Consider the following 60,369-nt stretch of genomic DNA (forward strand, 5'->3'; position numbering starts at 1 on the left):
TTCGCTACGACTGCATCCATAAGTCTTCAGCTCACGCACACAAACCACTTGAATTGATTTGTCATGAAGGGGGGGCTCCAGAAGCCTGAGTAATAATAAGTATAGAATTTGTGGAGTTTACTGTTCCTCTACATGTGTGTGTGCATACACACACCAGAGTCTGATTAGAATTACTTTTCCTGGCCTCTGCGTGCACTAGTCTCAATGTGGTGAAACTGAAAAAGCTGCAAAGGAGCCTAGCGTTATGCTGAAACTACACTTTGTAATGTGAGCCGTGGGATTATGGGGGACACAGGGGCGTGTGCACTGCAGCAAACACGATGACCATGCCCCCATTTCTCTTGGCAAGAGAAAGCCCTAACAAGTCATCAGCCATTAGGGAGTGCAGTACTGTAATGAAACACAGCATCCACCCAAACCAAGACCCCCTGTGGATAATTAACAAAGGGAATGCGGTCATCCCATCCTGTGATTTTGGATACCAAGCTGACGCTGACGGGTTGCCCACGGTTTCCAGCTGTCAGTCCGTGTGTTAATTAGCCCTGCAGACTGGGCTGTGAATGCTGACCCTGCTCTTCCTTCCCTCTCCATGGTAAGCGCAGAAAATTCCTTCACCCCAGCATCTGTGTTCATTTTCACATCTGATCTTCACAGGAAGAAAGAGGAAGTCCCTGCTTAAAGGGAAAGTAAATGAAAAGTGTATTGTGAAATTCTGCCTCATCTCATTCATAGCACTCTTCACAGATCCTTTCCAATAAGCTTTTCTATATACTGTCAATGTACAGAGAAAGCAAGAACAATTATGCCTATTTTACTATTACTACTTTAGAGTTATCACAAAGAAGACGCTTCACATAAAACTAAATAACAGCAGACTGTTTTCAAAGCAATTACTGTTTTCTGCTCCAATATCATCACATGATGTTCATCATAAATGCGTAAAGATTGGCAAAGATTTTTTCTGAAATGCTTGCAGACACAAACATACAAACTAAAGCTGACACTGCATGGGTCTCTTCCAGACCAATATTTTGGGTTTGGTAGCCATGGTCCTCTGAAACCAAGATAAATAGGCATGGGGATCCAGCCATTCATTATAATTTAGGACTTTTAACTGGGAGAGGCCATGTGATTAACTTTCTTATTGCTTAAATAAAATGTGTTACAGGTCAAATAAGGTGACAGTATGGAAAACGCAGTAAATAGTTTGCCTCTTGGTTTCACAGCTCAGATACCATCTTAGTAGTTAAACAATTAAACCCACCAAATCACACCCTATGTGAGGTCTTACCTTGAACCATCTTGAATACTTATATGTGAACTGGAAGACAAGCTATAATTGCTATAATTGTCTGTTATATGTCAAATTAAATATGTTGTTTTATTTTGATTTCATTTTTGGTTGGTAGATACAAATACATTTTACTATCATTTAAGATGTCTTATATGCTTGCTACTTACAGTTGAATTTACTCACTTAATCATTTACTTACTTCAGCTAGAAATATCTAACTCTCTCTGATGGATCAAATACTTGCCTTGATCCCTGTCATAGACCAACTGCATTAACACTATACTGTATGCCTTTAAGTGCAGTCTGAATACATACCGCCAGTTCTTCACAATCCAAATTATTCATTTGGCCTGAAACATTTCATGAATGTTAGCTATTAGGTACAATATACGAATACAGCACTCTATAAAAGCTGACTTCAGTAAATATATCATACAGCTCATGTGCAGAGACTGTTCCATATGCTTCCATATTCCACATGTTTTTGGTTTCAGCTGGACCCATAAATCATTCAATCAAACCCCGCCTAAAAGTACAACAATTTTGGCCTATCCTTCATTCTGTCCTCTCCACCATCTCCAGAGGTCTGGGAAAATGTCTGGAATGTGGGAATAAGACCGTTCCCCTGATTTCTGTAGAATCCATAACTGAGCCAAGGAATGCTTCAAATAGGTGAAACGGAGGCAGGGGACTTATAGATTTTCCAAACGGACAAAGGCAGCAGACAGTGGAGCCAAATGACATAGAAAAACCCTGTGTCTTATTAGTGGCTATATGACACAAATACTGGAGACAGTGAGTTACAGCTTCCTGTTCTCCATGTCATCCTGCCATATGCATTGCAGTATTTTGTTCATTCAGGTGTCAGTAAATTTAATTGCACAATATTCGTGTTTTCTTCCTTCATGTTAAATTTCCTTTTTAGTGCAAAAGTAAGTAGTTTGATGAAAATGATCATCAGAATACAAATGCATACCCATACATGGTAGTGTGCTGAACGTCTACTGAAAATGCCATTCATTTCAGAAACATACCAGTTATGGAGCATTCACACAGAGAAGACTTCTGCTCTTCTGAACTGATGTGTTTCAGACAGCCCTGGGCTAAAATGAACTGATTAAAGTTTTGCTTTTATTTATAATATTTCCAGTAAACAATGACTTCATTAAAATCAGTGTTGGTCCTATGTTATTTCTAAGCTAACCTCAAATAACTAAGAGCATCAGAATGTCATGTTTGGGATTCATTAAACAAGCCAAAGGGGTGACATTCAACAATCAACTGCAAAGCCCTTGTTTCTGGAAAAGGCTGTCTAGGATGTCTCATGAATTAGGTGAAAGAAAATGAGATTTTTTTTAAAACTGAAATGCTCCCAGAGATTGAACAAATGCCAAACTTCCAGTTCTGGAAAATTATATATTGATATTCTTCTAGTCTATCAGTCTAGCAGTGGCAATGATTATAGACTGATGGGCAAAATCATATAATAAAAATGAACATAATGTTTCAGTCTTATACATGAATAATTACTCATTATTATGTGCAGACACACCAACACATTCACTTTTGCTCCCAGGGAAAACCTAGCTTTAGTTTTTCTCCCTACCCTAAATCAGACAATATTTTGCAATAAATCACATGCAACATATGTTCACAAAATATGATTAGTTCCCTTTAATGCACTTTTAATATTAAGGTTTTGTATTATTAGAAATTGAGGTATTAGAAAATGATTCTCTTCGCTCCATTAGTGTTGCAATCATTGTTAATTTAAATACCATGGACACAAAACATTGGTCTCCCACCTAAAGACAGTAAAGTTCTGCAATGCTTACCGCAACAGCACAGCTTGGTACATTACTCATTGTGCTTATGATTCCTTTCAATGAAGATAAATTGATCTCTTTATATATATATATACACACAGCATCTTGCAAGTACGGCAGGTTCCTTTTGTCAAGTAGCCCAGAGGCACAGAAGTCAGCATGGGACACTGGGGAAGGAGTGGGGACCCCGACAAGCTTTCCCCATCACAGCCCAGTACCTGGGGGCCAGAGTCCGGCAGTCTTTCAGGGTGGGCACTACAGCTTGGACCGGAGGGAGCCAACAACGGGCTTGTCAAAGCAGAACTCCTTCCACCAGGAAGGGCGCTCCATCACCTTGCTGTCCTGCATGAGTGTTGACCACAGGTTCTTATAGAGCTGGAAAACAGGAATCATATGACAAGGGAATGATCAGTACAGGTAAAAGATGGACCTCAACAGCTTGACAGACAGAAGCAAATGAACAGAACTTCATTGACAACTTCAATAGTCCTCAGTTAACCCACTGGAGGTAGGTTTCTGTTTCTGTGCAGTCACAAGCCATTCTGTATAGCAGAACTGATCTCTGCAGGTGACACACAGCAAACATACAATAAGCTCACCAACTTCATTTAACAGAGGTGGCCATAAGAGTGACCTGCTCATCAAATTGAACGTTGAATATCAACTCTTGCTTATATGTACTTCTGAATGTGTACTCTTGTCAAACTGCATATTATAAGGGATTGCTTGAGATAATTATTCATACACTATTGTATAGATAACTCCATACCAGTATACATGAGTAAGCAGCACTACATTTAGAGAAGTTAGTTTCTTCAGTGACAGTGCACAGGTTTGTATGGTCTAAGATGAGATTAAGCAATAGCCAAAAAAAAAAAAAAAAAGTGAGGAATTTATTCCAGCGCATGTAGGTGAAAATGGACATATCTCATTCTATTCTGGACTCTGAGCATCTAGTTGGTGAACTGAAACTTCAATACGCTGTTGAAGCCAGCAGGTAGTGGCCTTTCCTCAAGGCCACTGTTACATAACTGTACTGGTGTGCATGTTGGGTTCAAGGTCCAACCCTTTGTCACAGTACAGCTTGCACATCATGACAATCACATGACAGGATGTTTCCCCTGAGCCAACCCACCACACCATGGCAACACTGCTTACTCCAGCAACCAATCGCTTTTACCCAGTCAATGTTTGGTGTTTGGTTTGTTTCCACTTCCAGTCACTCATGTTTTACATCTTCACTAACTTTAAAGCTTAGCTTAAAGTACTGAAGCTTCACTGTTTTCCCCTGGGGAACGTGTTCTCTTTACCACAGGACATACCCACCCTGCCACAGACCATGTGAACAACTACTTCTAACATTCTGTAGGACGTGCTGATTCAGGTAGTGTCATGAATTCTCAAACAGGAATAAAACTATCTATTCCAATCCATAAAGTACTTCCTGAGAGAGATGACCGCTTGTAAGACGTGGACAAAGCCAATCTATTCCAATCCATAAAGTACTTCCTGAGAGAGATGACCGCTTGTAAGACGTGGACAAAGCCAAGACTCCTCTGGCCATCTTTAATGAAAGATAAAGGCCAAGAAAAAGACGGGGCAGTGAGAAGCAGACACAAACAAACCAGATCATAGTGAGGCTTTTTACAGTGATATTTACACACTTCTTTAAAGCGTTCTGGGTGCTGCATGGGGGAGGCCAGCTGCCATGCAGTGTTTGGTTTGTGCCCAGTTTTATGGCCATGATGGCAGCAAGCGAAATCACTGATGCATCAGGGCCAAACTATTCAACACTGTGCCATAAACACGTGGGACAAAACAGTGCACGCTTCATACAAAAATATGTACACACATAATGCACCTTAATTTCACCACTACTATACTGCCTCACTGCCATCTCTTAAGACGTTTTGAGGGAGAACAAAGTAAATGGAGTGAAATGAGTGTATGAATGTGATATGATGTCCATTACTGTACAGTATCATGGTACCACTTATATGGTATATATATATATACATATATATACATACACACCACTATTTAAACAAATTCTGATGATAGATATGCAATTCACAGGCTGATTTTAGGCTCTGATCAAGCACTGGATTTTTAAATCTTTGGTAAACACCTTTTTTTTTTTTTTTACAGTTCTGCAGTGGCATGAGAGCTTATCCATTTTCACGATTGTATTATCTGCAGCATCCTTTCCTGATGAGGTAACAGAGCTGGCTCTGCGCTCTTCCAGCACAGTATCACCGCGTTTGCCATGGAGCGGTCCGTGCGTTCGTGTGGAGGCTGTTAACTGAGGCCCTGTCTGCACCGGAGAGGTCCTGCGCTCTCTCCGCCCGGCTGCATCTCAGATATTTATCGACTCGCAGGCCAGATCAGGCAGGGGGAGCCTCGCGCCTTGCGCTAACCCGCCTTCCAGCTCCCAGCTGGGCAAAGCCCTGCGAAGGTCTGTGCTGAAGTTTGCTCACACGCTCTGGCACCTTCCACACAGTCACCGCCCCAATGCTTCTGTGTCCATTGGGGTTTCCTTGTAATCCTTACAAAACGTCAAGGCTTCCCAAAAATTTCCTCAGGTGAGTTTATGAACAATGGATCTCCAAGCCTTACCTGACCGTCCGCCTTCGCAATTGGCGAGTTCAGAATAAAGTCGGGGGGAGCGACCGCGTCCACCAGAGAGACGGCGTCATCCTTCAGCTATTTGAAACAATGAGCAGAGGATTAACACATATGAGAACAGCGCCACAGTCCAGCACTCCCCAGAGAGCAGTGTAACCTCTCACATGCAAGAGCCACAGCTCCTCAGTACCAGCGTAGCCCGAGCCCTAACCATATGCAGGGAGCAGCACGTGAACCGTAACCCGCAAAGACTGCAAATTTAAAGAGTGGGTGCTTACTAAAAAAAGACTTAAATATATATGAGGTGGAAATAACAGCTAAGCGGAAAAGGAAAAGCATTAAGGCTCAGAATCGCCTGTATTCTCCCTCCTACATCTGTCAACACTTATGATGAAGAACATTCTAACCTGTGTGCAGAGTTTGACAATAGCATTCTGGACGAAGTCTGCTGGCTCTTTACCAAAGAAGTATCCACCTGTTTAAACCAAGTACACACAAACACTAAATGAATCGGAGACAGTGTCACATCAAAAACTTACAGTTCCATATGCAATAGAACCATTACAATTCAAATACCCAAGTAACCCGAGAGTAACCCGAGAGTGAATTCCAAATTAAAAACACACCCAATTGATTAAGTACTTTCAAATAATCAATATTATTATTACTTTTTATTAATAGCAGCAGTAGCAGCAGCATTGATGAAAGAAATATAACTAATAACAACGGCAAGTGCTACTCCCACGGCAACTTCAACTTTTTGCTATTAACATTACATTCTTCACAAATTCAGTAAAGCAGAAATGTGCAGTGTTTCACTATCAAGTAACAGAACCAATCACTGAGAGGCCATTGTGTCGATGCGCCCGGTACCTTGGTATAAAGTGGCCATGTGATTGCTCAGGGACCACAGGCCATAGAGGGCGCTGAGACGGGTCAGCACGGGCCTCAGGCTGGCAGGAGTGTCCCCGCTGTGGGCGAAATCATGGAACCTCTGCAGGACGCTGTGCTCGATGTAGACAATGGCCAAAGAACGGCAGTAATACACCTGATAAAACACACACATGCGACAGTCATCCTCCTGGCTTCCAAGCCCCCTCAATGACAGCTTTATATGTTGGCTGACTCCCATTGTTACTCTGTGGTGGAGGCAGAGTGAGGGTGGGACCCCCACACACAGCGCGAGTGGGACCCCACCCATGGCAGTTACCCAGTTATCTCAGCCCCTCTAGGGAGAGCCAATGGGAGGTTATTCCTTCCTCTATTGGAAAAACATCTTTGAAAAGAAAAAGGAGCGGATATGTTCTACACCACAAACTGAACAGAATTTGAAATATTATATTTATACACACGGTGGCACAGTGTTTAGCACATTATTTTTTTCCAAAGAATAATTAATATAAGCAACCTGATCCACTACACAATGTTGCCAATTATTCCACACTTGGTGTTATTTAATTTGGATTTCAAATTGTACTGGCAATATACATAACTGTTGTGAAACCAAATTAATATTTTGATCGTCACACATCACACAGCTGGATATGCCAAAGTGCATTGGATATCACAGCATCACACAGACTCTGCCCTACAGCTCTGTGTCCTCGAAGCACAGCCAAACCAAATACAGGATTTCACTCACACACACACACACACACACACACACACACAGCAGCAGCATGGTAATGTCCTCTCTGTGGGAGTGTTTTCCTCTAGTAAAAGGCCTAGGTAACGCAGCCATGCCATATAAAAACAAGAGTCTCAAAGCAAAAGAGAGCAGGCACAAAGCTATGGGAGGAGGGATACATGGGAAGAAGCTTCTCGCCATCATAGAAAAGAATCCATGTCCTAACACTCCTGTCATGCTCCCCAGTATCAGTTCTTCACTGGCAATGTTCCTAATCAGGATTCTTGCCTTGATTACATTAAGCTTCTTCAAAATGCATTGTAATGGATGTGCCAATCAAAGCAGATGTTTGGTCCCAGTTACGCTAGGGCTAAGTGACCACAAATTGCAATGACGCATTTGTTTGTAGAAATAAGGTCGTCTCATCTCCTTGTGCCTGTTCCCTGACCCATTTTCTCCCTTTTTTCCTAGTTTACTGGAACACAGGATTAAGAGACAGTCCTTTTTGTAGGATATCACAAATTTTCGTGAGATCTTGCATATTTAATAGGTGGTAATCAAAAAGAATGTTTCAATAAAACAGAGAAGTAGAAGTGGAACTGGGCAAGAAGGTCCACTGTCCACTGTGTGTAAAATGTTTTGCAGGGGTATGCTTTATCCTTTAGAGGTACAATCAGATTTACTAAAGGTAGAAAAAAATCACTACATAATAATTGCACAGGAAAACCAAAGAGCTCAGACCCATTAAGTCTGTCATGATTCAGAACAGTAATGCTGTTCTGACAAAGATAACTTCATATTTTGGACCACTATCTTTCACTTCATCAAATGAATCATGTACAATGCTGTTCAACTGAAGAGGGGTGGTAGGTGTGAAGCTACTTAAAGCACAGAGCACTTCCTTTCCCTGAGAAAAGGCCATTGTGTCAGCTCTGGAATGGGAATTCGGCATTTGATCGGACCTACACGTACGTTCTGTCAGGAAATAGCAGCTGTTTAACACTGACACAGCACACTAAAAGAAGAGCCTCCCCTTCCCTTTCAACTGGCGCCAGCGGCCGCTGGACACCTCCCCGCTCACACGGCTCTCTCCAATCTGAAGAAATCTAAGGGCAATTCTGTGGCAGAATTGCAATAAATCACAGAGAATGATCACAGTGGGAAATTAACCCTGTAAGGGTTCTGCTAGATCAACATCAAAGGACACATATACTGCTGTCTTTAATGTGTGCCATGCAGGGGAAGATGGAGTTCATTTCCAACTAAAAGTTCTGCATTGGTTGCACACCAAAAACTGCCTAGTCTGATAGTTGAAAAGATCACAATACTAAAACACAAAGAATTCATTCAATAATCCACTATGTTCAAACAGACCGTTTCAGTATATGTCAGATGAGGAAACAGTCTCACCCACGCATACAGTGCAATGGAAGAAGAAACATGATGCAGCCATATACATGGTTAATATGTATCTGAACTGCACTGTAAAGAAAAAAAAAGGAGATGGCTAAAATACCACATGAGGAATGTCGGTATGTGGACATAAATAAACAGACAGCATAAAGTCCTAAAGAGAAATGTGCCCTCTTCTTCAGGACACTGAGCGAAGAGCTGAAAATGTAAGACACCGTGGGGTGGCGGGAAGGGAAGGATTCCATAGGCTGTTCGCATTTCTCCAGATTGTGTGCATTCCGCCCCGCTCCGTCCAGATGACTGCAGGGTAAACCGACGGAACAAAGGCCTCAGTGTGCTGCCCGTGCCCCCCCCCGCAGCAGGGAGAGGCGCAGGGCTCAGGGGGGCCGTTTACCTGGCTGTCGTTCCTCGCCTCGAAGTCTGCTTTTCCAGACGCCTTCTCCTGGGCTAGCTTCTCATGGCTCTGCTTCAGCAGGAAGCACACTAACCACTTGTAGGCAGCCAATGGGACTGGGGGAGAGAGAGGAAGAGGCAGAGATGACCTTCTTTTCGGAGGAAGAATCTAAACCTGTGAACCCTGGTGGGGGGGGGGTCCCCATTCTAGATCATGCATGTAATTACAGAATAGTCACTTTACCATTGCAAAGTCACCCACCACATATGTCTGACATTTAACCATCCACTGTGCTGGAATTTTACATGGCTTCAATTTCACTGACAATGCATTTAAACAGAACTGACATGCTAGAACACAAGCCTGTAACTTTCCATCAGGCTCCTTCAGTTTGGTTTTAGTACGCTCAGTATTTCATGCAATGACGCTATTATGGTATCAAACAACATTTCTAGAAATCAATCGTTTTGTATAACATCAATCAAATTATAGGCAGCATTTGTTTCCAGAAGCGAAATATATGTTGCCATTTCAGTGCTTTCGAGCAGGTGAAGAAAGTCTTGGCTGGCCTCATTCCAGGTCTATATGTTAAAGCAATCACAGTTGTTTAAACCATCCTCATAGGTTTTTATCAGGTTTTAGAAGGACTTGAAAGAGTACACACACACACACACACACACAGGCAGCAGAACTAATACGATACCATCCTATATTTTGACAAATGATTGTGTAGGAAAGTATGGCTAAGATTTGGGGGCCTCATTCCTCACTCAAGAGTCATTGATGTGATAGGATCAGAGAACTGAACAATAACAGTTACACAGCTTCAGAACTATGCTGGCTTTCCAGCTGACAGCTCCAGCACTGCTGCTGTGCCCCTCCATTGTTTGTGCGTACCATGTATGGGCCATCTGCAACACATCACAACACGACGCACTCCATATGGTAGGGCTCAAAACACAGGCTCTCTCGTAAAACTACTTTACCGACGCACCTCTGTGACACAGCGCTGACATACAGACACAAGACCTAATAAGCGCGCACCGTGTTCGTTTTTATAGTCTCAGGGCGGCTCAATGGCTTGCCCCTAATTAACGGGACACAGGCCGCCCGACTGACCTCCATCGCTAGGCAACGGGGGGTGAGTCACCATCTGTGGTATGATTTCAATACATAGAGCAGATGTAAAACATCTGTGCAGGAGCTCCGTCCAAGGTTTACATTTCTCTGCTCGGTCGGCTCTTAACCTTGGAAGTGCATTCTCAACAGCAAAAAAAAAAAAAAAAGACGCTACGCAGCCCCTCCCTGCCTTTTACTGGAAGAGCGTTTTTTATTTTTATTTTCTTTTTTGACTGTGTGGCTGGGGGAGGGCTGCTGTGCTCTGTTAGTACCAGCAGGAATAAAGAGGAACAAGAGCAGTAAAGGAAGGGGTTTCTGGCTTTCTGGCCACAAGAAAAAGATGCCAACAGCCGATGTTTAACAGCCAGCTGTGCAGAAAGATACACTGGCCTTCAGACAGCCATTGTAAACAGTGTCTGTAAACAGTGCTGGAATATTCAAGACAGGTCCTAAATGGAACCAGAACCAGCACACAAAACTAGGGCATCATCCACATTTCAGTCCACTCCGTAGCGGATGAGAAACCAACAGGAGCTTAATGTGGCTTCACAGCTGGTTATCTCCCATTGCATGATGGGAAACTGTGCGCAAAGCGAGTGAAGCTGGCAGGCGTGACACTCAGAGACTGGGCGCTAACTAGCACCTTCATTCATGCCCTTTATGAATCAATACATCGGAAATCTCAAAGCTACAACTCAACAATGCTGCTGACACAGTTCTGTGCCGCTGCTGCCAGATACGTTTCCCTCGTCTGATGGTTTTTTTTTTCCTACCTTGAAAGCCATTTCACTGTGAGCCAACACCTGCACAGTGATAAACCGGACATCTGACAGCAACCCAAACTGCACGACAGACGCCTCTTTTCTGCAGCGTATAAACAGTCGAACACAAAACGCTGCAGCTTTCCAAAACACACAGAACTCCACAGGAGCCACAAAATAGCTGGTGAGGAAAAAACTGACAGAGTACAATGAATCAGCCTGATAAAATGTTTGAGCCTTTAAGTGACCTCCATCCACTATATTTCTTTGAGGCAGGCATCCTCCCCACTGACCGGCACCTTCTGGGCATTCGGACACTGAGGAGTCCCACACAGCACCCGCCAGTAAATGGGTCAGTAGACTGCATGAACTAGACATGCTTAGTCACTCTTTACCACAGAGGGATGAGATAACTGGAGATGACTGCTTGAGGAACAAGAAAAGAAAAAAAAAAAAAAAATCAGGTTCACACCCGTACACCTCCCTGTCTCAGAGGACATGATTTATGGTTAAAGCTGAAAGTAATGGAGAGTGGAATCCTATGTTTCAAAGGGAAAGCAAGCACCTCTGAGCCTGACCTTTTCTCCTGAAAAACACCACCTAGACTACAGAGCACCAAGCATATCACCCAGAGGCATATATTTCTGTTGTGAAAGAGGCGCCACGACACTCCCAACATTCTTTTCTCCACCACTGCTTTAAACCTCTAAGCCTCCCTCTGTCACTAGTTTTGACCAATACACAAATATCAATCCACGTCTCCCTTCTGGTGCTGGATACGTAGCCAACTTCCTCTGTAACCGACTACAAACACTCTCAGTCAGAGTTCATCCTGGAGCTCATTGATCATATCCACCTCCCTTGTCATGGCTTGCACATCTATTTTGGCTCCTCCATCATCACTGGCATTATTAAAACAGCCCCTAAGACAAAGTCTGTCCCATGAGATCTCAAAATGAATGCCACTGCTCCTGCTTTGGAAACGGTCACCTAGACCCTGATGACCACAAAAATGGTCCCATACTTATACTACCGAATTGCTTTAATATAAGAACTTTGGGCCTGTGAAGAAGTACTGCATTCATAATACATATTCTCAACATGGTTCAGATAATGAACTCCTTTCTGATAGTAATATTCAGAATGACTCCAATGTTTTAATCCTGTACAATAAGCAGTGGGTGCTCAGTGAATGGATGCTGGCCCTGACTGCATGGTGATGGGCAATCTGCCCCGGTGGGTGTGCTGTACCTGCAGAATCCATGCACTCCTCCATAGAAGCTGCAGTGAACCTCTGCTCGAGGATGCTGCTTAAGTCCTCCAGAAAGTTCACCGTTTCCAGTGGTGACTCAATCCTCCCTTTATCTGGAGCAAAGCATTTATGCATTTCACAGTTGTGGGGATATTTTCCATTCTCACACATATTAAGGAAAACAAAATTGGACACACAAGTGCACACAGAAATGAAAAGTAATTTTATGTTTTGTCTTAACAGTAATCATAGACACTGATGTGAACAGACTGACCTCCATGCTTTACTCTGACCCAGCTCAGCAGGTAGTTACTGGTCTGCTGCAGAAGAACATTGTTGTCACCTTCATACGTGCAGTTTGGATCATTGTCATTTCTAATGTCTCCAAGTCGACTCACTAAAAGAAAATACCAGAAAATAAACTGTCAAACTGTGCTGTATTGTTCCTCTAAGTGGATACCTGGAATTTTAAGATGAGTTCACATCCTGTCTCTCAAAAGGAATAAAACTCTACATATGTACCCTCAATGGGACTGATGGCATATTCGCAGTCACAGAACATATAATGAAGACTGATTTGGGTGTAAAACAATCACTTCATCAAAAACTCTCTCAGTTTTTCAGTGGACAAGTTTGATTCCACAAACAATACTGATCAAGCAGAACAAACAACTAGCCCAACACAACTGAAAAATAAGTACCATGTTTCAGTTTACCAGTTGACAGCCACAGAAAGGAGGGAGAGTGGGAATTCTGAACTGAAATGCAGACATGTCATTTGTCCCCTGCAGAGAAGATGATGGGAAGGATTTATGTGAAAGTTAGAGGGGGAGCCCTGAGACTCACTGGCCAGATAGCCGTGTCCCCCGCAGGCCTCGCGGCACTCCTGGATTCCCCGCTGGGCCGTCCAGGAAGCCAGGGGCTTGCTGGAGCAGGAGATGGCGTGGATTTCCCGACCCAGCTCTGCCTGTATCACCAGCACAAGAGGGGTTAAATGGCTCCTTCAGAGAGTCACACCATATTCACTAGGCAAGGCTTCTACTCTTTACCTGTCTCTCGCTCTTGTCCTTCATCATGTTGCCGATCTGGAACTCCACAAAGTTTGTGAACATAGTTTTGGTGAAGTGGTCAAAGGCATACACAGCTGCCAAGTAGGGAATGAGGCGCCATTGCTGAAACACATCATGACACAAAAAGCAAAACGGTTTAACGTGGGATCAGTCTGAACTCATGCAATGTCACTGTGAATCCATGCGTTTGAACAAGCACTGCCCGGTCCTCGGCCTACCTGCAGCTGGTACTCCAGAACTGGGACCTCCTCGTCCTCCTGAGGTCCAAACTGACGCCGTGTTGCGGAGTAGCGTATGGCTACCGTGATGGCCAGTTTAAGGTTGACCAGGGCCATTCGGGTTATCCCCACCCGGCCCCCTGACAAAGCACCCAGCGAAGCGCCGAACCGCTTGTTTGGGTCCTCACAGACAGAAAGAAAGTGCCAAAATTAACATCACTCACGCTCTGCGTTCCCAAATAAACGCAAAAAAAGGACTCAGTTCAGACAGGCTCCACTGGAAGCCTCTCCCGCAATAGGGACTGATCTTTACTCATCTCCGTTTGTTTTCTCTAAAGGCCCCTCTCAGCACGCCTCATTCTCTCGGCCCGGCTCTGAGCCTTCAGAATTATGCCCAGCTAAGTTTGTTTAACATAAAAACAGTGAAAGAATGTTTCCAGGGAACTCGGGCGTGTAAGCTAGGTCCCGACGGTTTGTTTTTGAGTTTTCATTCAACGTCCCACAGCCAAACCTGAACTCCATCAGTTTTTTTTTGTTCAGTAATAGAGTTCCTTGATGTGGAACAGTATGTTACTATTACCATAAGCAAATTAGCTGTAGAACGCTGATGTAGCACTCGGTCCTAAAATGGATGCTTCTGTAATTCACTGTTGTTATTTTCCAGTGGAATTAGAATACCTGTGTGAAAGGAGAGTGGCCTCACAGCCCTGCTTTTAACTGGCTCACCTTAAATGGTGTCACATACTGCCCTTCGGGTGTGACGTCCCCAGTTTTGTTCAGCAGATTTTCCCGAGGGATTCGTACATTATGAAAAAGTGCAAACCTACAATAACAATACAAGCAGAAAAGGTAAAACGACATTACTCAACAGTTCCAAAGCAGCAAACACAGCAGGCAGACATTTTGACTGTAATCAGAGTTTACCAACTAAAGTAACAATGGATGAGTTAGGCTGAAATTTAATAACTCAAACCGCAAAAATACCCAGCCAGGAATTATACAAAGACACACGAATGTCAGCTGATATGAAACGCAAATGAAGTCACCGTTCAAACTAACAATGCCAAACAAATGCGAATTTACAAGGCATTTTAATGTGACCAGGTCTTGGAGGCATCAGCAGTCCTGAATGCGGTGCAAGGACACTGTGCTGCAGATAAGGAGCAGGGAGCAGCAGGGCTCCTCCAGAGAAACAGCAAGCACACAAAGCCCCGACTGCCACGGCTCCTACACCCTTGCACAAGCAAGCGCACAGGCAGGGTATCCATCAGCATTCTCACTCGCGTGGACAACTTTTCCCCATTCACAGGCACCGCCAAGGGGAAAGCACTGGGAGGCACAGCCTCCACACCCAGCTGAGCTTCTACATACAGGCCTTCTACAAACCTCAGCGGTCAAGCCTGCCTAAAATGGACTGGTCTTTAACAGCAAAAAAAGGCATCCCGTGTGCATAAGGAACAGTGTACAAAGCTGATAGAAAAAACCCCCTTCTGTAATGTGAAAAAAGTACCTAAAACTAAAATAAGCAGACACTTGTATCAGCATGGTCCAGGATTCATTTAATTTTTCCCTAAAAAAAGACAAATTTGAAGCAGGGTGATACAGCTGACATTGCATCAAGAAGGAAAAGAAAACCAGCTCATAAAACAAACTGAGTTAGTTACACTATTTCTACAAATACTGCTGAAACTGTATATGAAACCATGCTTTGGTACAACCAATAATTTCAGCTAAAATGACACGTTTCATTCCACACAAGAGCCAAATTCCTGAAAGGCAGAGAGACAGAGAACATCAAACCCCCTGCACAACTGAACTTTGCAAATGAATGCAAAAAGAGTAATGAAATGACTGCATTGGGGACTGTTTCAGACAGCTTTCCTCATCCCATGAAATTTACAATTGCTGCCAGACGATTCCTTTAAATTCAGCAGAACATGCCACCACAGTGTAGGGAAGCATTTCTACATTCACACTAATGGCATCTCAGTGACAAAAGACACCTGCTTCTACAGTGAATAAGCACTGCTTTTCATTTGTTTTGACAAATAAGAGATTCATTATAAGTTACATCCACAATCTTGTTTCAAGTGTGACAACCAAAATACCCAAAATTTACTAATTTTTTTTTCCATGATAGACCTAGATAAAATTTCTCTTATTTTTGATTTACACCAGACACCAGCGTGTTTCTATTCCCTCCTCAGAGCCATTAGAGATAGCCTGCAGTATTTCCTCTGTGTTCCAGAACACATTCCACTGCCCTCCTTCGAGTTGACTTTGGAAAATGAATTGAGGACATTAGAAATCCACTACACATATCACTGGATCTCATGCTGCAATGCTCATGTCATCCTAGGACACAGATCTGTGGTTCTACACAATCTCTGAAAACCAGGTAACACAAGGTGCAGGAAGACCTTCATCCTAAAATGAGGGTTATCACCAGAAAGTCTCGTCAGTGTCGCTCTCTGATAAATCCTACAATTAAAGTGATGTTTTACATCACTTATAAACAACCATATATCTAACCAATCACAGCGCATGGATAATAGATAAACACCCACTAAGCATAGAACCCTTTTGAAGAACTTGCAGCACAAGCTGCAAAGACCTGTATCTGTGAGACCCATCTGGGCTATGCTGCCCCCCAGTGGAGAGAAGAGTTCTGGTTTCATTTTATAAGGGCTACTGTGGGTCCTCTTTTAAGAAAACACTGCCCTTATCAGCAATGCAGACTTTACTCACCCATTGTCTACACCATTCAGACCAATCTTCTTGCCCATATCCCCAACCATCACTCCCGGCATTGCAAGGAGGGTCTTTGGATCTCTAATCTAAGCACAACCACAGAGGATGTCTCAATGTTAATCATTATCATGCCAGTGCCATGCAACTTGCATTTTTGCTGCATCGTTATCAGTTGTAAACGGTGAGATTTGCACCACTGATCTAATACAGTACCTGGACTACAAAGGAGTGCAGTCCTTGACAGACTCCATCTGGGGTGTAGAGCTGTGCAAATACAACTGCGTGTGTGGCTGTTTTACCCATGTTTCCCACCCAGAATTTAGCAGCCTCAAAGTCTGGGGAATTTATTACAAACTCCTGCAACAAAGGAAATCACAATGAGTCTCCATCTAATACTTTCAGCTCACAGCAACTTAGAAATGTGGGCCCCTATAGAGATGCAATTCCAAGCAGATGGGACCAGTATGGAATCATAATCTCTAACAGAAGATTTTCAACTACAGAAATACTCTGTACTTACAAAATGTAATGTGAATTACAGAAACTGTAGAGAAAGAAACTGTAATATCCTTTCTTTATGTCTGTGCTGCGACTAGATAGTGTCTTTTGTTTCTTCAGAAAGGCAATACAAGCACCTTACCATAACACTGGGAAACACTGATTTTGTATTGATTTTGTAAGACTGCAATGTTTTCAGGATTGGTCTAGTGTCTGCAACCATACACTAACCTGAGTGCTGGGGTCATACTTGGCTGTTGTCCTCATTCCTCTTGTATTGGTGCCATGGCTCAGCTCTGTCAGAGCAAAGCACCCAAAGGTCTGGACAGAAACAAACAGGTGCAAGTTAGGAAACACTGACACCCCTGTTTGCTTCAAAGTCAAACCATGTTGAAAGTATAGGCTAACTGCCAGAGGGAAAACAAAGCCTAGGAAATTAAAGAATTACTTTGGGGGGAGGGGGTTACAATTGAACTGCAGCTTCAAAAAGTGAAAAGCATTATCTTTTCAGTTTGTAAAAAAAAAAAAATGATATACTGGTATCCACAACAGAATTGGTCTGGAATAGAAGAACCACTCTTAGTATCTGCAGATCAGTTTTAATTTCATCACAGTTCTAGGTTATAAAAGGCTCTGAAGCTATCAGAGCAGTAAACAGGACAAAGGGCATATTTGCACCATATTGAGTGCACTGCAATAACCTGTTACTCAATAAATCTGACAGCATACACTGATCTTTCCCAAACTGGTATGTTCCAATGTGCTGCATCACAAACTTAGAGCTTTCAAAGAAAATGTGCAGAGTGATAAAGCAATCAGGCTTAAATCTTACCCCCATATTACTAACATCCTCTGTGAATTTGGCATGTCTCTTGGACCCAGAGTTGGCTACTGTTGCACCAAACATCTGAAATAAGTTAATGTTTTAGTCAGTGTTTTAATTAATACCTGACAGTATGATCTAACAGAAAACATGACACATTGAATATGCTGCTCAAAGTTTAACTAAAGGGCAGAGACAACAGGCAGACTTTAAATCAGGAAGAAAACACAGGAGTTTGTCAATATCATAACCATGAAAACTAGGCACTTTATCTATGCTAAAATGACATCTGTATGTGCCTGCTCCACTCATATTAATGCCTTCTGTTTTGAGATCAGAACATGAATTTGAAATGAACTGTCTCAATAGAAAGAAGAGGAAGAAAACAGTGTGAGACAGAATCACAAAGCTCTTTTTCCTCCTCTTTTCACCTCTGATAGAAGTATCACCAGCTGATACTAAATGTGAGGTTCGGTTCCATACTTTTCCACAGTGTGAACGGTGCTTCCCAGGACGTGTTGGTGTATCATGCACTCACCCCCTGACTGAGGAAGTACTTGGCCCCCATGGACCAGTCATACATGCCCAGGCAGTCATTGAGCACGGCAGGCTTTACGGGGTTCTGCATGATCTCCTCCTGTGTGAGGAAGTTGTACTTGTAGATCTGCTTGCAGCGACGGAAAGTGAGCTCACGCACGCGCTCTATGGAGATATCCTCCCCGGGCTGACGGGCGAAGACCGGGTCATTCTCCAGCGCCCGAAATACATGTTGCTGTGTACGCAGGATGGAAATGGCAACGGTTAACAATTACGCCTTTTTCACCAGCACCATTAGGAGACATCATAAAAGCTGTGCATGTAATCCACACACTTCATTTGTAAGAGGTCACTGACAGCCCTGAAACAGTTAAATTGCCACAAATTAGTTAGTGTGTTCCATCAAACATACCTCATTCTGCTTTTTACTGTATAATCACTATCCTTTCAGTCTTTATTGCAAGTACACTACAATAGAAAACCTTACCTTGAATGCTATTATGTCTTCCCCTTCGAGAAGCATGACCATATCCTTCCAGTTAAAGGATGCTCTTTTTCTGTACACATCCAGAGGTCCACTGGGGAGATCTGGTAGAACCTGGTCCTGGTCCATTTTCTCGTTCAAAACAATCTTATCTTCTGAGTAGCTAGGTACACTCATCTTCTTTAAGGCACTTTTTTCTTCAACAGAAAATTATGTAAACATCAGTCATCCAAGATGAAAATGATGACTCAAATATACGGAAGCCAAGATTGGTCTTGCTACGATTGCCTTACATTGCAGACACCTCGCTTTCCTGCCCAACGTTACTACATGATTGGCTAGAGCATATTTAGTCATTTCATTCCGAGCCAGATGCAGACACAGATCTACAGAATGAACCAGTTTTGCTGTAAGAATAACTGTGGGTGGGATAACCGTTGGCTATCATCATCACTGCCATAGGGTTAATCAGACAATTTAAAAATGGATTTACCTAGTTGGCTACGTGCGCGGTGTCACGCCCCCTGTTGTTATTGCACAAACCTACAATAAATCAAGGGTCAATGACAATGGTTAGTAGACATTGGCCTCACATATATTAACTAATCAGCAATGCCGCCATGATATATTTAGGCTGGTAAGCTAAATAGTCTAACTAGCATTAGCTAAACAGTTTGCTGTTGATGCGAGAACAGTATATTACACATTTCACTGAGGCTTTCATGTCACAGCTAGCCAGTTAGTTTTGCAAACTTGTAACAGGCTATGTATCTAGCTAACAGGCATAACAATACAGCTACTTGTACACCTTCCCAACAACCCAGCAAAGACTGGCCAAATATAACGTTTCATACTGAGTGTGGACTAAGATAATAGTGCTGTGAAAGGAAAAAGTTGCTACCTAGAGAGCGACTCTTCCGATTCTCTCGACCGCGTCTTGTTTTCCTACGCGCTGACGGTAATGACGACAAAAGTAAGGGACAGAACAGCTGTAATCACGGCTTCCCTTATAGGTCAATGCAATGAGTCAGAGGTGTTTCGAAAGAAGGGGCGTGAAGATATGAAGGGGGCAAGACTTGTAGCAGAAGAGAAAGTCTCAAACTACGTTTTCCCGAATTTCACTGCATTTTCTCAGTGAACGTATCGGTCCAGGCTGACTGCCCTTTGAGATGATCTTCTACACGGGATATCGCGTAGTGAATTGTTTTACTTCTACATCACAAGATAAAATAAGATTATTCCATTGATCCAAAAGAGTACTCATGGTCAACCTTTTCAGAGGTTGATTTAATCCAGTGATCTCATTAATTTTTACTGATAAAGTTTAAATGTACTTAAATATCTACTGTATCTGTTGTGGTTCGTTACCTACAGCACAGCACCTTAGCCGCAACAAACCAGCTGTAATATGTAGGCTATTTAAAATACACCCACGAGATTGTCTGGCATATATCGTGTGATCTGAAGATTTTGTTTAAGGATGCTATATTCAGCCTTTCACGAAGAACAATACACATGGTATCTGAATTGAAGAGCTGCTGGCCAGACCCTTATCATAACTCGTCTGAAATTGCACTTTGATTTTTCGCCATGCTAACTTGGTGCTTACTTTTGGTGACTGTTAAACCAGGTCTTTGCCTCATCACCTAATCGTGATTGCAACTGATGGAAGATAGCACTGAATCCTTTGGAAATAAAGACTGAAGGAACGGATGAAGCTTCAAGGAAAACTGACTGTGCATATACAACATATACACTCATACAGCAGATATAATTTAGAGTTACTGGTGATGATGTCCAACAAAAGCCTGTCACGTTAATTATGCAGATCACAAACTCAGAATGATGCGCTCATCATTTAGGACGTCCAGGGTAAAGTTCATTAATGGCCGATGTAAGGGGAAAGAACACCGTTTTGATACTATCATTTTCCTTTCCGAACATAAAAAAATTCAAACAATTATCTTCATAAAGAAACGTTACGACAGCACACTGAGAATATAACTTCATAAATATCTTCATTTTGCAGACAATGTTGCATGATCTTACACTGGTTTTAATAGTTTGGGAACAACGAAAAACGTGACAGTGCAGAATACCTCCTCTTTGTTCTATGTGGTCCTCTGTTCTTTGCTCCTTCCAAAACCCTCTCCAGTCCGTGCACCAGTTATTTTCTTCTCATGACTAATGATCTATTGTAAACCCGTTAGCACACCTCAGTGCTGTGTCCCCAACCACCCCCGGAAGTGCCCGTACGTTTACGCTAACGTCATTAGAGCGCGCCCTGAACTTCTTGGCAACATGTGAGTTTGTAGAAGGATTCATGCACCAATATTTGTAAATAATGTCGAAACTTTACGAAATACGCTTTACGAACAGCTGTGGTATTGTGCCAGAGGGTTTTTGGTCAGCTATTGATGTGTGGATAAAGAAACCTCATGTTGTAAATAAACGACTGTGTGGAGTCAAAGAGGAGGAGAGCAAAGCGGTGGATGCTACAGAACTTGAACAAATTTTGACTGCCCTTTGGGATACCTCCCTTGAGGACTTAAATGATGTTCTCTCTTTTTTGATCAATGACGGTGATGGGAATAGTGTGATTCCAGCAACTAACGATGGACACTGGTGTTTTGAAGGAAGGACAATTATTCCAAAAGTAAACGTGGATGGAACTCTCCTACATAAAGAAATTATTCTGAAAGGTAAATCCATATAAGCAGACCAAAAGCCTACAGGGAATCTTTGGGATGACTTGTTATTACATCCTTTGACGTTCTGGTTTTCACCACTGTCACCACTGTGAATGTCATGAAAAGGCATTTTACGTGCAGTCGAAGAGTTGTTTAATATGAATGTTAAAATTTCTTATTAATGATGTTGTTGGGTTTTCAGATTTTTCGAGACAGCGTGTTGTATTTTTGCCATTTGATGAAAAGGCCGGGCGCGCTGTCCCAAGGAAAAATAACATTTATCAAATTCAACTTGGGACAGAAAAAGATGATGATTGGTGAGTTGTAATAACGATGTGCTTAAATTGTTTGCAATATTTAATATGAACGCATGTGTAGCATCGTGCATGTGCATGAGTCATGTGCATGTAGCCTTTATTCTGTTCTCGAATGTTTTAATATTTATTATTCTCCTTTTTAATGTCATTTCATCAGTACAGTTTGTATTCCCCCAACATTTTATTGTACTGCATTGCACCATACCTATCATGCAGTGTGTGATGATAACCTTCATAACATTTTCACCCCGGCATGATCTTTCCTGCAAAAACGTCATCACATGTGTGTATAGAGCTATAGCCGCATATTCAGTTATCATGACAATGTCATCACACCCGCCCTTTCCAGCCCCACCCCATCTCAGGTCATTATCATAGTGGTTGTAACCACTATGTGTAGATAATTCCAGGACTATAGTGTGTGAAATATGGTGGCTTCAATAGGATATGGCATTTCTACATCAAAAAGTAGGTGAATAGAGCTTTAGACACCAGTTGATTACTTCTACAGTCAATTGTCAGTTAAGTTTGGAATATTTATTTATTTATTATATATCTGATTCTTCAGTTGTTGGTTGGTGGTAGGATAGATTAATACCCAATTTTCTGTCTTCTCTAGGTCTGTGTCAATATCCACCTTGAGGCCTGATGACTGGTTCTCAGACGGGGTGGCGTACCCAAAGCTGCCATGGCTTAGTGGTGTGCTCCTACCCAAACTGGTGCAGTGGTCTACTGAGTGTAGACAGAGCGAGTTCAAAAGCACATTGTCTCTTATTCCAGTAGAAAAGTATAGTTGTATGTACCAGCAGCTGAAGGAAAAGTACAAAGAAATGGTCAAGGTAATCTGGTGGTGAAAAATAGTTCTTCTGTGAACATAGAAATTGTAGTGTAAAGAGATAGCAAGGAGTGTTTGCTATGTTTTAGTTGCTTGTTTGAAATTAACATGCATTTTCTGTTGATGTTTTGTGCTGGTTCAGTTTCTTGTAACACACAAATATGTAGTGTGTTCTAGCCTTCTGAAAGCAAATGGCACATTTACATTTACAAGTACATTTATATTTAGTTGCTTACCAGACGCTCTTATCCAGAGTGACTTACATGTGTTACGATTCTCACATTATCCATTTATACAGCAGGATATTTACTGAGGCAATTCTGGGTTAAGTACATTGCCCAAGGGTACAACAGCAGCTCTATAACAGTGGGGAATTAAATGGTAACATTTGGGTTACAAGCCCTGCTCCTTGCCACTACACCATACTGATGCCCATTTAATCCTCTGATACTCTGGCTCTTTGAATATATGCAGATATATATTTTTCAGTTTCATCATTACATGTTCAATGGGCATGAATTGCTTGAGAATTACATGGGAATACCTGCTTAAGTATGTTGCCCAAACAAAGGGCAAACTGCTATAGCAGTTACATTGAATGTCCCAGGCAGATAGGATAAGGATAAGAATCTAAACACCTTATTAAATTTGGAGATTCCTGTGTTTTATTTTCTCATAAAAAACCCTATTTTTTCAACCAAGGTTTGGCCTGAAGTGACTGATCCAGAGAAGTTTGTTTATGAAGATGTGGCCATTGCAACTTATCTTCTGGTAGGTTTTGGTCTTGGCTTGTTCAGGTTTTCAGCGTTCTTGAAATAGGTTAGATTTGTCAATCTATGAATGGGTAGTGTCAGGAATATTGATGTTATGATTTATTGAGTCCCCTTAAGTGTTCTTTTAAGTTGAATTGGTTTACAGACAGTGGAGCCTGGTGTCTCAGGAAGGCTACTCATGTCCACAAGTCACTGTTTGGTCCACGCATTAGCATAACAGTCACCACCGTTGTGATAGAAGGGTGACTAGGTGGGTTGGTTTCTTTATACTTGAATTGTGAGCGGACCATCACAGCTGTTCCTGTAAAGTACAAAAACACGCACTCTGTAACATTTATTGCTATTTGCCCTGCCTTGCAGTACCCAATGTACTGCGCCATGAATTTACTCGCTTTAATAAATCATGCTTGACTGGAACCTGTCTGAACAGAGGATTCTCACAAGTTGGAATTCTTGTCATGTTATGATATGACACTATATTAGTCAAATGCCTTGTGCTGATATTTTCCAGCCTCCCATTATTACTTATTTTGATTCCCCTTTTCTGCAAATGATAGCATAATGTTATAATTATTTACAAATGAAAATTAAGAAATTAATTAGCAGAAATAACCTGCATTAAAGCGTGTGATGGCACTAGATGTGTACAGACTCTTCTGAATGGATATCTGAGTGATGCAAATACATTTTTCAGGAACAAAACTTACAGTAAAGAGCCTACTAATTTTACAGTTTACAGAGAAGTGATGACTGATACTAATTATGTACCTGATGTAAAGTAGGTGTCAACAAAATAGCCTTTTTTAATGTCCCATGCTGTTGGTTTTTGGCAGTGATTTCAAGAAATGATGCCAATACATACTTTTATATACCGGTATTATGATGATTGTAATAATATGGATGATGTAGGTGCTCTTCACTTTTGAATATATGTTTTACCTAGTCTGTTTGGCAAGTAAGCCAAATATACATACATACAAGCCAAGTATACATTTTTCAATGGTGTTTACTGTTTAGTCATTGAGTATATCAGATCATTTGCTTGAAATATTTTTGCCATGTTGGAAATCTTAGAGGATAATTTCACATGAGGCTTCTGTGTGTTGCAGTGTGTATTGAAATAAACATCGGATACATAGTTCACATGGAACATTTCCACTTCAAAGAGATTGTGAAAGGTTATTTATCAATATTTCTGGCCCCTATCCAACAGGTGTTTTGACTGGAGACAGAAATTTGATTTAAAATTATCTTTCAGTCATCTGATAATGTGTTACAGATATTGTAAGCAGGTATTGCTTCTAGTCACATGTCTAAAACAGTCAGACAGGCCCTTTAACTAGTAGCATAGGGATGATTCCTTGTTAATAATGTGTCCCTAAATTAAAACTGTCATATTTATTAGCAATACCTCCTGTTGTTTTCTTTCAATGTCCAGGTGTTATGGGAGGAGGAGCGTGCAGAGAAGGGATTGACTGCTAAACAATCCTTTGTCGATCTGGGATGTGGAAATGGGCTTCTTGTTCATATATTAAGTAATGAAGGGGTATGTTGAACGTAATGTATTTTGAAAGCAAGGATACATCCAAAGTGATTTATGGTTGTTTTCTGAACCAAGTAGCGGTATATCATCATAGCACTGTGACCTCATAATTAACATGGCCTCAATAGTGGACTTGAATCACACTCTAAATTGGAAATGCTCATACCTTACTAAATCAGTTTCATGGTGAAAAGCAAGACCAGTTGAAATGGTATGATTTGATCTGTGTGCACAGGATTCTGTTTCGTCTTATCAGTTATTTGGAAGGCAGCATTCAACCAGTGCGTCACGTGGCGTATTATTGCAAATGGAATGGAGCACAGTTGTTAGTGTAAATAAAGCAAGGTACATGATGTACTGGGCATTGATCAAAAATAGACCAGATTCTTGAGAGATTTGTTTTTGTTCACCAGCATCCTGGAAAAGGCATCGACATTCGAAAAAGGAAAATATGGGACATGTACGGTCCCCAGACACATCTGGAGGTGAGAGTCTTTGCCTGGAGAGAAGGCCTTTCTTTCCACATACCCTAAGCTGAAGCCTGAACAATTGCTAAATATTGATTATTTTATGTCTTAGTACGCCCACACACTCACTGTGCATGTCCTCAAATACCCGCTTTCTCAGATGCGTGGTGCTTTTCTCTGTCCTTGCAGTTTACATTTTAAATGGGTTGAACATTTCCAGCCATCCATAATTTAATGTGTTCTGTGGGTGTGTCTGAGGACCAAGTTCTTTTTCTTTAACTTTTCTGTAACTGAAGAGACATAACAGGCTCTCAGATCCATGGGTGGTTATACAAGATAGGCTTTTATATTTGTGGTACTATGAGGCCAAGGTACTTACTACTCAAGAGGTTTGCGATTACAAAATACATGCTTTGTGTGTTTCAAACAGTGAACATGCAATATTCTGTGTGAAATATCACTTGTATTTTATGGAAAGGTTAACTTTCTGAACATCCCTCCTTACTGCCTTCTCTAATAGATTCAATATATATATATATATATATATATTATAATTTGCAGGTGACTGCTGCAGATACAACATAAAAATATTGATAATGGATGGCCAAAAGAAAATTATGATTGCAGTTTCTAGTTCTGTGAAAGGTGGATCAGTGTGTGATAAATTATGCAAAATGTACTCCATCAGTATCTTTTTGTCCTCTCTGCTGCTATTAAAGGAAAGTGCAATCACACCCAGCGATAGCTTTTTGTTCCCCGACGCAGACTGGCTGATTGGAAACCACTCAGATGAGCTGACACCATGGATTCCTGTTATATCTTCCAGGCAAGTAATGAGAAGATGCATTTTAGCAGCACTTCTGGAGTGCCAGCTGATCTCTTGACTTTCTGGAGTACAGAAATTGTTCATTTAAAGGGAATATTTCATGTGTTAACCACTAGGTGGAGATAGTATAGTTCTCTGAATATCGTCTTGTTTTGTTTGAAAGGTGGTAAAGTGTTTTGCACCATCCATTTCACTGTTACTATTACACTGTCCTGCTTTTGTTATTTTCTCTCATTTCTTCCCTTAGTATTAGAAAAGGTCAGAAACACAGAGGAAGACCCATAGCAACTGTCTGTAGATAGTGTATCTAATACATCTTTTCTACCCACAGGTCTTCTTACTCTTGCCGGTTCTTTGTACTTCCATGCTGCTTTTTTGATTTCTGTGGGAAGTATCAGCGACGGCAGTGTAAGAAGTCCCAGTATAAGGAATACATAGACTTCATTTCTGAGGTCAGCACTGTGTGTGGATTTAACGTGGAAGAGGACTGCCTTAGAATCCCCTCCACAAAACGGGTACAGTAACATGCACCGGCATAGCAGCTCTGTGGCTCATATATTACATAACAGAAGGAACAGTAACACAATTAAATCTCCATTTGTAGCCAAAATGCCAAACACTGGCTCGCCGCTGAGGCACCTGCTGAAGCTAAAGCTAAAGCTTATGAGTGATTATGTTTTGGCGAACAACAGGCTAACATGGGTTTTAGCCTGATGCATCGCTGGACGCTGACACAGAAAACGTGCCATGGAAACTGCTCTGTGTGCCTCCACATGTTCACAGTCATGCTTTTGAGTCTTGTTGAGAGTATCGGTGCAGCAGTGTGACCCTGCTGTATAAACATGAGCCAGCCAGCCAGCTCAGAGGACAAGCGTGCAGGCCCGTGCAGGCTGACGCTTGCATGTGCTGAGGGAACGCCTTTGGGATGCTTGTAAAATAACTGATCATTTGAGTCATAACTGAGGATTTGCTTGAAGCAGTAAATTTGGGTGTTGTTATTAGATATTATACACCAAGACAAAGTGCTGATGAAATGCAGTCTACTGCCAGTTTGGAGAGTGCATGGCAGATCCTAGTGTCAAACCGAGGAAGGAGGAGTTGCAAGGGAACAGGGCCCCGGTGGCTCTGACTGCCATCAGGACTGCTACAACTGTCACAAGAAAGCAGGAGCATTTGCAAGGGTTTGCTTTAATTAGGATGCTGACAGCAACATCTGTCACCCTTAATGTGCCTGTAGGTGTGCCTCATTGGGAAGACGAGGAGCTATGAGCACTCAGGAGAGGCGCGGATGGATGAGCTGAGAACCCAGTACATCCAAAAGAGGCTTTCCTGCCCTGCAGCCATCAGTAAAAGAGAGGCCACTGCTGGCGGCGCAGAGGCCGGCAGCGGCGGGTGGCGGGACCACGGCGAGGGGGAGCTCAGAGAGGAGGTCCATCCAAACAATGGAGGGGACTGGGGAGAGGGCTTCCAGCCCAGGGACAAGGTGGAGCCCACAAGGAACTGCGCCAATCTCCCCCGAGGCTTCATCGACAGCGTCGTCCTGCAGGTCGGACAGGCCTTACTGGAGCTGAGCCCCGAGGAAGGACATGACAAGGACTCTTGGAACCAAGGAGGTATGCCGCTCATTTCAATGACACATTCTAGATGTACGGGAGTGTCAGATAAGGAAAGAATAATACAATAATAATCATACAATAATACAATAATACATGCTGCATACAATAATAATACAGCTCGTATGTTTTTGCTTGTTGTATTGTACCTCAGTTGTAAGTTGTTTTGGGTAAAAGCATCTGCCAAATGAATAAATGTAAATGTAATGTAAATGAAAGCAAATATAGGTCAGCCCTGATTGGATGAATGAGACTGAGAACTTGCCATGCTCTGTTTAGCAGCCACCTCGTGGATGCTGCAGTTTATTGCTTTATTAATTACGGTCTTAAAACGGATGGCTTGTTCCAGCACTCATCTCATGTGAGATGACACTCTGCTTTGGGAAGTAATGAGTCAGGTGTCTGCTGTGCCTGAAAGAAATGGGCAGGCACATATCTTCATCAGACTTCTCAAATCACCTGTCCTGGCTGCCCTGTCTGACTCACCCGTAACAGATTATTCCCCTGCTGAGGTCTGCAGAACATGACCCCTGAGAGATGTGCCTCTTTCTCCGGCTGTGTTGGGGTGAGACTCTGCCTGGTGCGGTGTTGCAGAGGCAGTCTTACCTCACACTGCCTCTGCGTGGGCAGCCCGCCGTCAAACGCGTGGCCCGCGTGGCTTCCCCGCCTCGGCCTCCTGCGGGGGCCTCCATCTGCCAGCCTCCTCAGAGGGGCAGAGCCTCGCGTGGCGACGGCCACCGCCCCGACCGCACATTGAACCCGCTGCCTTTCATCTTCCGCAGCAGCCCCTCTGCCACAGAGGACACCGCGACCAGCCCATATCCCACACTGCCCCCTCCTTGGCATAATTATGCTCCCCTGAGTTATAACACTCACAGCTGATGAGATGAGGCAAGGCCGAAATTGGCTGATAAAAAGAGCTCTGTCAGGGATGAAATGAAAATGGAGAAAGAGACAGTAAGCCTCCACGGAAAACCTGGTTATAGATGGCTGTATGAATTATGCACTCGGCTATGTATTATGCATGGATTGGTTTTTGTGTTGAAGCATTTCAAGAAGTTCTTAAAAGCTCTCTTTAAAAGGACTGGCATAGGTTAAAATAAGGCGGCGTTTAACTTTGTTTGGCTCGTAACACGCCGCAGACTTTGCCAGTGGTGAGACCCAGCACATGTTCAGTGTACCGTGCGTCTTGTTATGTCATTCATTCAGTCATAAAATGTGAATTTGAAGCCAGTCAGTTTCTCTCAGACGGCACTGATGAGCAATGAATACCACACATTTTTATTGCCCACATTTGTCGCAAACATATTTTTTTGTGCAGACTATGAACGCATACCCAAAATCCACTGACACCAATAAAATCCACAGCAGGTTACAATAAATCTGCATTCTTAATAACAAAATATATTCTTGAACTGGCGCAGCAAGAGCTAACATCAACCTCACTGACGTCAGCAATGTTCTCAGTAATTTCACCGTGGAGGCTTTTTAAATGTCATGCAGGATATTCTTGTTCTTGTTGTTTCAGTCTTGTTAGGCTTGGTTTGTAACTGTCTCTGCTTGTGGTGCAACTGGGTAATTAAGCAGACATTACCACTAACACCTGAGCCCCAGAGAGAGCAAATGAGCAGAGGTTCTGATGAGGTGTATGTCTTTGCAAGAATGCGTTTTGTACGTCTTCCAACCGTGAGGCAACATCAAAGGAACACAGCAATGTTAAACACTCATATTAATTGAGGATATTTCCCTCTAAAGGCCAGTGATAATGGTCTGTTGGTGTTGTATTATGCACCCAGCGTCTCTCAGCGTCAGTAATATAGGTAATTGGCCATTCAATTTTACAAACGTAAGTATGTAATTGAGCTCTTGTCCTCAGCTGGGCCGCTAGACTGTAAAAATCTGCTTTGATTGTGATTACTTACTTTGGGGTTTATTTGCCCGTACAAAAATAATGTATATATGTAATATATTTTAGATAATATATTTTTAGATCAATCAGTATATTGAAAATATGTCCATTATTGGAATTTTGTTATATTGCAAAATATTTCTGATTTGCATTAAGATATATTAAATGTATTTGCAATATGTTCTTGGACTGAGCAACATATTTTGCAGTATATTACAATATAGTTCATTTTCATATTGGTGAATAACCATCATTCCTTTTTTGTATTTTTACCCCCATTTTTCACTCAACATTTTGTGATTGCTAATTGCACTACTTTAGTCGCATCACCCCAACAACCTCTGGGGCACAGGGGCACAGATGCGGTAGATGAAGTCCTCTGACACCGGCGCACATTAATCACTCTTTGTTAGTCAGTACAAGTCCCACATTGCACCACAGTGAATCAGGCACTGATTGGAGGGTTGGCACTGCTCAGCTGACATCATCCAAGCAACTCACAAGCTGCTCACCAAGTCTCAGGGTTAGATTGTCGTGTGATGAGGGGACCTTGGCCAACATACCCCGATCCCTGCCAAAATGGAACCAATGTGCTCCTCCAGTGTAAGCTCCTAGTTAATGTCAGCAGGTGATGGCCAGATTTGTAAATGGGCTGCAGAGCTTAGCCTGCACTCAAGACAAGTACCCTTCTGACTGACCCACTTGGGAGCCATAAAGATCATTCTTAATTTATTTTTCAAAGCTGCTGAGTTTTTCATAGGTTCCCTCAAGGCTAGCCATTTAAAAAGGTGTTCTTGGTATTCTGTGACAGCGCTCAGTGATGATCTCTTCCGATAACCGTTTGGCAGCAAACAGCAAGTTACACTGCAGTGCAAGTTGCACTGATCACACCTCTTGCTCCCCACTCCCTGATCTGTTTGTGTGCACGTCTGTGTGTGTCTTTGTGTATGTATGTGACTTTGTGTATATATGCGCCTATACATGAGACTGTGTGTATGAGTGCCTGTTTGTGTGCTCCTATATGTATGCCTGTGTGTGTGTGTGTGTGTGTGTGTGTGTGTGTTTGTTTGTGTGTGTGTGATTGTGAGAGAAAGAGTGAAAGAGAGAGAAAGTGTCTGGGATTACATGTGTCTGTTCCCCATGGCACTAAACCCCCCCCCCCCCCCAGGACAGCTCTACACTTCATTGCTCAGACCCACATGCCCCTGCTCCACTTAGGCATCTCTAAGTAAGACAAGCATACAGAACTGCTGAAAAAAAAAAACATCTGTATGGCCTTTTTCCACCTTTTATAACCCGTTTCTCTGTTTATATACACAGTTTGGGAAAATGGATATTGCAAATGTTCACTTAGTTTCAGTAAGTAAGCTTTCATTGCTGTGGTCACTTAGAGTCACAAAGGGGTGTGTGCTGCTGTGTGATCATTTACAGCAGTGGGTATGTCTTCAAATAATTTTAATATGTATGCTTACACAATAAACTATGCATCACGGACTGGCGTAAAAGGCGTGTCGAGCTGTTTTTAATACACCCAGATCAAGCGTGTCTGATAGTTTTAATTACCATCCTATTCCTGTTGAGTTCATGACTGTCAGAAAGAATGACTCAACAATACATCAGACCCAGCGGACACAGGCCCTCTCCCTCATTACCATGGTAACACGGCCACAGCCTGGAGACTCCTGTCAGGGCCAGTGTGCATGGGGAATATGAGATGCTCAGGCTTTTGCTGGCGGAACGGTCACTTAGACTGACCCTTTCTGAGCACGAGAGATTTACCCAGTGCTTTGGTCCATCTGCCACTTTCAGATTATATCCTGGCACTATTATATATACATATATATATAGTTATAATTGCAACCAGTATGATATTTTATTCATGGATCATGTGATTTTTTTTGTATATTTTTGTTGTAGCCATCCAGAAGGTGACTCCATGAGCTGATTTTTTTTTCCCTCTATATGGAGTTACCATCCAGTCAGAGAACCAGTGACCTCTGGTGTATTCTCAAAAGAACCACTTCATTAGCTCAGATTAAGTGAACTTTTATTGAACTTTTGTGCCTGTGGTCTGTTTACCAATGAAATGTAAGTTCAAACCTTCGGATCAAATCTCCCCCATGCTTTATGGGGCTTATTGCAGAAAATGTTTTTATTAAATGGTTAATTAAGTTCATTAAATGGCCTGACTCTCAACTACTACAAAGGTATGGGGTATACCCTGCCAACTGGTAACTTAGCAGATGGCGTACCTGCTGTCCCAATGAGAATCAAAAATTCAGACGTTTAGCTAGAAACTAATTCCTGAGGCTGTAGTTTTTGCAGTGGTTACTGGGTTTCTTAGTGAGTGTGTGCATTACGTAAGGTGGTGGAGATCGCCTCCCTCAATTAATATCTCTCACAGCCTTGTATGGGATGATAAAGTGCCTGTGGGAAATGGTACTGAGCTGCTGCAGCAGTGACTCAGGCACTAATTTGCAGGAGGGGATTCTCGGAGGTAATGCACCCCAGTGATCATAACAAATTGGATTGGATTTCAGATAAACTAGCCACCCTGCCCAAAGCAGAAATTAACCGAAAGTCATTTTCATCTTAAGAGGTGTGAAAAATTCAGCAGAAGGCTGTTGCTGCTGTCCCAGAAATCCAAAAGGGCATTTTAGGGACATGCACGTGTTCCTTGTCCATTGCACAGTACTGTTGTTTTGCACTTGTGGTTATGAAGGAATGATTGAGTAAATATGCGCCTTCAAGGCCTTCTCAAAGGCTACCCTCCCCCAAGATGCCCCCTCATCCTATCCTGTCTTTTCTCCAGGCAGTCTCTCGGTCAAAGAAGTGGCTGAGCTGTTGGACAAGGAAACGCTGCAAAATCTGAAAAAGGAATGTGGAGGACTACAGACTCTTCTAAAAAACAGCCACCAAGTCTTCAAAGGTACATATGTTTGTAATCATAATTCAAGTGATTAAAATTAAATGCTAAGTACAATGCTTATATAGGCATGTCATCTTTTTGCCTGTTTAACCTAGTCTAGGCATACTCATATTAGTACTAGCATGAATGTAAGAATGCAAATCATTTCCTGTTTTTCTTTGTTTTTGTAAAAAAAAAAATCTGCAGTCAGCTTCAACTTACCAGCAATTTATGCTTACGGAATAACATCTGGCATCACAGCAACATCTGTGACAAATAAGTCCTATTGTGCTTCTCTTCCTAGAACCGATTTGAACAAAATGTCCAATTTTTGCAGTACCTAGCGGGTCTCATTTTTCACCGTGACCGCCAGGCTTTCTTTGCTGCTGTGAATGCCGTGCATGTATTTTTAGCCTGATTAAATCACTAAATATGGCTTTTCTCAAGTCTGCCACAGCCTGCATCAGTTCATTGTCACATTGTATCTCCAGATCTTTCAGATGACTTGTTGAAGCATACTGATCCGCTCTGTAATAGAATGGATTTGATGGTCTGAAATACACAAATGCTGAGTGACTCTGTTAGATTTAAACCAGAATAGCTAAAAGCCTATTGTTTGCTGGTCCTGGTCCTATTAAATTTTGTCATTTTTGTTCTTCTTGATTTTGTTCTGTGTGCAACTTGTGACAATTTGGCACATGTATCAGTCTGAGTGGATAAATGTGCTTAAAATACATTTTGTTGGCAGGGATGAGATCCAGAGCTCATACTGAGTGGCTATTCTGCTCAATGCTTATGAGGTACTAAAGGGAACCAACTGACTTCTGACTCCTCTGTAGCCTCTGATGCGGTTCCTCTCATTTTCCGTTCAGTGGAGGGTGGAAAGGTCCAGATTCGGGACTGGAGAGTACAGGCCAGTGAGGGGAAAGGCAAACCCAGGCCCAAGAGGACACCTTCAGGGGCTTTGAAGACCCGACCCTGCTGGTTCCACAGTCACCACCCGCAGGGCTGCCCCCTGTCATCAGAGCGCTGCACGTTCGCACACGGACCCGCTGACCTCAGACCAGCTGCAAGACCCCCGAAGAAGCAGAAGAACAGATAACGACAGCGTCTTGGGGCCGTGGGCGTGGGTGAATGGGAATGCCTGTTTGATTTTAATTTGACTTTGCTTTTCATTTTATTGGATATGGAATTGTTATAGGAGACCAAATGGCAGCTGAAATTAAAAAGGTAACAAAGCATTTTAATTGGCAATTGTTATTTCTGTCATAATTTTTTTAAATTAAGGCCTACTGATGACTCACTTTATTGGAGTGTGACATTTGTTGCATGATCGTGAATATAAACCTGCTATGAGCAAACACAGTGAGAAATTACTGACAGATATTGGTTCTTTGACCAAAAATATGTTCCCCCTGCCATATAACCCAATGGCCGGACTATACTGAACAACATAGGATGGGTTACAGGACATATTTTCCCCGGTTTTCTTGTTTTAATCTGTGGAGTAAACACAAACTTAAAGCCAGAGTAAAACTCAGTCCTCGTCATTAGTATCTGAAAGAACTGCATTTTGGATAACCTTCTCAGCTATGAGATCACCTCACATGTTTCAAATATGAATGTGAACATGGAAATCACTACCAGCTCATCTAAGTGTCATATGCCATTGGCACTAGGCATATTCAGGAAAGTTCTGGTTTAGGAAAACTTTACTGAATCCAGTAGGCTGCTAATGAGTGGCAGTGATTTAAAATAGGAAAATGTAGAATGATGTAGCAGAGGCAAGCTGCTGGTGGAGCCTTTGATATGTACAGTTGCATTGCCTGGAGTCTGGGGGAAGATTTGGACTTGCTGATCACTGCATACCTTAATTTAGTAGAACCTACTGGAACCAGCCTTGCTGTTTTCTTGTTCTCTCTGGATAAGCATGCACCAAAACCTCTCATGGGACACTTACAAAAATACTCATTGTCAAAGCCTCCAGGAAAACCTGGTATTGAATGTTTCTGTGCACAAGCAAAGGAGGGGAAGTTCTATGTGTTTTGGTCTTACGTTTAAAAGTTTAAAAGATGTTAAAGCACATAGTGTTCCAGGATGTGAACAGTTCAGCGGGCAGATACACCTCCACTCTCCTGTAACTACAGTGCTGTTGCAGTGGTGAAATGTGGAATGTGGGTTTTCAGACCAAAATGCACCATGTAATTAGAGCACAATATCAAAACTATGACAATGCTTTTCCAAGTTCAGGATGAGATTATTCTATTTTGAGGATCCCATAAGTTCTCTTTGGTCAGATATTATGAAAACACACACAGAGAACACAGTACTTACTTAGAAGGTGGGGGGGGGGGGGTGTACACAAAAAAAGTCTGTGCACACAACCCCATCCCAAGTCCCCCATGGGGTTCTTTCCCAATTAAAAGCAGCTTCCCCCTGTCTACTTGAAAGGCTTATAGAGAGAATGAGATCCATGGGGCTGCCTTTTATCGAAATGTTAGCTTTATAAATAATTCGGAAAGGAGCGTCCAGGGGGTGTCCTGTGAGAAGGCCACTTTGTTCCCCTGCCCCTGTGCCCGCGGTCCGACATCTCAAATGCCACAGAGCAACAGAGTCCCCGTGTGCTGTGTGTACAGCCGAGGACGAGCAGGGGTCCAGCGGGGCGAGGCTCTCCAGGGAGAGACAAAGGACATCATGCAGCATGTGCACTTACTCTGTGTGTGCCAAGTATCCTCATTCCATCCAAAAGCAGTAAAGGGGTTGCATACTTACTGACGGAGGTGTCATGCACTCAGTGTCCTTATTTCAAGGAACAACCAAACGTTAATTTCAGAATCGCAGTCTGTGATGGGTTTTGCTTGTTCTTTTTGACTGGCAACTCCTTTCACTCATCCACAATAATATCAACCACAATTAGCCACAGGAATAGTCTATGTTATCTGATGTTTTAAATGTTCAAATTTAAAGTATTGGTTTGAAGTAATAGTCATAACACTGGCTGAAATTTAGTATCAGCTGGGTATCATCACTTTAAGTGTCAGTTAAGTTGTCAAACCGCAATAATGAGTTCACTATGACACTGAGATGATTAAAAGGCTTTTGAATTAGACTGGTATGGATAAGAACCGAGGACAAAAGTAATGATCACAGTTAACTATTATTTAATTCCAAAATAGTTTTTTTTTTCTGTCATTTATTTAATAGGAGCGGTAAAAGGACGTGCTATAAATAGCCTGCCTGCTGCTTTGAAAGATTTTCTATCTCACACTAGTGTCCCTGTCCATTGTGGCCTGTCTTTGATGGGCTCCTCTGTAAGCCCGCAGTGAGGCCTGTGTTCTGGCAGCGACATTAATGAGGATGCATAGCAGGGCCTCAGGTGACAGGTAGGTGCATTGAGCGTCCTAGCCATAGCGCTCTGAGAAATGAACAGGCAGGGTTCCAGACACAGTGCAGGTGTGTGGAGCAGAGGGGGGGGGGGTGGGGGGCTGAGGCAGATTTGCCATCCGCCCCAGTTTTCATAATTGCTTGTGTTTAGGTAAGGAACAAGGTGGCAGCCGTAATGAGAAAGGCGCCGTTCCATGCTGCGATGCACGTCTCACGCTCCAGCCGCGATTCAAACAAGTAAAGGGCCGGTTTTCCCCCCTTACTGAAAGTAGAAAGAATGAATTGAACACCGGCCCTTCCTAATGATTAAAAATACAGTGTATTCTGGTTGTTATAAGGCTCTGTATTTCGTCCCCGACCTTTGACACCGCATTCCTCCCTACGGTGCGGTCAGTTCTCATTATAAGCATGTTTGTCTCTACTCTGCATCACTGACTTGTGACATCTGACCCAGGGCAGTGATTGATGCTCTACCGAGCGGATTCCCGGGTTATGTTTACACAGACAAATCACACCGCCCACGCCATGTGTATGTGATGCGCGAAGAATGCATTATCGTGCTACCATAGCAAATAGACTAAGCATGTAATAGCCAGAACCAAGAGATCCTCTTAGACGGTTTGAAGTGTTTAACCGCTGACACTGAGAAAGTCCAGATCCAATCTTCTCATCCTGGAGATGACAGGCATAACTGTTGGAAAAATGAGTGCTGGATATGAAATCTGGGTCAGTGCTACGACTGCCAGTGGTCTTCTCTGTTGGGAAGCAGAGAAAGCCGATAACTGTAGCGCTCAGACTGTTGGTTACTTTGTGATTACAGACTATGCATTAGCTATACCAATGAGCACAGTGTATCTTAATGTACTCACTAATGTGCTTGATTTTGGACTTAAGTGCTACTCAATGAATGATTAAATCACTTTACGCATGTATAAGGTGCATATATGTGTGCACGCCTGGGCTACTCTTGGGCGAGTAAAAAAGCAGGGTATGACTGATATAATGTATTTCTATTGGTTTTGAAACATGAATTTGATTGCTCAAACTGGGAAGTGAGTTATGAGTACATTCTATGTATAGTGAAGTGGAATATATGCTATTTTTGATAGCAGAATCATGAAAGGTAAGACATTGTTTTTCACCTGTTATATATTTCTGTTGTGCAAACTCCAGTTCTAAATGCCATTAACACGTCTAAGATTAGCCTGTGTTTTGTAACCACAAGCCAAACAGTTCCCAGAGTGCACTGTGTAGTGTTAACCTCAATAAGTTCTTAAATGGATGAGCCACTCGTTTGAATCATTGTATTTGATGCAGCACATCTTATGCCAATTTCCTAATCTGATTATAAAATGTTCTCTACAGTTTTTTTTCCCTGACTAATTCATTGAAATCAAATTGCTTGTGTTTCGTCCAAGTTAAAGTTCTAAGAAAATGTTCTGTAAATATAATATATCGAAAGACCCCCTAGTATGCAGCAGAGTTTACTCAAATTAGCAGAAAATGCATATATTTGCCGTCACAAGCAGACAGTTCCAAAGGACATTCACAGCATGAATCTCCATGAATGAGTAAATGTAGGAATATGCTTGGGTGATTTTTTTCCACAGTCTGTTCTATTCTACCCTGTGTTTCCAAAATTCTTTTGTGTAACACGGTCCTTTGTTCTTTCATCTTACCTTATCTGAAATGTATGAGGTCTTTCAAACTTTGTCATTTCCCACCGTAAACATGCTGGAATCAGTAAGGATCTTAGGCCATTAACTAGCCAGTTTTCATGAACAAAGATGTGTGTGTGTGTTGTATTTGATTTGTCCATGAATAATTTGCATTTCATTGATATGTGTTTTGTGTATGTAATATACACATGATTACACATACCATGAGGACTTATGTCCCCCCATCAGTAAACACCAACACATAACTCATAAGTACCCAAGACGGTTTTAGTGTAGAGTTCATTTTGGGAATTTCATGCACAAAAAGAGAGCACCAAGGCAGCAGAGGGAGGAAGCGGTCAAGGTGGATGCAGTGCTCCAACAGGAGGTGGACTGAGATCATGTTTGGCCCAGCCTTCAGAATCTGGGAGTGCGCACCAAACAGAGGAAACATGTGGTCAGACATGGTGACTGAGGTCATCGGCACAGATGCTGCGCACGATAAACATTCCACTCTTAACTTCTGAAAAATTTATGCATGTGTCATCGCAGGGGATGTTTGCAAGAGCTGGCGTGGATGGAAATCATTTTGTTTATTTTGGCACAAAGGAGTACTTTTCATCTGTGGACTGGTCAGATTGTAACTTTGAAAGGCCTTGGGTGAAAACAATACAGAGTGGAAAGAAAATGCATTTGTACATTAATGTCTGTGGCAGTGCACACCAAATTAAGGGAGAGAGCAACAATATCAAAGCAATCATCACTCATATTGTCCACTGAAGTGATAAGCGGTCCTTAAAACTGCTCTCAGATGGATCAGAGCCACCAGTACAACTGAGTTTCCTCACACAATGGAGACCTTTCAGAATGGTGTGTTCTTTTGTGGTTTACGGTGGCATTTTCTCATTTTGGTGCAGCTGCTTGTTTTTCCAGATGTGGCTTCTTGCAGGTTTATTTGGGGGAAATACATGCAAAAGTCACAATTCTGCAATTTAGGCATGATGACAAAGATTCAGCTTAACTTTTTTTTTTGAAATGTATCTGCCACTCCAGGAAAATCAGACACTGTCCCTCATTAAAGCTGAATTATATTTCAGTCTGGTTTTCCATATTTTTTGCCTTGAGCTAGTTAAAAACAGTTAATGAATTCCTTATGATCATTGATTTTGACATAAGTGGGGTCAACATTTTGCTAATTTGGGCATCAGGCTGTAATATGGTATATGATGATATCATTTCCATGTGATTTTCCCTTTCTCCCAGTGGAAGACAAAACACCTCATATAACATTTCATGGTGCTGAGTGGCTAAATTATAATGGGCCAAAAAGGAACGGCAATACACACTGAGCATGTAAATAATTAAATATTCATTGCCAGTGTATCATTTCACTATGTTTGAACTCCGTTGTTTAATGGGTCATCACCACTAGGCTGCTGTAGTTCTCACATGTGATAATATTTAATATGATGTTTTCTCTGAACCAAGAATAAATTATTCTCTGGGAAAAGCTGTAAACAGTCTGGAGTTTCTCCATGAATATCACACCTGATGTTGAAGGGACTGTCACTGGAATTGTGAGAGGAAATATATTCCATGCATTAGGGCATTGAGCAGTGTCGCTCTATATACACGAGACTGTGAGACTCAAAGTCACTTTCCTGGTTCAGTCTCCTTTCTCACAAATGTTGAATGTTAAAAGCAGAAACAAAGGTTGCATTGAATGCATTTGCAGAAGGTTTTGATCCCACTTAAAGAGCACACTGCCTCTCAGCTCAGTAATATTTTAACTCTGTATCTCCTTATTCAGAATTGTTCCTCCCCAGTCCCCATGAACTACATGTTACCTGGGCAACGAGATTAACAGATGCATGCGTTGGTAGCTGGCATCCAGGTAATATCAGGACAATGATTTGATCTGCAGGAGTATTAGCATTAAACAGTGTAATTAATAAGAACAAGACACACACAATGGGCACTCAGAATGAGTGAGGTTAGTTACCGCATGGCTCATCTTTTGTTTAACACGACCACATTATTTTACAGTCACTGTGAAAGCTCTCATCCCAAATGCTCATCAAGAGCCTTTTTATTCCTCTCAGCCAGTGCCTAAAAAGGAACAGAGCAGATCAGCATGCAATGTTGTGTATGAGAGGAGTTCAGCAGCACTCTGTTCATGCAAGGCTGTGTCAACCTTGAAAACTAAAAAAAGGACAGAGCATTTGTCAATCTGTGGGAGCTTTGAACATGTCTCCCGATGCAATAAAAGGACATGAATAACTACAGATGTAGGAATTGCCACATTCTCTGGTACAGGACAGAGTTCCAGACTGAGTTTGAAATGTAAGTTGTAAGTCCAGGCCAGCACCAAACTGAAAATAAAGGGAAATGGTTTGGTTGAATAAATCAGGTGCTAAAAATGTAATTTACTCACTCAAAATTGCATTTTGTATTGAAGCAATACCAATATACCGTTTGGTTATGAATATGGACCTTTCCCTTAAACACTAAAAATCTACTTCCAAGCAATTCCAAAAAGGACAACACCTCTGAGGTATCCTCTGAGAATTCCAGGTAGAGGATAAAAGGTCATTTCATCTTCCAACTCACCTCATCTTCAAAAGCTTAAAGCTTAAAGCATATCTGCAGATAGACAGATGCTTACCCAAGCCTGTAATTGTGTTGGTGTCCACAGCCCTGACAGTACAACCACACACAGTTGCAGGTGGTGCTGAGAGATAAGGGCCAGGTGTGTGACATATCATTCCTATGTCCCATGTCCTCTTACAGCGCTGCTGTACACTGCCTGCCCCCTGATACTGCAGCCTCTCTCATTTGAAGCTGCCCTGCATTCCTCAATAGCGGGCTCACTGCTACCAGACTGCTCAGGTGCTGGCATAGTCTTATCACAGGTGGCCAGAGCAAGAGTTTGATGCTCTTTGTGTAACAAAAGCAGGTCTTTTGCAGTTTTCATCCACGACCATTTACTTCTGCACCGCACACCAGTAATTGCCAGGACCCGGGTCTCTAGGTAACAGAACTGATTGGGCTGTGCTTTGTATTCTAGCTCCCGGGGGAGGTGTCACTTTCTGTAGCGGATTCTCTCATGCTCTCTCTTTTTTCTTAGCTCTGTCACATGTGCTCCATTAATTAGAGCCAGAAGCTTTTGTTATGTATAATGGGAACTTTTTAAGCGTAGCATACATTATAGAAGTCACCAAATAGCCACATTTCTTAATCATTTCTAAGATGTCTATACTTAGAAGCACTGTTACTTGGAATTTAGCCTGAGGCTCTCATTGGCTCCAAAATGCTAACTGCAGAGTAAATATTTAAATTCACAAGATATGAACCACTCTTCTTCATTTATAACTACACAGCCTAAATTTGACAGATTGGGGAATAATATGCAGAGAACTGAGGTCTGAGAGTGCTATCACTCCTGGGAGCTGAAGGCTTGAGGAATGGAGGGGTTTTGGCATGCAATCTTAGGTAGATGTTCTGCTCAGATGTACACAGGCATCGTTACTCTTATGTGTACAACCTATGGGAGAACATGGGGAGGTGGAAAGCATCACAGAAGAACATCAGACCAGGGCGTGGATGCTTCATCCCCTTCAGCCTCAGTTAAATCAAACCCCATTTCTTGCCTGCTGACACTATGTAAGGCAGCATCACAGACAAAGAAATGATGCAGAGAAGTCAAGCACTCTGCTTGGTTTTGCTCGTCTGGTAAAGAAATAAACTCCACGGTGACAGACAGCAGTCCCTCTGACACCAGATCCCTTCTGTGATACATAAAGAACATGTTGTTAGCTCTCTCATAATTCCACCGGCTCTTGGCCACACTCTCAGAGCAGTGAATGAGCCAGGTGAGCGTGTGGTGGAAACATTGTGCCGCGGTAATGAGAGAAACGTTCACGATTTTTCCTCGCTGTTGATGTGGGTGAGTCATCCGTCCTCACTTCATGGCGCCTTTCTCTCCTCGAGCTTAGCGTTTGTTAGGCTCTGAATTATTGACATTGCATCCCTCTCTGCTCCCTCTCCCTATTCTGAGTGGCTTTCACATCCACACGCTGTTCACTCAAAGCACCCTTCATTGCCTGCAGTGCATTTAGGGACGAGGAGGAAGTTCACGGGCTATAAAGTATTGGAATTCTTATCTAAACTCAGAAGTGTTGTGGAAAAACGTCCAGAGCCACCAACCCAAAAGGAAAAAAAAACCGGGGACAAACATGGGCTAAGTACATGTGAAGTGCTGTGAATTCTTTAATTACAGTGCAATTTTCTCAATCCCAAACAAAAGAACAGATCATTTAGGCCCAGACAATTTCAAAACATGGGTACACCCACTAATTGCGTGGTGTTAGTTTGTTTTTCTCTTCCAATCTCCACCCATTGGTTTCTGGGTCACAGCATGTGACTACTGTGTCAACTTCTGCATCATCATCATACTTAACAAGTTGTTTCACTTGTAATTCTTGGAGAAATTACAAGTAGTAAAAACAAGCGCAAATTTAATTGCTCTCAATATGAGTCAAGTGTACACGTCCAAACATTAATATTGCAACTCAAATACTAAATCCTCAAATAAAATAAATCACTTTATTCAATATATTCATGATGTTGATAAACTTTTCAATTGTTAGGGTATTTTTGAGAATACTCATACTGTATGTTTGCCTTAGTTCAATGACTCTAAATTTGTTATGTTTTCAAAACATATAAAAGCACAATAGCTGGAGTTGTTAGTCAGCAACTTACAAAGAGAGAAAGTCTGCGGTCAAGAAAAAGTGAATTGGACTGCTTTTAAATTTTTTCATTGGCATTTTTATTATTTTGAATAAAATGTAGCCTCCAGCCTGTTCCACTGAGATTACAATGAATGTGGATGCAAACATTCTGGCCATTTCTGTGGTTTAGATTCATTGTTTAAAGTCAAAATGAAGTTAAAAAAAGAATGAACGGGAGCTGTTTTGAGGAACCAGGCTGCTATTCAAAGCCTGATTGCAACACTTAAAACATCCAGAGAGAGATTTCCCATCTTCCATTTTGAGTTCCTTTGTGGTAAAACTTGCATATTCCCCTGGACAAAGCTTTTAACGGGAGAGCAGTAAAGGAAAGAGCTGTTTAAATGAGAACAGAGAGGGGATTGGGTGCACTTGTGCTGGTTCTGGAGCTGCCAGAGTTCTGCTGTATCATCCAAACAGAACCTCAGCCTTGGAGCTGGCTCTGCTGGAAAGTTAAATTGCCCCATTACCTCAGAGTGAGCAGAAAGTTTAAAGTCTTCAGGTTTTTCAGTTTGGTTTCCTGGTCTCTGTGTTACAGACATCTCCACATGTCTGTGTCCGTGACCCATTTTCTGTCACCGAGATCAATCTGATTGTTCATTCACGAAAATCACAAGACCACATTGCAAAACAAATTATTTTACCTTGTATGACAGAATAAGGGGCAAATTTTATAATTGAAGTACTATCCACTGTAGCTGTTGGTATTTTTATTTATTTCATTTATTCATTTATTTCATTTTTCTCATTAAGTCATCACTTTGAATAATTTCTTCTGACTTTTGAGCAAGCAATTATACAAAGAGTTAATCATGATTATTCCTTCTAAATGATATAAAAATATCATCCACTTCTAGATGGGGCATAAAATAGGTTTCTGCACCTGAGCGTATGCATTTAAGAGCAGACAAGCACAAAACAACTGCCTTATCTGTTAGAGCTATGCTAATATCCTCTCAGCACCTGCCTACAGTAGCTGCTCACAGAGCAATAAATTATGAGGTGAAGGCTGCAGGTGTGTGCTTCAGGCAACGGGGACTATGAAGTTCCAACAAGCATTTTGTGTATAACCTTCAGGCAGGGCCAAGAAAAGCCTTACTTCGATTCACCACAGGATTCCTCTGATCTGTCTGGAAATAATCAGCCTGAGAGACAGCACACATCTACAGTACTAATCCCTAAATGAATCACAACTGAAATGTATGACCAGCACTGCGCACCGGTTTCCTCAGCTGGCAGCAGATACGGCTCAGGGAAATCCTGTCATCAGTCATGGCTTTTGATAACAAAGGGCTTCGATTCCACCCGGCCAGCTGAGGCTGTTGATTCAAAAGCATGTCTTGTGGTTACAAGCCCAGTTCTTTAAACGCTGTGCCACGGTGTCACTCCCGTGGCATGCAACACTAATTAATATATTTAATAATAGCACCAGGAGGCAAGTGGATCTGTATGGAATTCTCATGTTTTCGGGATCACATATTTCCATCATGATCTACCTATCGAATGATGTCTGGAGGAAGAGTACTCAGCTGGTGTGCGGTTCTGATGTATATAACTACAGGCTAGTCTTGTTCTCCATGCTTCTTCAGCCTAATCTGTACTTTATATACCTTCCCTCTTACTTGCAGTTGTTATATTGTTATGGTATATAAAATTATGAGATATAACCGAATAAGACTGAAAGTACATAGGGAGATGGGTATTTTAATATTTCAAGCTGATTAGTTTTGTTGATTACAACTGAAATTTTGGGAACCTGTAAGAAAAAATATGACTGATTCTGTACTGTAATGTCATTAAGCTTACTGGTTGACTGTATAATGTAAAGCCATTAGGTTACCTGCATAAAAACAGCAGAGTATGACTTCAGAAGAATAACAAACATAAAGCTGTAATATGTTCCTAATGGATGTATTTCCTAATGGAATGCCTATTGATATTGGAATTTCAACTGGCCATATTGGGTGCCATTCTGCTAAGGAGGTTTGTTTTTAAAAGGGGTTTGACAGTCCCTTTCAATTAAAAGCTCCACTTTTCTAAGGAGCTGTTTTGAGGCTAGGGTATTTCCAGAAGGTCAGAGTGGTTTCCTAAGCCTAACCATGAATTCACAAGATACTAATAGGGACACAAAAGCAGACATTCTATTAAAAGAGAGGGGGCTGAGGGCATTTGAAACAGCTGGTGGCAACTGTACATGCAGGGCCGGCACTTTTGATTTTGTTGCTGTAGGCAAGTTTTTGCATCCACCTATATGGCTTATGCCTGGGGCTGTCCCTGTGTACATGCTTTTTGTTAGGTTTCCTTTTCAGGAAGAAACTAGAAGGACTGACACTATATGGAGGTCATTTCCTGAGGTAAATATTGAAATCGAACCATCATGGACCTTAATATATAAAAATTCACTCCTGAGACAACAGGGGACCTCCAGTAGAGGATACTCTATAATGTGGCAAATAAACCCATAGTACAATGTTTTAATGCCACTGCTGAAAGAAGATGCCCATTTTGCAGGATGGAGGAGACGTGTTTCCATTTGTTATCAGAATCATCTAGGTTAAAGCTACTATTGAGGGAATGCTTTTCTAAAGCATTTTATTTTCGGGGTATTGTACATGAAAGAGAGTAAAAACCCTGAGTAATGTTATTTTTGGTATAGTGACAAGGGCCATTCCAAAGAGAGAAAATGCGGTTACGAGAGCAGCAGGGGACTATAGCATGTGTTGCAGTGATGAAATCCAGGAGCATATCACAGATAAAACTGGAGTATATATTTCATAAAACAAATGGTCATCTTTCTGAGGACAGCTGCAGTGGGCACTTAATGGTAGCTTAAAGTAAATGAGACCAATCAGACGGCATTGACACGCTGAAGCTGACATCCTAACCCTTTGGGTGCTGTTTATTTCTTCCTTGGTTTTTTATTTCATGTGGGTTCATGGTGGGTTCCGTTTTTTGGGTTGGTTTTGTTACGGTTGTTTCTGTGTTGGTTCATTTTTTTTTGTAAGTATGTAAATAATACTTTTTTTCCCAGCTTTTGTTGAAACAAGTCATTGAAACAAAGATGTTTTAAAACTCAGTGTCTCCCTCTCTCTCCAGGTGTACCTTTGTCACACAGCCAGGTCGCAGGAGGGGAGACAGAATGGGGCCAGGCACTGATTCAGCAGTTCTTCACGAGAAAGCTCTAGGACTGCTATCCATTATTTATAATTCAACACAATGTATATTCAGAAAAGAGTTGTGGGGTGTGAATAAGAGGGTGACTAAAGTAATCTCTGGGGTGGGGTGCTGTGTGTTACATAAGGTGTGGAAAGTGAAGACCAGTCTGAGTGACACTTGGGACTTTGTCCCTGCTACGGCCCGCGGCAATCTGCCTGCCACCACACACCTGGAGGGCAGAGTGGGGAAACATGATTGCAGTTCCAAGAAAGACTTCAGCTCAAGTTCCCACAAAAGCATGCACAAAAAAAGAATGAAAGCATAAATAAACAGCACACTGCTGAAAATGAACACAACGGCCCAAATCTGAATCAAGAAACTGAGAGATATTTTTCCATATTTTCCATGCATTTATGCACATACAGTAATGCACCATTGCATATATAAATTCTGCATTTTTAAAGTCTGGTTTCCTGTGTTTCCCTCCCCTCTGAGGCAGTTTGACATGCACAGGTTGCTAGCCATGGCACAGCAAATAGTGTATCAGATCAAACTAAAGGACCAAGCCACTTAACTCCACCTGTTCTGTGACCAAGAGTGGCCTGGCTTGTGCAGTTACCAGGGTGGGCAGGGAAAGCTCTGCAGTATGAAGTCGCTCTGGTGTTCCACTGTGAGCCATGGTGATGTGAGTGTACTGTGGCTGATGTATCTGTAATGCACTGACAAGGTTGAGTCACACTATACCGAGTCATACTTTAACCTACATGAAAGAAAGGAAGTCCATCATAATAATAATTCCATCTATACTGTTGAGTGCCACTTCTGAGCACTGCTAAGGCAAGAGCACAGCAACAAGGTGGTCAAGTAATCCAAAGGCTGGCTATGTAAATCTAACCGCACACTACAGTAAGTGTTTGCCTTTTCCAATAATGCTAGCCAAAGGGACCCCTTTGTTTGTCAGTGTTTACTTGAAGGCAGACACTTGAGATAGTATCTCCATAAATGTCAAGCAGGAATACACGGAAATAAGAGGTGTACAATAAAATCAAATCAAATACTGTATGGTATTTGATATTTATTCAACGTGTGGGTTATTCCTGTGTGACTTATAGCAGTTGGATTTCAGAAGGTCAATATCTTGACAACAATCTATTCTCTTGGATGACATCATTAGGCAAATAAATTATGAGCTCTGTAAAGATAGACAGCAAAGATATTAGTCCCAGCAGAAATGAAGATGGTAATAAGCAGCAGTGCTTTACTTATACAGAGGTGAATGCACACTTGTTGCTGGAAGATGGAGGTTATATTTTTTGCTTAGCCTTTATTTCCATTTCTTTTCCATATGGAAAGATAAAAAGACACTCACAACAAACAAAGAAACAGATACACAGGCATTTTGGCTGAATTAGCATTCATCTGTGCACCTACTTCACCTTGTTTAATTAGCACCTGTCGTCACAATCAGGAACACCACTGAATGTTTTTGCTTTGAGATTACTCCTCAAATGAGCAAAGACAAGAGTGGTGATCAACTCAAGATTAGATATAAACACTTACAGACTGCAATCTGACTCTGGTATAATACATAAGCAACAACTTAAAGTGATCAGGTCTTCTGAAGACAAAATTTAGCAACATTGAGAATATAATCTTCCAACGAACAGAAAACTATAATGTTAATATTACTACTACTACTACTAACAGTAATACCAGTAGGCATTGGTATTACAACATCACATAATTATACTCTTGAAAACAACTGCTATTAATATCCAGAAATAGTACATGAAGCTTTGCTATTGCCAATTAGCTTAGGATAGGTAACACAATCATTCTTGAAGTTGTTGAAAAGCACTTGAAAAACACGATATGGACTGTCTTGTAGTCCAATTATTTAGAATAATCTTGTCTCTATGGTGTAGGTCTCAAAGACCAAAGAAGCTTTTTGAAAACCACTGACAGCAACACTTTGCAGTCCCCTCCTTGCTCATACTGTTCGACCTGTCTGCTTTATGCAGTTCAACAGGAGTCCTGTAGTGTGCGTGAGCCATCACTTAGCCTCTCCTTCATTTCCAGGGGTTAATGCACTACAGTCATTTGCCACCTGCTACCACTTTCTGTCAGTTTCAGCTTTCTTCATAATCTGCTGTGATTTAGTCAAATAGCCCAAGACAACATTTGTTTAATGACGGAAACAAGCCAATGTGCTTACACTGTAATATATTCCTTCCTATTGCATGTCTCCTTTTACGCAAATAAAAACTGCAGGTCAGGCTACTCTGTGTCAATTTTGTGTGTCAGGTATATGACTGCTTGATTTTGATACAATGATGAGAGTGATTCAGAGAGTGCAATCCAGAGGATGCAGGAGGTTGATTAATTAAATTAATTTATTCTAGTGTAAGGGACAATGGTTGCTCCTACTATAACTAATGAATAGAATATTAAAAGAAATCTGAATTTGTTTTTGTTTTGGTAAATAATTGACCCTTTTTCACTGTATTTTTGTCAAAATGTAAGTTGGGTAGCAAACACATTTGCAACACATTTATAATAAGTATGTCTGTCTATCTTTCAAACCAAACCTTGTTTTTTCTGCATTTAAAATAGCTTTCTGTAAACCCAGACATATTTTATATTCACCCTGATACAGTTTAGACACAGGTTCTGAATTAGATGTTTGTGTCATTTTCTGGGACCCAAAATGCAGAGTGCCTAAAATCCTTCCTGCAGACATTTGAAGTACTTTTTTTCCCTAAAATGTATTTTTAAAACTACCTTTGCATTTAAATGATTTCTGCCACCTGTACGAACTGCAGAGCGGGGGATGTCAACTCGAAATAGCTCTTGCTAGGAGGAGACGAATCAACCCTGCACCTTGTAGTTAATCAAAGATTAAAGAGACGTCAGCTGGAGTGTGGAGGTCTCTGAGAGCATCACTTACTTTCCTGATTAGAATTATGTAACACTGGTTAATACTGAATGCCTACTGAAAAAGTCATGAAAGCTGAAGTCAAGTCTGCAAGGAAATCACTCTTTTGCCAAGTAAAAATGTGCAGGGTAAAATGTGAGACCAGGGGAAAGTTTGACTACTATGGTGATTGATGCAGTGAGGAAAGTGCAGGGATGCAGTGCATTGCCTTGTACAAGAACAAAACCAATCAAATTGCCTTAGGTTTTGTCTTAGTTCCCAATTGCGCACGTGTGACTCATGTGACCTTTTCCTTATGTAACGGTCACTCACTTAATGTACAAGCTCAGGTTTTGGGTTGATGGATATCCTGAGTGCTACATCTTTCAGTGGGCTCTTGCATAACCCTCTCCTGGTTCTGGAGGAACAAGAGGAGGTTGTGTGGGTTCCCTCTCCCCCCAGAGATTCAGTAGAAAGACATGCAGGACATAAGTATTTAACTATTAGCTATTAGGCTATTAGCTATGACAGTGTTTAGAGACAACCCTGAAATTTTTGTTTAAAGGATGCAAGACTTTGTTTGTTCCATTAGGATATTTTATCCTTTCAAACCAGCAGTTGCTGAAATACTCAAAGGCTTTTGTCATGCCAGAATACAAATGCAAGAAAAAAAGCAGGGACTCTGCTTCAGAAATGGATCTATAAAATGCCATGAAGAGGTAATATTGTATTTTGATATGTTGATATGTTGATCATAACATAAGAATTTTCTTTTGTTCTTATGGTCTGAGAAAATGAGGCACATCACAGTGCAGGCCATTTAATAGGCAGGCTGAATAGGCAGGCCATTTAAAAAAAGCTGAAAATGTCACTATGGCAAAAAGCTTTGCTTAGAGTTATGAATCTTCCTCAAAACACTGAAAGCTGAAAGCACTGCTCAGGGAATTGTCTTCACCTTGAAGTGAAGTGTTGTCATGTACAACACAGTGTGGGAGGAATGGAAGTTCTCCACAGCCCCACTGTCTCTTACTGGCTGACAGTGAGGCTGGTTTGGCTGGGACTCAACCTCACTCTCAAACCCAGACACACGCACACTGTGTGCCAAGGTCACATTCACTGGCAAGTCCCACTTGGCCCCTAAAACAGACAGAAGAAACTATTGCAACTTGCCTTTAGAGACAGTTTCCATGAAGGAAAGGTACTTATCCAGCAGCACATAATGCCCTGTCATATAAAAAAAATTCTCTTAACTTTTGTATTCAACAAAAGCTCATCATTTATATTATTAAGGTTATGTATAAATAGTTATATCGAGTAGATGAAAATACTTTTTAATGAAAAGAAATCAGGCTTCATTTAAATTGTCAAATGTGCTTTTTTTTCTTTTATAGCATATATTTTGCTCATGTTTAATGAAGATATGAATGAAACAGACTTGTGCATCAATCACTACTTAAGTTGTCCTCATCTCGTAGCTTTTTGTGTCTCACACAGTAAAGACTTCCTTTGTACACATCAAAAGTCCCTGATTCTAGACAGTCCCAACCAGACTAGTCAACACCAGCAAAACACAGATCTGATGCACTGAACTGTCCCACATTAATGAAAATTATTGGGAAATTATTGAGAAAAGGTCTGACACTAAAAATCACAAATCACTTAGCAGGAACAGACATATCTATATGAATTAAAATGCAATGCACATCTGTATAGTTATATTGTACAGATATACAATATAATTTTTCAGAAGAGACTTAAAAGAAATAGTGGTGCAATCATGTTCACAGTCTATTTGATTTTATAAGCAGTGCAAAAACAAAAACCCAGCCATTTCCTGTCAGGGCAGATCAGGACACCCGCAGATAAAATGACTTCCTCACTGGCAAGATCTCATAACCCAGTCACTAACTGCAGCTCCTCTGAGGAGGAAAGTGATAAACCTGTTGCTTAACTGGTATGGGAAGACTCTCTACAGAGGTGAATGGAGAAAACAGAATTTTCTTAGAACCCTCATCTTTTGTGATATTTTGCTCCCAGTCAACAGAGCTCAAATAATACATGTGTATACATGTGTAGTATACGCACAGTGTAAGGCTACTTAAAGGTTTGATTCATACAACAACAGTAGCAGGTGCTCTGATCACACTAAACTAAGAGGCTGCTGCTGTAATGCCTATGGATCTTTTTCAGCTCTGCCATTGACAGCATTGATGTCCAGTGTTACTGAGTTCTTACACTTCTCCAAAATGAACACTTAAGTGATCTCGTCATTTACACTTTGATCTTCTGATGCAAAACAAAACATGTGCAAAAAGAACTTTGTTAACTCTTTTCTAATTGGTCGCCCTAGTTCAATGTTTGCCTGTTTGCATTGATGATCTAGTACATTGCGTTAACACTGTGTCTCTAACCCTGACCAAAGCACACCTCTGAGGGTAGCCTGCACCAACACACAGTTCATGGTTGACATTAATTTGTGATAACCATTAACATCATTGCATAAATTTATTCATTATACACCAAGAATTGGACCAACAATTTAGTAAAAACTCACTGGAGATATTTGCATTATTGAGATGGCTGCAGCTGGCTGAGTTCATTACACCCTAAGGTCATTCCTATCTAGAGAGTATTTAGCTTATGACCTGTGCACAGCTACAAAGCGTCAGGCCTGCAGTGTTCTCATCTGGCTGCATCACATCAGATTTCCTTCTTGTCAGCCTTATGTTGCCAGTGAAAGTGTGGAAAGGAAGTCCAGGCCTTGCTTTAAGGGCCACTTATATGAGTTAAAAATAGGAGAGATTATGCTTTTGACCTCTGATTTGGATTCAATGCCAGATGTAAATTTCCCTGTGTTCACAACATGGTGTTTGCCATGCACCCAGTCATTCTGCCAGCTGTACAGTGAGCTCTGGAATGCAGAATATTGTTTAGGCAGGGACGCTAAGAATGGTCACTGTGTTCTGTATGCACTTTTGCTCCTGTAACTTTATTAGATGTTCTTTTGTACTCTTCCTTTGTAAGTCACTATCGATAAGAGTGTCTGCTGAGTGATAAAAAGTAAATTACTGGAAAGGCTTGTCAGAGGAAGTACATCCACTCATAATAGCCTAATTTGATTTTTAATACCTGGTTTATCTCTGAACAATAAAACAATCACAGTTCTCATTTTTTGTTATTGTTTGATTTATGCATCGCTGACTATAAATGTTGGAACAAACAGGGATGTAATAGACTGAACAATTGAACTCTGAAATGCAACAATCACACAGCAATCAAAAATGTTTAAAGAAAATTACGGGCATAGCCTGGTTATTAACACTGTCCCTACACTATTATCATTACAAAAGGATTGTGCAAAAAAAGTTTGGATCAAAGAAGATTGCTCGTTTTCCGAGCACTTCCAAGCACTTCCTTTGCATTAATTACATCCATTGTAATAAACAATATCAACATCTTTCCTCTCTTTCGTCACTTTCGAATTTTCAGCCATCTGGTTTGGAGAGTGATTTTTTTTCAGCAGTATTTTGATTTTATTGGTCTCATTTTTCTTTTCATTGCGTCTAGACGATTACGGACTCGTTTAACTGTGCCACCCCTGCCTGATCCGTCTACTTCTGTTGGCTCACTTGAGATCCCGTCTACCCATGGTGATGGCAGGCAGCCTGCAGCCCTGCCTCACCCCCTGGCACTGCCTCATTCCGCACTCCTGCTTTACCCTGGAGCACTGGCTTATTCTCTACTGCTGCTTTACTTTTTGGCACTGGATCGCTCTCTACAACTGCTTTACACCATAGCACTGGTTTGTTCTCTACTCATACTTTACTCTGTGGTGCTTTCCAGCTCTCTGCTCCCCTCTCACTCTGTGCTGTACTCATGCTTCGCACACAGTGCTCCAGCAGCAGGTATTTGCCTGCCTTGGTTAGGCCCCAATCATTGCTTCCTGAGTCTTGCTCTTATTTTACAGCTACCTGCTTGTGTCTTGCTAGGAAACTGTGCTTTTTGTTATACTCATTGGTGACAAGGCTCTCTGTGTTTATTATTTATTGTATTCTATAGCCTTACAAACATGAGATACACCAGAGTTGAGGTTGATTCCATTTCAGTTCGATTAATTCAGGAAATTGAACTCAATTCATTCAATGAAGTATATATCTTTTAACAAATAAATGTGCAAATCCTCATCACATCTGTGTTACATTGATGAAAATACAGTGTCAACAATATAGTGTCTTACATACAGATGAAAGGCATTTAAACATATAGATACATATGTTATGCACACCCTGTATTTTATATATGTATTACAGGAATGTCACATGTAGATACAGAGTGCTGTTTGCCTTGTCTTGCCTTGTGTCTCACCTTCCCTGGCAGAGGCAGCATGTAGACCTCATGATGGGTATTTCTGCTTTGTAATTAAATATAGAAAATTGAATAGATATGGATCAGCAGACTGCATTGCAGACACTCAAATGTCAGGAGCTGTGACTGGCTCCCATCCTTCCTGTTCTCTTCAAAGCAGTACTCTGGTTTGATGTGTATTCAGATGGTGCATTAATGGTAAGTATGCTTTTCTCCTTTGTCATAAGACAACCTTCTATTTGGTGCATTAGTAGCTGGCTTTTTTGATGTGAAGAGGTGTCAGTTGTAGTTAGTGAAAATGCTTTTCATTTCATCAAGAAGTGCAACTTTTTTTGTCCAGTGAGACACACCATGCACAAAGCACCTCCTGCTGAAATTAAAATGAACACTGTCATTCAGCATATCGGATGGCGAGAGCACGATGATACACAACATCAGCGGAGAAACAAAATGACAGCAATGACTTTGAGAAGTTGGCAGACATGACACGTATCCTGCAAAATGTCCTGATGTACACATTCCTCCACAATACCTAGGCTTACAGTACTATTGTTATGTTGATTCCTGTGTTGGAGATCACTCTCAGCAAGGGAATCATGACTGAATGCTTTTTGTTAAAATGTAAACAGTCAAAGTAAAAAGAAAACACTTGGAGGCAAATGGGGAGATGTCCAGATCCATTCATTCGTATTCTAACTAGAAGGGAGCCGAAGAGTCTCTTTCTAATGGTTACATGATACAAAACACTAGTCAAACCTCCTAGTGGGGAATTAAACATCTAGAGGTCATAAAAAGGATGTTTCCTGTACACACCTATGTTGGGTCAAACAGGGAGAGGCAATGCCTTTTCTGATGTTGTCTGAGGCTAGGGAAATATGGATCAGAAAACAAGTAAACAGAGCAAGTCACAAAAGGATGCCAATGAACACTTCCCACCCCTTATGAACAGCTGTTACGCCCAAATAAATAAATAAACAGGCGATGGCATGAATAAAAGAACAAGAGGGCTACTTCTGAAGTGATTACTTTGTTATTTCCAGTCAAACAGATCAAATCCACTCCTCCCTGCCAGAGGAAAAAGCATTACTAATGCCAGATCTCTGCCCTTGCCATGGACACCTGGGTACCCACTTCTTACAGCCCACACATGAAAGAGGGTCAACCACAAACAATGCAAAGGGCAAGCGGTGCATGGAGAGAAGGGAAAGTTCCATGCAGAGGGGCAGGTCACGTGTTCATCAGGTCAACAAAACACAGAGGTATCTGGTGTTTTGAGAAACAAATAATCAAGTATAAAACACACCAAAATACGGTGTAGGATCAGGACAATCTGCAATAGGTTTAACATGTATCTTATTTCGAGAGGCCAGAGCACAGTCAGTGAGCTGTCTGCTTAGGAGTGTAGAGAAGCTGACCACTCACTTCTCTCATAAATGAGCCAAAAACAAAAAGTTAAAAACCAATAATTTTAAAATCCAAACAGACAAAGAAACCAGCCTATGCAAGCCCGCAGCAGGGACAAAGTGAGTCTTCCCTGCTCTCCAGCCACACCTGTATTTAATCACCTTTCAGTTAGTCAGGTGTGACTCGTTACCCAATAGGCTGGCTCCCCAAATAAATTTCCAACAGCTGCACCTAATTACAAATGATTGACACACAATTGACAATTTACAATTAGCATTTAGTCCAAGGAAGAGGTGGTGAAGGCTCTCCTTCACAAAGAGATCAGAGGTTCTATGGTCAGTAGCTGTTCATCTGGAGAAATTATGGAACATGGTTTGTGTTCATCACTTGTACATTAGAGAGGGAGAGTGCTCCCCCTTCTTATGGAGAAATTGAGCTTTCTTCACTGAAAATCAAAATGGCATTGCAGATCAAGACACCGGATTAATGAAGGTATCTTGTATGTTTTAGGGTACTCTTACAAAAGAGGAAAAACAAATATAGTTTTATGTTAATGGCTTTGGTATAATCAGACTCATTTATAATATAGCAATACAGTCTAGCTGTAAAAATAGTACTCTGTGCCACAGTGCTGACATAGTTTGTTCTTCTCATGGCATTAACCTTGAATTTGTTCTCTTTCCCTGTAAGCTCTATGTTGAATTATGGTCCCTTTTGAGGTTACAACGTTCATTTGATTGAGTTGAACAAAGTCCACAACATTCCACAATTTAATACCAGATTTGTCGTTTCCTTTGTATAACAGCCCTCTCTCAGCACTGCTTTAGGTCTCTCGTTAGGATGGTATGTACTGTTTCCTTTGGCTCTATGCAATATGTACTTATGAAACTAATGCAAATAAGCTATGTCAATAGCTAAAGGCAAGAATCACTCAGGTCAAATCAGGTGAAATTCATTTTTGGCTTCTAAATGCTGTTACAGTTTTTCAACTTGCCAAGGTACAACAGCAAAGTTAAATGTATCACATAAAACTGACCACCATAAGCTTAACCTTAGTTTATATGTGGTTCCATGAAAGCAATGACTCATAGGAAGTTGTCGACTATGTACAATCAATTAAATCCCCTATCACTGCAGCATCTGAGCATTTGTTTAAAAGCCAAGGTTCTTTAAACCATTCATTAAATAATCAGATGCAGCTGGTATGACAATTCATTAAATCTACGTCAAACAAATGCAGGGTCAATGAAGGATGATATCTTATGAGATTACTGGGTTGCTATGGAAATGTGACACAATATTTATTTTTTTTCCATAGTGTTGCTTACCTGTACCAGCTAGAACCATTTTATGTAAGTTATTTCACACCCCTTTGTTTGCCAGACTTCACAGCATTCATCAGTTGACTTTGTGCCCGGACTCCAATTGTCCATACATGTTAAAAAAAGATATTATCTAAAGAAATACAGTTTCATACAGAATGTACTTCAGGTATTGAATGTGAGATATCTAGGCAAGACTGGTGTTGTCAAGGGGTTTATAATTATGTGAAAATCATAATTCAGATGAACACAGAGCTGAATGCTGAACATTGCCTGGTATTTCAGGTGAATTTTCAGACTCTGCTTCTATACATCACACATCTTCCATACATCTTATCAGACAGACTGGTGCAGTGTGGCTGGGAAAGGCTCTTTGTAGAGTGACCTGTCATCGTATGCTCTCAACATATAAGCTCTAAACACCAGCACATTGATAAGGTATCCATTGGCTCACTCCAGCAGCACTGACCTGACAGGGTAACTGGATCCAATTGCCCCTTTCAGACATGTAGATGGCAATATGTGCCACCAGCACAGAGCACTTACTGATTTTCTAGGCAGAGGTATAGAGAACTATGTGGTGTCCTTTGTTTACAGTTTTTTTTACACTAAAATTGGAACTTGAAACGCAATCGTTCAAATCTGAAACTCATGTACCAAATCCCTAAACCAAGTCTGAAAAATTGCAAGCAATGCTTTTCAATTCTAAATCACACTTTTTTGCACAACACTACACACAGTTCTCTACATTAGGCACAACATTCAAAATTAAAATATCTTGTGTTCCTTTGGAAAGCAATGCCAATCAAAATGCCAAGCTTTGTTTACCAATTGGCAACACCCACTCCTCACAGGTGTAAAGACTAGTTGGTTAATTGTTCACTTAGAAATCAGAGCTTTAGCACTATAAAAAGGCAACAGATGAGCTCTCCTGTTTTGGAGGGAAATGGAGGTCAATGGTGGAGCAAGAGCTAGAGGTCAAGGAGTGAGATTGAGGGGAGAGAGGAGGACGAGAAGTTTTGCTTTTTATGCTTGTGGTTTTGCGTTTTGTGTTTTTGAGAAAATGAGCCAAAGATTCAGAAAACGTGTGCAAACAATTGTGAGAAACTAAATCAATTAATGTTGCAATGGCAAAAGTCCTAAAACTCTACCAATAACTGTGACACATATTCCCAGATTACTGCTTTGTAGCTGGTTGACTACCCACAATTAACACTGGGATTAGATGAATTGGGTATTGCTGTGGGAATGTCACTGATGATACCCAATGCCATTAGAGAAAAAAAAATACTCCACACTTTGTTGAAAGACATTACATATTTACTGTATAATGAGATAGGAAAAACTCTTTTGCAGGCACTTTTTAATTGGATAAGAATTTACATTTCATATGGCACTTGGGTTTTATGCGTCATAACAAACAGTTAAAGTTGTCCTACTACTTTAAGTCTGGATGAATCACATTGGCAAAAAAGAACAAACAAATATATTAAAAAGAGTATACAGTATATCAACATGGTTATTTTGCATTGCCAAAACCAATGTTTTCATTTCATCTCTGATGAAAGGATATTTCATTGTGTCTGTCTTTAATGCTTTTTTCATGGATCAGCCAGTACACTGGCACTAAAAGCTGTTTTGTTTCATTTTGTGTAAAAGTGAATGAAAGCCTTTTTTGTTGTTGTTATTATTGAAACCATTTTTTATGCAGCCTCAAAGCGCTACATTTCTGCTGTGCATAGATCAATCTGTGGAAAACTTTACTTTGATACTTTGGAGCCAAATACTCACAGAGTTTCAGCCCCCCGGCATTCTGAGTGCCCTTGCTGCTGACATTCTGTGCACTTTACATTTGTTTGAAAAGTCTGCCATTTCAAAAGCACCCCGTAGTCCTTCATGATTGATATTCGCCATTGTATCAGCCGCCCTCCGGGAACCGCGTACGGCTGCAGTCACGCCCTAGGTGAAATCACGCTGAAGCTGAGAATCCAAAGCGCTGGCTGTAAAGGCTTCCAGATGTTCCACAACAGGTCGGCCCTGTTCTCATAAACACCACAATTTTTGCTTTTAAGAACAATGGAAAAAATGAAATTCCCTTTCAATTCCTTTGAGACTATGGTGAACATTTTCTAAAACACAAGCACACAGTATTCCAAGAACATTCATCCAGTACAGACATAATGCACGGCAGGTTGTCATCATTCTGAAGAACTTTGAGAATATAATGTTCACAGTACAACAATTGTGAATGATGAATGAAAAGTGATATTGGATCATCCCATTGCCTACGCCTGGCCAAAGAAGAAAGATAAATGTTTATTGCTAAATAACAGGAATGACATTACACTACAGCAGACACTCTCATCCAGAGTGACTTACATAGGTTACAGCTTTATACATGTCAACCATTTATACAATTGGATGTTTACTGGGGCAATTCTAGATTAAGCACCTTGCCCAAGGGTTCAGCACCATCCCCCCAGCAGGGAATCAAACTGGTAACCTTTCGGTTACAAGTCCTGCTCCCTAGCACTATGCTACACCACTATGATAATCTATGCCAAATCTAAGCCCGGGTTTCCACTGTCATTGATTATTGTAGTTCTCTCCACTCTCCTCCTCAGATTCCCAATTCTTCACCTTTAAGCTAATGTCTGGAAAGGGCATTATCACACTGAATCAGCCCTTGATCATGTGTTAGAGTTATGGACTCACAGCATTTATCATGCCTAGAGATGTGCCATTCTAGCATGGAATGTGCACAATATAATAAAGTAACAACTATCAAGTAAAGTAACTTACTATCATTTTATAACGTTTTCCACCTGTCTCCTACATCTGCAGTATTGCCCCTTTAGAATGGATTTTTAAAAAAATGGAGCTAAAGATTACTCATTACAATACCATTGCAGAGAGCAACAGTTAAAGTTTTAATTTGTTAACCATAAAAACAGTAGATACTTGAAACAAACCTTTAAAACATTTCCCTTTTGTAGGCGAGGTGGACAAAATGACGGGAAATGCTTGACTGTATTTATCCCCTTTTGATGATCACTTTGAATTCTGCATGTAATCAAAAGCACACTTTTGCAAAGTTTGCATAGACCTCATAACAGACCACAGGTTATGTAATAATATACAAAGCAGATAGGAAACACTGCATCACGGCTATAAATAGCTAGGCGTGCTCCATGGGATCGCAGCTGCAGCAAGCTTTGAAATATTGTCCTTTTCATATTTGATAAGCTATTTGCAGAAGACTGACAACTTGTTTTAAATCAGCTTCCTCAGCTCTGACTCATCGGTCCCACAGGAGGGCCTAACCTTGGGAACAGCTCAGTGGAGCTGCCTCATTAACAGATTTACAGCGCAGTAGCATAGGGAGAAATGGCTTACCTGACATAGCCGTGCACAATAGGCTGTGCTCCTGCCCACTGTTTTCAAAAAGCAAATAAACTCATGCTCAGGCAGTGTTGGCACAAGCCAGTCATTGAATCAACCTGTAATCAATATCATATTTGTCTATGTTGTGCAACTGGGTGGACGGCATTGATTCTTTTCAGGTAAAGAGGTCTAATTTAAGGACCTTGTTGGTCCAGAGACAATTTTGGTAACACTAAATTAAGCTGCACATACACGTCTGTAACTACATCAATCACAAGAGGTTGGAACTGCATTGTAGCCAATATGGAATTAAACTTATTAAACAGATTCTTTAACATGTTATTAATCACTGTTGATTAATCACACTTTGGATTTATCATAATGTCGGTAATAATACTTCAATGTAGTTATACCATGTAACAGTGTATAGCCTGTTGTGCCTCTTTGTTACATTGGTATTTATTATGCTGTTTAATTACTTTCATGTCACTCTGTTATATTAGCATGCTAAAAACGGGAACAAAAATGTTTGTTGTTACAGGTGTGTATGTGCAACTTAATGTAAAGTGTTACCAAAGTTTAAGAACCAGATAGAATGGAAGCAAAAAGCCACACACAGTATAAACAATGATGTTGCAACCTGTTGCAATGGTTCAGCGTGACAGCTCTCTAAATACTCCTCAAGGAAAAGATACATGTGCAATAGCCAAGTAGACATGAACTTCTGCAAACAGTATGAATTATACCTCTCAACGTGGACTCATTAACTCTCCAGAGAAACAAATAGTAGATAGTATCTGGACAAAAGGATCGTAAATAATTACATCCATCCCAAATGTGTCTGTGACTGAATTTATGTTGACATCACCTGCCATATGTACTGAGAGACACTGGGTGACATGACATGATGTGACCAGTAGGAAAGGAAAGATGGCAGCATTGGTCTGCTGTGTCTGGTTCTAAATATAAAAATATAACGGCTTCAAATTTACCTCTAGTTTGAATAGTTGTCTGTCATTCAATTAAATAAAAAGTTTGACCACTGACAAGATTATTTTTCCCATACCAGGATTACCAACATCTTCAAGATGCCCTTATCTCAGCTAAATCATTACACTACAAATGCAAACCATAATAAGAATAATGCTGGAAATTCAATCTATGAACACACATTTCTGTGTAGTGTACATCTGTTGTGTTAGTAGGGTGCCAGAATTAAGTACCACACACCTAAATTTATAAATATATCTGTGTCATGAGTTCCTGAAGGAATGATCTACCAAGACACAAATAAATTAGCAGTCTGATTTAAAGCTCTAAATATAGCAAAAAAGTCTTTAAAAATCTGTCAGCCTGTGATTTAACCTCCCTCCTACGCGATAAAATATGTAAGATAGTTAGACAGTGGACATAATGATC

The 60,369-nt window shown here is 41.3% G+C and overlaps 2 protein-coding genes across 3 annotated transcripts; one reads left to right on the forward strand and one right to left on the reverse strand.

Moving 5' to 3' along the window:
- Positions 1-2,480: 2,480 nt before the first annotated feature.
- acox3 (acyl-CoA oxidase 3, pristanoyl) lies at positions 2,481-20,903 on the reverse strand. 2 transcript variants are annotated; one of them, XM_036551186.1, is made up of 19 exons: positions 20,792-20,903; positions 19,186-19,235; positions 18,696-18,889; positions 18,210-18,443; positions 17,681-17,755; positions 17,080-17,169; positions 16,564-16,707; positions 16,348-16,436; positions 14,326-14,422; positions 13,600-13,782; positions 13,361-13,483; positions 13,158-13,278; positions 12,586-12,708; positions 12,311-12,424; positions 9,180-9,295; positions 6,619-6,793; positions 6,153-6,220; positions 5,737-5,823; positions 2,481-3,495 (listed from the first exon to the last, which is right to left on the reverse strand). In XM_036551186.1, exons 3-19 carry the CDS (start codon positions 18,867-18,869, stop codon positions 3,376-3,378), a joined length of 2,133 nt encoding a protein of 710 aa, XP_036407079.1. In that variant the 5' UTR covers positions 18,870-18,889; positions 19,186-19,235; positions 20,792-20,903; the 3' UTR covers positions 2,481-3,375. The 2 variants fall into 2 exon arrangements, with proteins under 2 accessions (XP_036407079.1, XP_036407078.1); XM_036551185.1 differs by lacking the exon at positions 20,792-20,903 and adding an exon at positions 19,594-19,659.
- A 76-nt stretch (positions 20,904-20,979) lies between these two features.
- trmt44 (tRNA methyltransferase 44 homolog) lies at positions 20,980-33,846 on the forward strand. Its single transcript, XM_036551315.1, has 11 exons — positions 20,980-21,394; positions 21,585-21,699; positions 22,319-22,538; positions 23,237-23,305; positions 24,746-24,853; positions 25,264-25,335; positions 26,037-26,143; positions 26,475-26,658; positions 27,381-27,756; positions 32,478-32,594; positions 33,446-33,846. The coding sequence occupies exons 1-11, from the start codon at positions 21,037-21,039 to the stop codon at positions 33,673-33,675; spliced, it is 1,956 nt and encodes a 651-aa protein (XP_036407208.1). The 5' UTR covers positions 20,980-21,036; the 3' UTR covers positions 33,676-33,846.
- The last annotated feature ends 26,523 nt before the right edge of the window (positions 33,847-60,369 follow it).

The sequence above is a fragment of the Megalops cyprinoides genome, chromosome 18 (genome assembly GCF_013368585.1).
Source record: "Megalops cyprinoides isolate fMegCyp1 chromosome 18, fMegCyp1.pri, whole genome shotgun sequence".
Lineage (NCBI taxonomy): Eukaryota > Metazoa > Chordata > Actinopteri > Elopiformes > Megalopidae > Megalops > Megalops cyprinoides.

Excerpts from the sequence above, each read along its gene's own strand:
- acox3 (XM_036551186.1), bottom strand. The coding sequence starts at position 18,869 with ATGAGTGTACCTAGCTACTCAGAAGATAAGATTGTTTTGAACGAGAAA. Across the intron at positions 14,423-16,347 it reads CTGAATGGTGTAGACAATGG|GTTTGCACTTTTTCATAATG; the intron begins GTGAGTAAAGTC and ends TTGTTATTGTAG. Across the intron at positions 3,496-5,736 it reads TTGCGAAGGCGGACGGTCAG|CTCTATAAGAACCTGTGGTC; the intron begins GTAAGGCTTGGA and ends CCTGTTTTCCAG.
- trmt44 (XM_036551315.1), top strand. The coding sequence starts at position 21,037 with ATGTCGAAACTTTACGAAATACGCTTTACGAACAGCTGTGGTATTGTG. Across the intron at positions 23,306-24,745 it reads CCATTGCAACTTATCTTCTG|GTGTTATGGGAGGAGGAGCG; the intron begins GTAGGTTTTGGT and ends TTCAATGTCCAG. Across the intron at positions 32,595-33,445 it reads CAGCCACCAAGTCTTCAAAG|TGGAGGGTGGAAAGGTCCAG; the intron begins GTACATATGTTT and ends TTTTCCGTTCAG.